Here is a 72,089-nt window from a genome sequence, read left to right on the forward strand (position 1 = left end):
TTTTTTTTTTTTTTGTTTCCCAACTAATTTCTTTCTATTTTTAGTAGAGATGGCGGGGGGGGGGGGGGGGGGGATGGTCGGCGGCAGGGGGGCTGCGGGGGGGGGGGGGCGTCTCACTCTTGCTGAGGCTGGTCTTGAACTCCTGACCTCAAGCGATCCTCCCGCCTCTAGGCCTCCATGAGTGCTGGGATTATAGGCGTGAGCCACCATGCCCTGCCTCTCTAGCTCCTTTTCTCAGAGGCAACCAAGTAGATTTTTATGAATCCTTTCAGAGCTATTTTATGCATATCAAACATTAATACTATCTTTTTAAATAAAAATGGTAACATGCAAAATCATATTGTCCTGCTCTTTGTTTTTTCACTTAATATATCTTAGCAACCATTCCACATTAGTACATGTAGAACTGCCTCATTCATTCATTTTTTATAAAGGCATAGTTAATTTAACATTAAGACTGCAATATGAAAGGCCCAAATGAAACAAAGGAACACAACTTCCCATTGACACCAACAACAATGCTCTTTTAACATGTACTTGTCGAATGGAATGGGGATTTAATAAAGTTCACTACTGAAAAAAACACAGTTAGACTCATCACAGATAATATCCTTACACAATCTAATTGTGCAATGAAAATTAATGCTTCAAATAGTTTAAACCTGAAGTTTGATACCACACCTCCATGTTTGTACAGTTCTTAATAAGATTATCTACAGTATTTAAAACCATTCAAAGAACAAACTTGATTAAAACCAATTGATTTAAGACTCAGTCATACCCATAAATATGTAGTCATTATGCACCAATTAAAGACTCAATCAAGTAATATAGAGCCCCAAAGCAAATGGTTAAATATATGAACTACTTGTATTGACATCAATTATTCGATTCTCTCATGACTATTAAAAGTTGGTTCTTAGCAAATAAACCCTTTAAAGGCAAAATTCACCTCATTTGAATTTTGACCCAGCAGTTCAACAAGAATGATGAAGTCCACAGTCTTACTGGCAAAGCTGATATGTGGTAAAGTCCTCATGTAAGGTAGTCAACAGGTTCTTGGACCTGTGACTTTAAGGGAAAAAACTTATGAGGAAATGCATTTTATCATAGGCTAATTGATTTAAACAAGTACGTTCCTATAGCATATTTTTCGTCACAAAAGCATTGCCAAACTTCTAATAAAAGACCAAAACACTTCCAAAATTGAACACTGAAATAAATGTGAGCTAAACATACATTTAAGAAAGTTAACAAAAGCAAATCAGATGATTTATCTGTCTATTCCAGCTCAGGTTTGAGGGTGGCTGGAACCTGTTCCCGCAGCTCAGAGCACAGGGCAGGAACCAGCCCTGGACTGGATGGCACTCCATTGCCGGGTGTGCTCTCACACACCCACACTCAGTGGGACTAGGACCACGTAGTCAGCCCGATTGACCCGGCGTGCCCAGCTCTGGGATGTGGGAGGAAACCAGAGCATCCGGAGAAAACCCAGGCAAACGTGGGGACAAGGTGCCAACTCCACACAGACAGTGGCCCCCACTGGGAACTCATTTTTTTTCCTCCTCTGCATTATAAGGCAATGACATATTTGGAGGACCTGCTGTGCCATGTTTTTCTAAGTCACTATGCTCAAGAATGAGAACAACGCATATTCCACTTTTACATTTTACTGGAATTTTACATGTTCAGCTCATGATTTAAAATCTATAGGTTTCCATTCCTTCCAACTGTTTGAAGACACAGACGATTCCTCCTGTTTTCTTCACACAGAAACATTTCTCAGGTGTCTACATGTCCTAGTTTTTCAGAGGTGGCCGCTTTTGGGGAATAGTCTGACACCATCAGCCCTCTGAAACAAGGGGACGGGAAGAGGAAAAAGGTGAATGCAAGGCTCATTTGCTAAGTTTCACATTAGCCATTACAAGTCGGACCGGATGAGTGTGGCTTTTTTTTTTTTTTTTTTTTTTCCTGTTCTCAAAAAGTCTGAGTGTTGGTGTGAAACGAGCACTAGGCTGACCCACCAGGGCTTCCTGGTAGCAGGACTGTCAGGGAAGCCTTGACTGGAGAGTTTACCGACCAGGCGCAAATTCCAAGCACTGCGTTCTTTCCGGCTTGTTGCCGCTTGTCTTTGTACCAGTTCTCCTTTCAATTTTAGGAAAAACAAGCTGATGGCTGGCTCGATCACTGCCGATTGGGCAACCCTAGGCGGCTAGCCTTGCTCGAGGTACTGGCTTTGAGCAGTACTCTCTCTCCATCGCGTGTCCTCCGGCTGCCAGCGGCATTGCAAGGAAGCCCGGCCTTGGGGCAGACTCTCGCTGCTGTCGCTTTAGTGTTTCATCTCTAGCTTTAAGATCGGTGCATTTGCCTCCAAAGCTTGCAAACACGCTTCATATTGCTTCCATCTTGGAATTAACTCATTTGGTGCCATAACTGTGAAGTCTCTTTCGCTCAGTCCAACCCTTTTGGGAAGAGGTTTGTACGTTGGTCATCTTGAATCCGAAAAGTTGCCTCCCAGACGCGGCCGCGGCCACCCGCCCACCAGCGGCCCCGTCTCCCGGGAGGAAAGGCGCCCTGGGGCGGGTGCGGGCGGCTGCAGGAGTAGCCGGGTGGACCGACCTCGCCCCGGCCCTTCCCGGAGTCTGGCGCCTCTCCGCGGCCGCCGGGGCTGCGCAGGCCCCTGCCGCGCTCTGCCCTGTGCAGCGTCCAGTGGAATAAATATGCAATTTATTCAATCCCCTGTTGGGGATCCAATAAATAAATGTATAAATCAAAGAAATAAAATGTTAAAATAAAACAATCAGAGGCATAATCAAATAATCAAAATAAATGTATTTGAAATAAATATAAATATATAAAGAATATAATTTTATAATTTATATTTTTAAATATATAATATAATTAAAATAAAAATAATAAAAGACAGGCCTGGCGCGGTGGCTTACGCCTGTAATCCTAGTACTCTGGGAGGCCAAGGTGGGTGGATCATTTGAGCTCAGGAGTTTGAGACCAGCTTGAGCAAAGTGAGATCCTGTCTCTACTAAAAATAGAAAGAAGTTAGCTGGACAACTAAAAATATATAGAAAAAATTAGCCGGGCATGGTGGCGCATGCCTGTAGTCCCAGCTACTTGGGAGGCTGAGGCAGAAGGATTGCTTGAACCCAGGAGTTTGAGGTTGCTGTGAGCTAGGCCGATGTCATGGCACTCTAGCCCAGGCAACAGAGTGAGACTCTGTCTCAAAATAATAATAATAACAATGAAACACAAATCAAATAAAATTATATGCATCAGTAGATTATTTTCAGAATTCAGTGTATCAGTAGATTATTTTCAATATTTTGCTATAACATCCAATGCCACAGTGAATATTCCTGAGCTACTTGGCTTACTTGATGAAACGTCTGTTCTTCAAAGGCTGAGCAGAGATGGAGGGTCAGGAAAACTGTCTGTTGGATTCTCAGACCTGAGGACCATTGGATGCTCTTTATAATAGACATGTTGGTGAAGTGATGGAGAGGAATTCTGACTGAATTTGGTAGAAAAGTTGATAAGTCAGGGTGCCTTTGGTTATAGGTAGCAGAAAATTCCAACTGGTTTAAAAATAAAGGAGTTTACTGGTTCACATTTCTTAGAAGTACTGCACTAGGCAGGTTTTAGTTTCATTGTGATCAGGGCTCCAGCTCCATCACTCTATTCTTCATTCTATCCTTGTGTCAGTTTTATCTGCAGCCTGGCTTTCCTCATGGTAGCAAAACAACTACATTGTATAGCATCCAGGCATTGCACTTACATAAAGCACCACCCCAAACATGAAAGGACAGCTCTCTACCTTCCCCCTGCTAGGACCATCTCTAAGTAGGTGGTCATCCTAGACCTATCACCATGGCAAGGAGGAGGAGTCAATTTCACCCCAGCCATGTTGGTATTAGGTAGTGAGATGGGGGAAAAGATACTGAGGCTGAAATCTCGGTCCATCCACCACAAAGAGAAATTGGGAGGTGAGAACATGGAAGTAAGTGGTGCAGATAATTCTCAGGAGATGTTGGGCTGAGAAGGAAGCAAAAATTATTTTCTTTATACTGTCAGACCTGATTCATAGTTCTTATGCATGTTCTTGCTTGGTTGGGAACCAAATAACTTTTTACTTACTGGACACCTGTTTTGTGTCAGGCACTAGGCTAGACACGTGATGCACACGGTTCATTTAGTCCTCATAATAACTGTTGGGTTGGTGGTTTGTCTCAATCATGCGGAAATATAAGTTTAGAGTGATTCAGCAGCTTTGCCATGGTAGCATAGAAAGTACCATAGCCAGGACCTAATTTCATACTGTCCTGGTTTCAGAGATCATGTTCTTATTTTGTTTAAGATAACAGACAATCAATCAGCCTTGGTGACTTTATCTGATATAGTTTTGACTCTCGTCTGAAACAGAGGTTCTGCTATATCATACTGTATGACCACAGTGGGGCTGGTTCTTCCTCAGTCCTGCAGTTTAAAACCCCCACAACCCAAGGGCCTTGGTTCTCCTGTGTCTGACATCTAGCCTTGCTAAATTCCCATGTACTAGCCCAAATTATAACGGACAATGGGGACCCTCACAACGGCTACTGTTACCGTCTGTAAATTCCCCCAAGCAGTCTTGTTCCAGAGGCCTGGTGTGTGTTTGTGTTCTGACAAGCCCTTCACTCAGGTTTGACACCAACCAGAGACTACGCACTACAGACCAGACTTGTAGCCCCTGTCAGGACAAGACCAGACCTAATGGTGATGTGATGCTGAATCCCAGAATGATGTTCAATAGCTGGCTTAATTCCTCTTGCCTTGGGCAAGCTTGGCTCTGGAAATTTAGAGGAAATGATCCAGTGACACCAGACTGGGTGGAGGGGAAGGAAAGCAAAAGCTGGGGATTAGGTTGGAACTTGGCAATAAACCAACAGAATGATGGATTTGACACAGATAAGAAAATAAAAGATAAAGAAGGTACAGAATCACCAGTCAGTGAACATATGGGTCATAATCTTGGGAGCCTGTAAGAAGCCTGTCATCAAAAATTAAGCAACATGGAGATTAGTTATTAATATAATCCTATTGTGAAGGTGAGAAGAGCATACTGAATCTACCCAAGTCTTGCAGGAATATCTTGGGAAAGTAGTTTTCTGTAAAATTGAAGAAGTTGGCAGGGCTTAATTATGAGACAGTGTCCAGCTTGCTAAACTGGGATTTGGATAGATCATCCCATAAACAGCACAAATGTTCTTGGTCTTGATTTACAATCACTGATAATAATCTGTATGTATAACTTTAGAGGGTTTAGAGGACCTGAAATAGTAATTATCTCCCCTTTGATTAAGGAGCAAATTAGCCACTTCTGGAAGGAAAAAATATATCTGTGTGTGTGTGTGTGTGCGTGTGTGTGTAGAGAGAGAGAAAGAGTGTAATGATAATAATATAATATTGAGACTTAGCTGTTTAAGTAAAATTATTATGCTCTGCTATTCTTTGTAGTCACTCTGCTATTTTGAATTTTTTCTCTGTTTTTAAGATGTTCGAAAAGTATATGAGAATTTGATTTAAAGCATTCAGTTCTTTGATTTATTAGATTAATAAGCATTACTTAAGTGCTTAGAAATACTCCATTGAATTTTAAGCCTGCACAATAGATTTGCATTATTTGAAAGAATTAGCTACATTAAATTCATAATTATAATTTGATGTATTGATAAAAATATTATTTATGAATACAAATAGCATTAAATTATTAAGGATAATTCATTATTTTAACTGTTATGAATCAAATATCAATCAAAGAGCTGGTGAAAAGGATTATATTTATTTTTATACAAATATACTAGATTAATAGAATAACAAGATTAGAAAATTGAATTTGAAGTCTTAAGAAAACTTAAGATTTAACTCTTTAATAAGTTGAATATTAACTACAATACAAGTAAAACTCTAAGTATTAATAGGCATGCAAAAAATAGGCCCCCTTAGACATTAACAAATCCAACTGAAAGGCTGACATATATTACCAGTCCTATCTTAACACAGAAGGCAAAAAATGCTTTACATATAGTATTTCTTTTAATTCTCACCTATGAAGTAGCTATTATTAAATCCATTTTACAAATATAGGCATTTACAGAGAGGTTGTGCAACATCCTCAATGTCGTGCAGACAGTAAATATCAGAGCCAGATATCTAATCTATCTTGTCTGAAATCAAGCTTATGTTATTACATTCACTCTGCTGCCTCTGTACTTTTCATATTGACATGAATTGACCTATGAATGTGATTAACGGCAAAAGAGATAGAGCAAAGACTGACTGAGGTAATAGAGGAAGAGTCGAAAAAGAAATAGAATAAGTGGTTGGCTCAGTGCAGCAGGTTGAGTCAAAGAGATAAATTGGGGTGACTTAGGAATGGATATGTTACAGAGACATTAAGAAGCCCAGGTTTACAATTTTGATAAGATCCTTTAAGTGTCATTTTATATTATTTTTCCATTTATCTAAGGAATTTTTGTCTGGGAATAAAATATTCATGTGCACTTAAGTGCCTATTCATTAGTAAAGTAGCCATTTCAAAATTGAAGAATAACTGATAATTTCTCAACTGGGATAAATCCATTATGAAACCACTGAAAAATCCGGTACTACAGGAAAAAGCATGGTGACTCATAAAAGAACATTGTGTAGGTCCTCCACACTCTTGAAACAACATGTGACATGTGAGACCACAAATGGATTTTTAAAAGCACAAAAATATTGTATATATCTGCTACAGAATATTGAACCAATAAGCCAGACATATTCTTCATCTGAAAATGACAATTTAATCCTTAAATTTTTCTCAATGTGAACTTCTTTTGAATTTCTTTTCCTCCAAAGCCATAAAGTGTTACCCTTTGACTCTGAGGTAGATGAAATAGTCTTTTTCTTGGTGCTCTCAGCCCACATCTGTCTTGTGACTAATCAGATTCGAATTACAGCCTTATGAATGAGTGATCAACTGATGAGGAGAGTCATAACCATGAGACTATCTTTGCAGAAATTTAGGTCAAAATCCTGCTCTGCTAAGATCAGAAATGCTTTCTAACTTTTGGGAGCTCACAATTTGGGAATGATACCACTGATATGTAGATAAACATAAAGGGAAGACAGGATAGGAGATATTAATTCATTCTCTCTTTGGGCAATATTGACTAAGCACTCACTACATGCCAAGCACATTGCTAAGAGCTTAGATAACTTGGTGAACAAAATGAAGATCTTTGTCTTCCTAGAACTTAATGTTCAAACAAGAGAGACAGACAATAAACAATAAATACAGCAAATAAATACCTTATATCACATATTAGAAGGAGATAAGTGCCACGGAAAATTAAAAAAGGGTAGAGTGGGGTGAGGGGATTGCCAGTGAAGAGGGATGGGGTAAGGATGGGTTGCAGTATTAAATAGGGTGCTCAAAGTGATCCTCACAGAGAAAGTGAGATCTCAACAGAGACTTGGAGGAGGCGAGAGAGCTTGCCAAGTGAGTCTGGGGAAAGAGTAGCGCTCTAGGCAGCGAGAATAGCTGGAGTGAAGAACTCTAAGGTAGAGGGTGCTTAGGATGTTCAAAGGACAGCGAGAGGACTGCTTACAGCAATGAAGGCATGCGAGTGCTAGAAGACGAAGTGCCAGAGGTAAGGGTTGAGGTGGGAGCAAATCATGCAGGCGGATGTGGGCCAGTGTACACACCTGGGCTTCCAGTATGAGTGAAATGAGGGGCCACTGGAAGGTACGGAACAGAAGAGCCCCACGCACTCTTCTATTATTAGATTTGGGGGAGAAAGTGTGGGCACACAGAGACCTCTGAGGAGGCTATTGCAGTATTCTGGTTAGGAGAGGGTGCTGGCTCCAACCAGGCCGGGAGCAGTGGAAGTGGTGAGAAGGATATATTGCAGGTAGAACCAACAGGATTTAATGATGGACTGGCTGGGAAGAGTGAGAAAAAGAGAGGTATTTAGTATGATTTCAAGTCTTTTGAACTGAGCGACTAGAAGGATGAAGCTGCCAAGCTGCCATCACCTGAGATGTGGAAGGCTGTGGGTGGAGCAGGGTTTAGGGGGAGGATCAGAAGTTCAGTTTTGGACGTGTTGCGTGTTTGAGATGTTTATCTGATATCCAAGTAGAGGTGTTGTATATATGAGTCTGCAGTTTAGGGAAAAGGTCTGGATTGGAGATACAAAGTTAGGAGTTATCAACATATATAATAGATGGTTTTAAAGTCTTGAGACTAGATGAGTTTGACAACAGAGTTTATATAGAAGAGAAGCAATCCAAGGATTGAGCCCTGGGGCCCTACAATACTGAGCTAGAGAACACATGCAAAAATAAGTTTATATTTGACCACTCTTCCATAGTACTAGAATGCAGCATCACAATCACTAATGAAGTAAAGCAGGTTAGCAGGTGTATTATAATCTATAATTTCAGATTGCCTTTTTTTGCTACTTGTGAAAATCGAGAGTGTGAATTATTATATTTGTATACTTGTGTGTCTGACAGAGAGAGGAGGAGACGATGTGCCGGTGGAATGGACAGTTTGAAACAGGAATGTGTGAACCCCGACAGATGATCCGAGAATGAGCAGGTGATGGATGGAGAAGTGTCTCAGCAGGCCAAGGGAAGAAATGAGGGAGAAGCGAGTGGAGAAGAGAAAGGATTAAGATGACAAAACACAGTCACATTAGGAAAATAATCTGGATCGATCATGTAGGAAGCAGGCAGGGAATAGGGAGCAGGGAGGTGTCTGGAGAGATTATTTATCCAGTTCCCAGGGTTGAGACCAGAGAACCTGCAGGAGGACCCGCACTCCTCAAGGCTAGGAGCTGAGAGAGCTCCAGTTGAACTAAGAAGCAAATACAGCAACTTAAATTTCAAGCAAGGAAAAGGGTGCTTGCTGGTGGCTTGATTTGTGTCCATCTCGTTCTTTCATTGATTTATTCATTCCTTAAACAGACATTTACTAAATGTGTTATTGCTAGGCACTGTGTTAGGGTTAAAGATCCATGCGGACAAAGTCCCTGCTTACACTCAGCGGAAGAGACAGAAAATGAACGGGCAAGCAGGCTGTCGGTGGGACGTGAGCACGGCTTCGCGCAGGAGCGGAGCTGGGGAAACGCACAGCAACTAGCCAGTACTGGGAGCTCAGGGAAGGATTTCAGAGGAGGTACATTTATTTAAGCTGAGACCCAGAGGGCAAATATTAGCAAATCAAGGAGAGGAGGGATTGTATAAAAGCCGAGAGGGGAGGAGCCTGACGTTTTATCTCCTTCAACTCCTTAGCAGGGTGTCAAGGCCCTGCATAATTTGAGTCCTGGTCACTGCTCTATCTCATCTCTCATTATGTCCCACCCCAAATGCTACACTTTAGCCCTGTTGAACCACTTGAAGTTTCCTATATATACCTAGCTTTCTTCTTCCTCCAGCCCTCAAGTTCACTGTACCCACTCTCTGGAACACTGTGGATGACATATTTGGTATGCATGCCTAGTTGTTTTCCCTTCTCTGAACATGTCTTCCTAAAGTCCCCATGGATGTGGCAGACCTAGGCAACTGTGTTTGTACCAGCAATCCCCCAGTTGTGGCCATAGCTGACTGGATTAGAGATGTACACAAGAATAAACAGAGAAAGAAGTTCTCTCTCCAAGAATTAGAGTGACAAATTCAAAACACAGGGTCAGCTCATGTTGGAGATTGGATTTATAAGATCGCCTAGGATTGGACCCAGAATTAGGCCCATGGCAAGGCAAAGTCATGCTCTCGCTGGTGTTATAGGGGAACATCAACCTTGATGAAGTCTATAGAAAGAGAAAAATGGAGCAAACATTCAGGCTAGGGGCAAGAACATGCAGGAAAAGAGAGAGAGAGAGATGCACAGAAATAGAGAGAGCAAGCCTGTAATCTTCCCATTTCTCAATAAGGACATCCTGAGATTGGATTACATGAGATTCCCCAAGTTTGTTATTATAAATCTACTGTAAATTATCTCCCAAAAAAAATGATTCTAGGCTTAGACGTAAATTAAGAGTGGGTTGGCAAGCCATAGACCTTCAGAGAATAGATGACGTTGGCTGTGGGATCCCAGTAGGGTAGAGGAATATGCCATGTCATAGTGAAGCCAGCAGAACATGAGGAAAAGAGAACAGCCCTGATTTAATCACTGTTTGCACTAAACTGTCTCCTGGAACCCAAGCCATGGGCTTCCTGGGGGTGAAGTTGTCTGCAGGTGTTGGTTGTTTCTCTTCATGTCAAATATGCAAGGAAGGGAACATGTTACAACCCAGATTTCCCTACTGAAAATAAGTTATTCAGTAAAATAAATAAAAGCAGTAAAGAAGCTCTTATAGCCTGTTATTCACATTTAGACCACCCAAGATGTGTCCAGAAATCATTCATGCACCTGGCTGAACTGCAACAGTCGAATGTTCTACGCCACCCAGGTGCTGGCAGGAATGGCAGTGTTCTGAGTGTCGAGAAACAGGGCAGGGACCAGTGAGGAAACTAGTAGGGGGGCGGGGTGGGGTTGGAGAAATCTAACTCTACCCACCCACTCAATCCCTCCTCTCAAAGCACCTCTCATTAATGGATTCCATGAGATTCCTCTGATTCTTTCAAATAATCCTCACTTTGCCATTCCTCCTAATTAAATGGGTCCTGATGAAAACAGTCATGCCATTCTCCCAGCTGACTTGTTCTTGAAGACCCAGCTCAAGGGTTACCTTCTCTGGGATGTGTTCTCCAACTTCCCTCTCTGTCCTCTGGCTGTATTCATTCATTCTCTCATCTGTATCCATTAACAGGCAGCGCCTTGTAACTGTCCACCCAAATACGCTTTACATGGGCACATCGGACGGTGCCCAGCACCAAGCCTGTGACTTACTCAGTGCTCATTAAACTTTTGTTGAATGAATGAAGTTTGGGAAGGAAGCAATGCTTGATCCTAGATGTGAAGAAGTAAGAGTCTACCAGGCCAAGTGTGGAGAGGAAAAGAAAGGCATATGCCAAGGCATGAAAATGAAAGAACACACCATATTTGGGGAAACACAAAGAGTTTGACTATAGTGAAGAAAAGATGGTCTTTTCTGAGTCATACTGTAGAGAGAAGCACATGAAGTCATTTGCTAATTATATGATTAAGTACAATAAGTTTCATTAAATAAATGTAACAACCGAGAAAGTTCTCCCCAAACATATTAATTAATTAATTCAGTTAATAAATAATTATTCCATTGCAGCAGCAAATTTATTTTGAAAGTAGTCAGGCTATAAACAACAAATCAAACTACTAACTTACTCAGCTAATTCTGCATACAAAGAAAATTTCTAAAGCATTTCTGAAATACATGAAAGATGCTACAGAAAAGGGCAAAAATGTAGGGGAATGGGCCCCCTGACCTTCCAAGGATTTCCCAGAGAAAGGTACTTGAGGATCCATGCTAGTCACTTCATCCCTGTAGGTCAGTAGGAAAAAAGCTCCTTTGGGGTAAATTCCACCCTGGGGTATGGTCCTGATAAGTGACAGGTCACAGAATAATAGGAAGTTGATTCTTAATATAATCATATTATCAAGAAAATCTTCTCAGCATGATTAAGGGGAAAATTTTCACTTCCCTAAGATAAAATTAAGGTGGGTATGTATGATACATGACTTCCTGGCCATAACATATGCAACTAAGGAATTTTCCACCTTCTTAGAATCACGCTTTAGCTCACGACAATGAAAGTGATGCCAATGACAATGATGTAACACCTTATAATATGGCTGCTTCCTGGACAAGATTCCAAACTTAATAATGGAGGTAACTCATTGTATTGGTTTTCTGCTCATGTACATTGAGCAGAAAATTATATTCCAATTGACTTGCTTTACCTCATTGCATAATAACAATTCCCTCAAGAATCATATTTAATTTACATTATAGATAATCATTTAGTATCAGTATTTAGTGTATTGAAACATTCTCATCAAGACACTTGAACCATGGTTCCAATTGTTTTGTTTCCAATGAAATAAAAATGAATGAAACTTTCAGGGCTTAATTTTCTCATCTCCAATGTAAGAGGGATAAAGTAGGTGGTTTTAGGTGTGTTTGCAATCTAGAGAAATTAATATTCATTGAGCAGCTATTATATGACAAGTATGATGTTCATTGCACTTGGGGACTTAATTATTCCCAAAACCATCATGGCGGATCTTAATATTATTTCCACTAGAAGGTGAGAAAACAGAATATTTGAAAGGTTGATATGCCCAAGATTATAGGTCTAAAAAGTTGCAAAATCAATTTTTGAATCCAAATCTGCCTTACACACAATCTTATTTTTTCACACCACAATGCTTTTTCCAGTTCTATGTTCTAGATATGATAATCCTACATTTGCAATCAAGTTTCTTCGAATATCAATCAATGGGAATATATAGAATTTTTAATAGATGTATACAGATAATATTTGGGTTAATATTCTAAGGGAAAATTTCTCTTTTCAGTTCAAGAAAATACTAAATATAGACTAAGAAAATGAGTTGTATGTCTGTGAATTCCTTTACTTTTTATTGCCATGTAGAACCTGATCATAGGGACAATCTTAAAGGTCGAAAGGTAGTAATTACAACACATAGTCATTTAATTTGCAAAGTACTTATCAGTTCAATCATATCGTAAATAAATGGGCTAGGCATTATTGTTTCCTTTTTGCAGATAACATCTAAGGTTGCTCAGCTGTGATTCAAACCTATGTCATTTGATTCCGAATTCTGCACTTTGTCTATCACATCCTTTGGAGGGTACTCGAAAGAGGATTCCACTGTACCTCCCCTCCCCACATGAAAGATATCCTCACTCACTATAACTAGAAAGCCACTGTTTTGTGCACGAAGCATTGTTGTTGGAATGTGTGGGATGACTTTGGAATCAGCCCTGAGTTTAAATCTCCACTCTGCCACCTACTGGAGTCTTGGAGAAGGTAATATGAGTTTCACCTTTTCCTCATTTATACTAAAGGTCCAGCTCTAAGGGATCCAGCCTCCCTAGGCCCACCTCACAACCACCCCAAGGAGCTTCCAAGGAGCTGAAAGTGGAGCATGGGTCTTTACGCTCAGTGAGAACTGCCAAAATGTTCTACTTTCCAGTTTAAGGAAATTTCATCCTTGCTCATCCTTCCCCCAAACCTCTTTCCTTTCCCCTCTTAGTTGAAGACACATGGCATGACCTCCTCAAATGAGCTCAGGCTTTTCCAAAAATTGGAAAGAGATATTGTCTGCAAGTAGCTTTTGATTTCAGTCCTGAAGACATCTCCAAGACTAGGGGACACATAGCTCTTGGCAAGGTCAGGGAAAAACTTGGAAGAAAGTTATAATTTTATATGTCAGTATATTATCCATGACATATATTGTCTATAGAATTATACTATATATTCTTTTGTAGTCACTGTGTTAAGTATGTATACATATATAGTTATATAGATATGTATATTTTCAGATATTGAGTCATGAAGATCCATATATGTGTGTAAGTAAAATATATAACACCTACTGGTCCCTTTTTATACAGAGACTGTACTAACCCCCTGTGTAAATGAGTATGTGGATTTACTCTTACAACCTTGACAGCAGAGCCCTGGTAGAGCTGAGAGACAGAAGACTCTGGGGGACTTGAGGGGGTTCTATGACCTGAAGCTGAGCCCCAAAGTCAGGGAAGAAAACAAACAGAATCTCTAGTTGTGTAGCTTTTAGGAGAGAGCCTTCTGAGGGGTTCTGGCTGTAATCTTTTGAGAAGATTTCTCTAAAAATCATTATGCCCGATTCATACTATCTGTACTCAGTCTCTTATTCCACTACAGGCATTCTATTTTTGAAAGCTGTGTGGCCTGCACACCAAGGCCAGGGAGGAGAACCAGGTGGTGCCTACAGGAAGGGCACTGTCTTTCTCCAGCTTCTTTCTATACAGAACCTACACCAGATCAACCCTCCACAGAACCTGGTTGGAGGTGACAGGCGATGGCTATCTCTGTAGTTTAACTTACATTGAATTTAGTTGCTAGGGCATAAAAAAATAATACAAACAATATATCTAACTCTTATTTATCATTTATTCTGGTATGCTGTGCCAGCTACTGTTCTCATTGCATGTGATTTATATGGAAAATAATATCATATTATCTCAACGTTGAAGACCTTTAATATGAAATGGGAAAGCAGAAGTTGATTTCCTTTTCAACTGATATCTGAAATTAAATTTTTTTTTTTTTTTGAGACAGAGTCTCACTCTGTTGCCCTGGTATACTGGAGTGGCATCATCACAGCTCACTGCAACCTCAAACCCTTGGGCTCAAGCGATCCTCCTGTCTTAGCCTCCCAAGTAGCTGGGACTACAGGCATGAGCCATGACACCTAGCTAATTTTCTTTCTTTTTTTTTTTTTTTTAGTAGATACAGGGTCTTACTCTTGCTCAGACTGGTCTCAAACTCCTGAGCTCAAGCAATCTCCTGCCTTGGCCTCCCAGAGTGCTAGGATTCCAGGCGTGAGCCACTGCACCTGGCCCTAAGATTAAATTCTTTTATGAGTCATTTCAAAGGTCTCCTTTCTAAAATAGAATGAATCTCCAAAATTCTCTACAATGTGCTATGTCAGTCTGAAGTTGACTAGTCTCATGTCCTCAGCCCTATGCCAAATCTCAACTAATACTTATTCATGTTTTGGTGTGCAGAACGGCTTGAGAGCTGTTCACTTTCATCAGCTTCCTAGGACCCAACAGAGGACTATCTCATGGAGGGCTTGTTGAAATAGTCCAGCCAGTTGTCTAACCACACAGATCTTTTAAGTCTCTCTCCACTTACCTATCCAAGAAAATCCAACTGATATAACTGATGCCAACATGACAAGATCTATTATTGGTACTAAGTACCAGAACTTAGAGACGCATGCTTAGATGAGTAGTAAAAAAGGGACATTGATTAAATTTTTTGGGGCACTAAGAAATTTCTGGATAAATTTTCTGGAAAGCACACACTTGCATCTTGAATCTTATTTTTTCTGTTGTCCTCCATAATAATCTTGGAGATATACACCCACATAAGTATTCATTGGCATAACAAAAATTACACTTAAATCTTTATTTTTTAATTTTTATTTTTTAAAATTTATTTCAATAGATTTAGTGGATACAAATGGTGTTTTGATACATTACTGAATTGTATAATGGTGAAGTATGGGTTTTTGGCGTACCTGTCACTCAAATAGCATACATGGTACATAACAGGTAATTTTTCATCCCTTAACCCCCTCCCACCCTCCGTCTTCTGAGTCTCCAATGTCCCTTATTCCACTCTGTATGACCATGCCTACCTATAGCTCATGTTCTTAAAAGTGAGAACATGCAGCATTTGGTTTTCTGTTCCCGAGTTACTTCACTTAGGATAATGGCCTACAGTTACACCCAAGTTGCTGCAAATGACATTATTTCATTCATTCTTATTGCTGAGTAGCATTCCATGGTGTGTGTATGTGTATATATGTATGTATGTGTGTATATGTATATATATAACATTTTCTTTATCCACTCATCAGTTGATGGGCACTCAGGTTGATTCCATATCTTTGCTATTGTGAATTGTGCTGTGATAAACGTATGAGTGCAGAAGTCTTTTTGATATAATGACTTCTTTTTCTTTGGATAGATACCCAGTAGTGAGATTTCTGATTGAATGGTAGATTTACTTTTAGCTATCTGAGAAATCTCCATACAATTATTCATAGAGGTTTTTCTAATTTACATTCCCACCAGCGGTGTAAAAGTGTTCCCTTTCACTGTATCAGTGCTAACATCTATTGTTTTTTGACTTTTAAATAATGGCCACTCAGGCAGGGTAAGGTGGTTTCTCATTATGGTTTTAATTTGCATTTCCTTGGTGATTACTAATGTTGAGCATTTTTTCATGTGTTTGTTGGCCATTTGTTTCTCTTCTTTTGAAAAATGTTTATATATCTCTTGCCCACTCTTTAATGGGGTTGTTTTTTTCTTGCTGATTTGTTTGAATTCCTTATAGATTCTGAATGTTAATCTTTTATTAAATGTACAGTTTGTTAATATTTTCTCTTATTCTGTAGGCTGTCTATTTACTCTGTTGATTATTTATTTTGCTGTGCAGAAGCTATTTAGTTTAATTAAGTCCCACTTACTTATCTTCATTTTTGTTGTATTTGCTTTTGGGGTCTAGTCATAAATTCTTTACCTTGGCCAATGTCAAGAATAGTTTTTCCTAGGTTTTCATCTAGAATTTTTATGGTTTCAGGTCTTACATTTAAGTCTTTAACCCATCTTGAGTTAATTTTGTATATAGTAAGAGATAGGGATCCAGTTTCATTCTTCCTGCATGTGGCTATTCAATTTTCCCAGCATCATTTATTGAATAGGGTGTTGTTTCCCCAGTATATGTTTTTGTCTGCTTTGTTGAAGATCAGTTGGTTGTAGGTATATGGTTTTATTTCTGGGTTCTCTGTCCTGTTCCATTGATCTATGTGTCTACTTTTAAACCAGTATCAGGCTGTTTTGGTTACTACAACCTTGAAGTATAATTTGAAGTCGGGTAATGTGATGCCCCCAGATTTGTTCTTTTTATGTAGGTTTGCTTTGTCTATTCCAGCTCTTTTTCAATTCCATATGAAATTTAGGATCGTTTTTTCTAAATCTGTGAAAAATGATGTTGGTATTTTGATAGTATTTGTATAGAATCTGTAGATTACTTAAGGCAATATGGACATTTAAACAATATTGATGCTTCTAACCCATGGGCATGAGATGTTTTTCCATTTGTTTGTGTCATCTATGATTTCTTTTATCAATGTTAGGTAGTTCTCTTTGTAGACATCTTTCACTTCCTTGGATGAGTATATGCCTAGGTTTTATTCTTTTTTTTTATTTGCAGCTATTGTAAATGGGATTAAGTTCTTGATTTGATTCTCAGCTTGGTTGGTATTAGCACATAGAAATGCTACTGATTTGTGTACATTGATTTTGTAACCTGAGAATTCAGGTTACTGAATTCATTTATCAAATCTAGCAGTCTTGGAGGAATCCTTAGGGTTTTCTAGGTATAAGGTCATATCATCAGCAAACAGGGATAGCTTGACCTCTTCTTTTCCAATTTGGATGCCCTTTATTGCTTTCTCTTGCCTGATGGCTCTAGTGGGGACTGCCAGCATTATGCTAAATAGAAGTGGTGAAAGATGGCATCTTTGTCTGGTTCCAGTTCTTAGGGGGAATGTTTTCAACTTTTCCCCATTCAGTACAATGTTGTCTGTGGGTCTGTCATATATGGCTTTTATTATTTTGAGGTATGTTCCTTCTATGCCTAGTTTGTTGAGGGTTTTTATCATGAAAGAGTGCTAGATTTTATCAAATGCTTTTTCTGCATCTATTGAGATGATCATGAGGTTTTTGTTTTTAATTCTGTTTACGTGATGAATCACATTCATTGATTTGCCTGTGTTGAACCATCTTTGTATCCTGGTATAAGACCCACGTGATTGTGGTAGATTATCTTTTTGATGTGATTTTGGATTCAGATTGCTAGTATTTTGTTGAGGATTTTTGCATCTGTGTTCATCTACACCTAAAATTTTAACAGCTACTTGAAGAAATGATAATTTATACAATAATTAGGCTGCATGCATTTCATGAGAAAATTAGCTTCTGAGAGCAAAATTGGTGTCTGACTATTTTTGCAATTCCTGACATGTAGCCTGACACCTTATAAATTAGACATGCTTACTAAGTGGGAGTGAGTTAAGTCTATATGTATTTAAATTATTTATACAAAAGTCAGGGGAATACTTAACCAATATGTTTTTGTCTACATATACTGTGGCAATCTGATAAATATAATTTCTTTGGGAGTTCAGTATGGTTCCTTGGGCTTAACCATTTCAGCACACATAGTGACTATGTTTCTCCTCAGCCTTGCAAATTGAAAGAATTCTTACTGAAAAAAGGAACACTTATCCTCAAAATTATAATGTGCCACTTTTCCTATTCTATTGAATTTAACCTAACATTTTCCATGTTGAGCACGTTTGTACAAAGCAACCTCATAAGCCCTGGAGAATGGGAAGAGACACAAACAGAAATATAACACCAGTCTTTTTTCTAACAAATTACCTTCTGTTATGAGAGTGATGTCCAGATAAGGAAAATATGAAAAAGGTTTTAAGAAAATGTCAGGCTCTGTGAAAATTTAGAGTAGAATTATCTCACAAAGAGAGAAAACAGAAAACTTTGTCAATGAAGTAACATTTAAATTAGACCTTGAAGAATGAGTAGAATTGTACTAAGTAGCAATAAAAAGTAGGAAAAGGCAGAGGAACATGATGCAAGGCACATTTAAAACATGATGTAATTCAGTTTGTTTGGAAGAGGGTAGGAGTTTGTTTGGAAGGGGGTTTGGTAGTGGGAAGTGGAACTGGTAAGTTATTTTTAGACCTGAGCATGGAAGTTCTTGAGTGTTATAATTAGTTTGTATTTGCTTGGCTAGACAATGGAAACCACTGAAGCATTTTGTTCATAAAAAATATTTACAAATGTTTTTTGTGTGCTCACTGTTTGTCAGTCTTTGTACTAACATATTTTACATGTATCCTCTTATGTCAGTCTCAAAACAAATATCTAAGGCAGTTATTACTATTATTTCCATCTTTTAGTTGAGAAGATTTAGACATAAAAAGCTTGGGTTATAGGTCATTTAGCTAGTAGTTGGCAGAGTCAGGATTTGAATCCAGGTCAGTGGTTTAGGAAGCTCTGTACTAGATAAGAAGTAGTAAAGTGGGGAATAAAAGTCCTGGTTTAAAAGGAAATGATACCAGACATATCCAGGTGGAGGTGTCCTGGTGGCAGTTGAAACTAGGAGATAGAAATTCAAGAAGAAAAAAAACTAGGGCCCCAGTTTAGGAAGGAATTGTGTGGGGATGTTGGTTGAAGTTGTGGGAGTAGATGAGACTGTCCTAGATAAACAGTGGCCAGAGATTAAGGATGAGGACTCAGAACATGACCTTGGTGACTGGCTAGATTCAAGGGGAAGGGAAAGGAAGAGATGCCAGCAAAGGAGAGGAAATAATCAGAAACATACAGGGAGAAACAGCAAAGTGGAGAAATTCCCAAGCTAAGGAAAGGAGAATTCCCAAGACTGAGCATCACATGCTAAAAAGGATTGATGAGAATGTAAACTGAGGAAAAGCCACCTGCCTTTTTCAAATATGGGAGTGAGTAGTAACATTTGAGAATGCAGCGTGAGAGAGTAAGGTCAAGGTGAAGGTCAAAGTTAAGGTTAAGGTGAAGTAGTAAGATTGATAAAAAGGAGAAGGGAGATGCTCAAAGAGTACCAGGTTGTGACAATATTTAACATTGTGACCATCAGTTTCTTTCACAGGGCAGCCATGCTCACAGGATGAGGGGACAGATCTGTGCCAAGGGAAAGAAACACTTACGTGGAAGAGAAAAGGCTTGAAATCACAGGTAAAGATGTCAGTTTAAGGAAAAGGGACTGTACAGTCTATTGGTGGTTTCCTCAATAATTTTCTATTAGAACTAAGAAATACATCCCCATGTGAATACACAAAAATGTCTGCATAGTTTGAACATTTGTGTTAAGAGCTAAATCACCTGGTTTTGCAACCGAATACCTATTTTCAAGTTTCTGTCTCTATCACTTGCTCATGGGAAAACCTGGACAAAAGACTTAATCCTAGACAGCTGCCACAGTTTCTTCATCTATGAAATAGAAATATTATTTGCCTAACTGTTCCACAGGGTTATTGCAAGGACAAAATGGTCATGTATGTTAAAGGTAAAGAGAGCCCAGTAAATGTTAAATTCTCTTTCTTTCACCCAGCAATCGTTAAATGTTGATTGATTCAAGGAAAACCAGCTGACTAGTCCAGCTGTCATTGTATAGAATTATAGCTGAGGTATGAGTAGTTAAGATAAAGTAAAAAGAGCTGGATATTGGGCTTAGAGAACATTCCACTTTGTCAAAAATACAGGAAACTTCTGCAACAACAGAATATAATTTGAAATATGAATCATAGAATAAAAGGTCTGGAACCAGTATATGTATCAGAGACTCCCAAACAAGCAAGTCATATTCTGAGCACATGATCAAAATCTCATAGCAGTACCCTAAGCTTCCTCATGATCTCAAATTCATAAACACAGATGTGTAGGCAGAGAAAGAATGATTTTGACAGTCTGAGCTGAGCTATGGTGCAAGTAGGACTCAGCCCCGGCAGGGCCCTTGGTTTGAACTTCCTTAAAGAGGAGCTGTAGCTACAAAAGTCTGTTTCCAGGATGTGCTCCCTGTAAGCATTTTCCAGAGTGTTTAATAAATTATGTAGATGTGAAAATATTGCTGGCAAATCAATAAAGTGCTCAAAATAATCAGACATTAAATGATTATACCATGGCACGCAGATCACCAAAAATTAATGTGCTGTGCTTCATTTAAAATCCCCAGTCAGGAGATATATCCAATTTCTTCCTGTGATAATTTAAATAACTTTAGTCTTAGCAGAGTAAAAGACCTCGAAACCTAACCATGGGCATAAAACTTTTGCTGACAACTGAGCCTAACGAGAAGTAGTTTATTTCTCATTTAAGTATTTATTTATTCATTGATTTATTCATTCATTCATTCATTCAACAATCATTTGCGAACACTTACTAAGTTGAGGTAGTAAGTACAAATGACAATCTCTAGAAGTTTGGTAGGGGAAATAAAGGACATTGAGCTGTAGCTTGACAGGGAAGATTCTTTCCGGCCTGAAGGACAAGATGGTGGCAGAGGGACATTATTCTGGACATGAGGGAGTTAATGTAATGCTCCTTGTGTCTCCGGACACTTTCTCTTTGTTAGAGAAGCAAGATCTCTTACCGGGTGTGTGTGTGTGTGTGTGTGTATGTGTGTGCGTGACTTGTCTAGATAGTCACTAGACCCATGTTCAACTAGTGACTTCCCCTGAACCTGTGTGACCCAGGACTCAGGGTTAATGGGTCAATCATTTCTACCTGGAGGATAACCATGAGGACTGACGGGACCAGTGTGGACCAGGTGTCTGTTAAGTGCCTGGCTAACAGTGGTTATTCATAAGCTATCATGTGCCCACATGTATGATGAATATTGAGGGTCGGACAATTTTTTTCCCACATGTTACTTCCAAACCAAAACAAAACAGTATTAAATATTTAAAGTTCCTGGCTAAAGATTATTTCAAGACCTGTAAGACAAAAAAATAGAAAAATATCTGGCACTCAAATGGAGTTACAAAATTAAAAAGGCTGATTTCCAAGCATTAAACAAAAATGAAGCAAGATTGACATTTCAAGATTGAATTTAACATGGAAAACTACAAACATATTTGAGGCCTTTCACAGAGCAGCCAGCATGAAACAACCAAGAAAATCATGGAAATAATTTGCCTGCCTGGAAACAGTTAGGAGTCGGTCGACACAGCCACACTCATTAGAGCCCCCTTAAAACTGTTATTCTCCCAGGACATCAGGGGTAGACGGATTTCCACAAAATTACATTCAAAATGGAATTATGGGGGAAGATGCTCCCAGAAGAATAAAATCATCTGGATGTGAAGAGCAAATATGAGTTTAACTTGTTTTGAGCTTCTTGGAAACTGTGCTAAGTCTAGTCGTTGCTAGGATTTGGTAGGATTTCAACCCCAGAATTCTGTTCTAGATTTGTGTTTTATTTTTTACTCTCAAATGAATCACACACTAGCACTAACCCAGAAGTCACATGTGCTATATTAGAAGTTCTGCTGTGAATACCTAACTGGAAATTTCAAGATTTGGGACCATGTGAATCTATGAGACTGGTTGCTTAACCATAACTTAATTTAAAATTCTTTGTTATTTTAGGAAGAAATTTCACAAAAAGCTGTTCTAAGCAACCAGTTTCCAATCTACATCAGCAGCCCTGACATGTAATGAAACTCTGTGAGTGTTTAGGGTAATAGCTCTGGACTCAGACCTGGAGAAAATGGTGGACTTTGCTAGAGAGGGCAGGACGATGTGGCTGTCATGTGGGTGGGACTCTGAGGCCCCATTTCTGACTTCCATCAGAGAACCTCTGCTTTCATCTGGTTTGCAAATCGGTTTTCTAAAAGGGATTTTGTTTAAGCAAAGGATACAGTAGTTTACAAAAGTTTGAAAACTTCTAAACAGTAGGCTATGCAGACTCTTGGCAGTTGGGACATTTTATGACACTCTTCCAGGGTGACAATTTATGCAATTTATTGCTCAATCCCAGATGGTCACGATGCTGCTCTCCCGAGTTAACCTAGCAAGCCTGGCTTCCCAGGCCTCAGTGGAGCTAGGGGGTAACCTCCTCACACTGACCAGGTTCCCCAACAGTTGGAGTGTGTCTGCCAACCCTTGACTTTTAAAACAAACTCTAATATAAAGAGCCTCTTTTGCTGTTTTTGTTGCCTGTGCTGGAGTCACTTCAATTGCAAATGTTCTTTGGTCTCTGTACGACACCCATAATGAGAGGATTTCATTTTCATGAGAATTCTCCCAATTCCTCTTACCATCTTGAACTCACATCTTACTCCATGTAGATGAGGAAGTTGTGGTTAAATGATTAGAGAGGAAGTGAGTTCTTTCAAATCAATCCAAGATATATTGAAGAATAATTTCTGAATAAGACATTGTCATGGCATGGCAAGGAAAACAGTAATCCGTCATGGAGAAAAATTCCGAGAAAGCAAACCTGACACTTTGGGAGTGATGAGGAGCACCATGGGTGCTGAAGGAGAAGAACGCAGAACTATGTTTCTCAACTTCCTATCTCAGCTAAACGCTTCCAAGGAAAGAGGGTGGTGCATGAGGAGAGGGAAGGCACAGAGATAGATCAGTTTCTCGCCCCAAGAATGGCAGGGAAGGCCCTGGTGGTACCTAAGACAATTTTATGTGGAACATAAATACATGAATGTGCATCTTTCATTGCATGGCCATCTATTTATTTTAGTGTGCAGGAGATGCTAAATAATATTTTTGAATGAATGAATGCATAAATACATGAATGAATGCATATATGAAAGAGTTAATAAATGCTGCCCAGCCCCAAGTAGCAAAGATGTGCTCATATTGAGGGGAACAAGGATGTATAAAACTAAGACCCCAGAGTCACACTGGGTCTCTTGCTCACCTGGTACATTCTGAGAGGTTTCAGAGAAGGATCCTGTTTGTCCCATGGTGATGATGGACAAGGTCTACACAGAGCAGGGAGTTATGTCACACCCCACCTGTGGATGAGTGGTCTTCCGAGGCAAGGCTCTGAAATCCTAGGCCTGAATAAAGATCAAGGGAAACCATTGTGCTACTGCCATAGCGTACCAGGTGGTTTAACAAAGACAGAAGGGACCTGGGAGAACTCCAGAGAGACACCACAGAGTGAGTGGTTGAGGAGCTGAGCTTCAATCAGTGCAGGTGCCCAACAGCCATAGGGCCCCCTGCCTCCCCCCCCCCCACCCCCGGTGTTAGTGACTGTACTCTCTGCACCGGGAGCAAAGTATGTGCAGAAACCTGGAGCACTTTATGACCAGCAGAATCACGTAGCAAAATCCATTTTTCAAAAAAGCCATGGAGTACTCTGTAACCTGTGTGTGTAACAAGGGCCTTTCTCAAACAGGATAGAAATGAATTGGGAAAAACAACTGTTTACATGGTGGAGCGTGTCTCCTTCACACACATCCTGTTTGACATTAATCATGAGATTACAACACCAATCAAACCCAAATAATCTGCTCGGAGTCACCGTTTCTGATGATTGTTCAGGCAATTCATTGCTAATCAGGAGGATATTATAAAACATGACTCAGACAGCCTTCAGCTTTCTGGAAGGGCCAGTATTCTATATATAAAGAGAGAGCTTCCCAGCTGAGATATTGGAGCAGTAGGCAGGTGAGAGTCATCAGTTGTCTTGCCCTGAGAAGGAAGACAAAAGCCAGCAATGCCCAGCTTTTCTCTGCTGTTGCTACTGCTCTGGGGCCTGGGGTCTCACGGCTTCCCAGCAATTCCAGAAACACAAGAGCAAGATGTGGAGATAGTCCAGGTAAATGCTGCATACATGTGCCTGTAATGAATGTCTTTACTTTGTATATTTCCATGGTAGTATAATGGAGTTTAAGGATGCATTTCCTGCAAAGAGAAGTTATTTTGCCAGGAACAGCATGCTCCCAACAAATGTATCTAGCCATGCATAGACTCTTCTGTTCCATTTGGAGGTGAGAGGGAATCGAACAAACAGTATGCAAGTCTCACTCTACAAATCGTAGATTTGCAACAGTAGTCAAATCTTGCTCTACCAATCTTACTCTACGATGAAGTTCTGACTTTGTAGTAACTAATGGTAGGGACATTTCTATTCTGAAATTGCATTTTTGCACCAATGATAAGCACAATAAGGATCTTGATATCTACACATAAGTTTTAAAAGTAGTTTCTCTGTTTTGGCAAAAACTTCATGCTATTAATTTTTCAAAAAATGAGAAAGATTTCCCATCCAGTGTTTCAGTAATTTTATCTTTTATCAGAAATACCTGGAAAACTACTACGACCTGAAGAATGATGGGAAGCAAATTGAAAAGAAGAGAAGCAGTGGCCCCGTGGTTGAAAAATTGAAGCAAATGCAGGAATTCTTTGGGCTAAAGGTGACTGGGAAGCCAGACACTGAGACCCTGAAGGTGATGAAGCAGCCCAGATGTGGGGTGCCTGATGTGGCACAGTTTGTCCTCACTCAGGGGAACCCTCGTTGGGAGCAAACACATCTGACCTACAGGTAATCAGACTGAGCACCAGCGTGAGAATGCTATTTCCCATCAGAGCGGTGAGAAATAAGGTCTGATGTGTCTCTGTTTCCTTTCATTCTAAGGATTAAAAATTACACACCAGATTTGCCAAGGGCAGATGTGGACCGTGCCATTGAGAAAGCCTTTCAACTCTGGAGTAATGCCTCACCCCTGACATTCACCAAGGTTTTTGAGGGCCAAGCAGACATCATGATATCCTTCGTCAGGGGAGGTAAGCTCTTCCTGTAGCATGAAATTATTCTCACCTTAGCTTTACTTTGCCCCTAAATCTCTTCAGTTTTGCAGCTGGAATTCCTTAAGAAGGGTGTTGATTTTATGGGCTTAAAGAAGTAGCAAACTACGTCACATTAGATGGAAGTCTGTTGGCCCCTTCCCAAAGCCAACGCTTGCCCTCCTGGATTAGCCTGAATAAGAACCAAGAGGGACATTGGTTGACTTGTTTCTTGCAGATCATCAGGATAATTCTCCCTTTGATGGACCTGGAGGAAACCTTGCTCATGCTTTTCAGCCAGGCCCAGGTATTGGAGGGGATGCTCATTTTGATGAAGACGAACAGTGGACCAGCGATTCCAGAAGTAAGTCAACCAGTTTTGCATCTCTCAATTCTCCCACCACTTTGTGGTTCATTATGATATTGGTTGGTGTAGCTGGAAGAACGTATTCATATAAGTATGCATTTTTCTGTTACCACTCAGAAAATAATGATACATTTAGAAATGTATAAAAGAGGTTCTTTCTGCTAGTACAACATCTTAGTGGTGACTATCAGGCCACTTTAAAATTTCTATTATGAAAATGTCAAAAACCTTAATGTTTTACTTGTGGGCATCTACATTGAATCTTTTATTAGCAGGACACAGCAAAATTTAACAGTAGTAGTAAGCTTATGTGGAAATTAAGGAAGGCAGCAGCTTTCTGTGTTTTCCAAAATTTCCAGCTGTAAACATTTATCCGTTTTATACATAAGAAAAAAATTTAAGTGTTAATAGAACTTTATTGCTTCTCTGTGAAATAATATGTGCCATCTAATCAATAACAAGATTTACTAATCTGTGCTAGAGACAGCTGGGTTTGTCTCTTAATTATATCAGTGTAATGATAGAGTTTGGGCTTTAACATGGTTTTTCATTATTAATAAATGCATGCTTCCCGCCTTTGCAAAAAGTTATATTAATATATATATTTTAAAAAGTCACTGAAAAATTATAAGCATTAGTCCTTGTAGAGTTGTATATTATTCCTTAACTAAATGCCTCAAGTATGAATATATTTCAAATAATTGCAAGTGAATTTATTGCTCCTTTTAGATTACAACTTGTATCGTGTTGCGGCTCATGAATTGGGGCATTCCCTTGGACTCTCTCATTCTGCTGATATTGGGGCTTTGATGTACCCCACCTACACATTCAGTGGTGATGTTCAGCTAGCTCAGGATGACATTGATGGCATCCAAGCCATATATGGTGAGTACAAAGAAAAAGCCATGAGCAGTGGCCTACTGGTCTTTACGTTCATTCCAAAGAAATCGACCATTAGCTGTATCCCTTAAGAAGCTGTTTTTCATTGTTTGTTTGGTTTTCCAATACTAGGTAAAACTAACTCCAGGTCTTTTATTTTGTTTAGGACCTTCCCAAAATCCCAACCAGCCAACAGGCCCACAAACTCCCCAAGTGTGTGATAGTAAGCTAACCTTCGATGCTATAACTACGATTCGTGGAGAAGTGATGTTCTTTAAAGACAGGTAAGACATCACAGTTCTTCTGTGTTCTGCATTTGTAATAATAACAATATTCACTACTATGGGCCACTATTATTATTCATGTGTTATTTATCTTACCTTTGTTCACAACTGTAAGTATATGGTAGCAATTGCTTACATTTGTACGATGTAACGTACTTGCAACAACTTTGATTTCCCACAGATATCAGATCATCTGATTCTCAGAAAATATCATTGAAGTAGAAAATCAATAAATATAATCCCATTTACAGATTAGCAAAGTAAGGCAGAGAGAAGGAAAGAGACCTTTTGGGGGCACAGAGCTTATTGGTGACAGAGCAGTTATGGTCTTCTGTCCCCTGCTTTAGGATTCTTTTCATTATGTCCATCTCTATGATAGTATGTATGTTAGGACTTTACTAGAAGTCAGTCATTTTCTCAGTACCATCACGCCAACGAGAGTTGCATAGCCACCTTTTAAGTATCATCTGTGCATTTGGAAAAAAGATGGCTCTCCCAAATCCTGTCATCATGAAAGGTCTCTGTTGCCCCTTGGAGGCCCAGCGATGAGAAGAGAAGGAGCCAATTCTGGGAGAGTCCCCAGGAGTTCATGACACCCTCCTCCTCAGGATATTTGCAGCCACAACGGGGTGCTTCTCTCCTCAGAGGAGCATCCTAGAGCTCCCTCTGTGCATATGGATTCAAAAAGTTTGGGGTACTCTCACATGCAAGGAACAGGCCTGCTCTTTGTGTGATAGTGATTCCTAAAGAACCAGGCAAAATAATAATATGCTCTTTTGTGAATGATGCAGTCCACAGAAAGACCAGCACTAGAAAGTAGGGGTGGTCTGAAAGGCTCCTTCTCTCCAGCCTTTCTTCTTGGAGAGTTGTTGGCACTGTTTACTACTTTGTGGCTATATCTATCCCAAAATTCAAGGCATTGGCTCCTAATACTTTCCATCCTCTCTTTATTAGTTTTGCATGTAAAAGAAAAGGTTGGATGTAAACCATACAGGGTGTGGCTCAATACTGGGACGTGTTAAGGAAACACAAGGTTCTAAAGGAAAGCTCTCAATAGAGCAGGACACACCTATCAGAGCAAATATCTGAGGGATTATTCCAAGGAACAGGACCAATTTGAGGACTTGCAGGAACTGAAAGGACACTGAAGTCATTTAAATGTCATGACATCATGGAAGGCTAGAGATACTAACTGACTTGCCCAAGGTCTCACAGCCAGGCAGGGGCAGGACTGGGCCTAGAAGTCAGGTTTATGACCACCAAGGCCATAGTCTTCCCTGTGGCTTGGATCTGCAACACTCCCCTGTCAGCCCACATGACAGTCTATGTTGCGTCCTTACTCTGGTCCCTATGAACTCGAAAATCAACTTTGTATAAGTGTGACTAACCAAAGAACAACAAAGGGTGTGACTGCCAGAGCTGAGTTTAAGATCAACCTTTGCCTCTTACCAGTTCAGTGGCTTTAAGCAGCTCCCTTAGTCTCCCTGACCTCAACTTCCCATCCCTGAGATGGGAGTAATACTCTCTTGTAGGGTTTTTGTGATAAGGTCTGATGTAATGGCCTGGTGTGTCATGGGCCTGGTGTGTTGTGAATACTCACTAAATGTAGGATATTAGTGTTGGGTTCCAGCCAGTGATGTGCTGCAGCTGGCTCCTAAAGGCTCACTAAAACCAACTGTCAAATTTTGAAAAATTTTGCAAGTTGCTTGTGAAGCACAGCCATTATTAAAAATTAAATTCTATAAACAAAATTATATTAAAACCAAAAGTAATAAAAATAATCAAAATTCATCACTTTGTAATTATTTGTAGTACACTTTACTATTTATTTATGTTCTCGAGGTTATTTATGCCTATTTTATTTGTATACTATGTAATGGTGCTCTACTGTCACTCTTGGAACCTGCCATAAAGGAAGTATTTTAACTGAGGAAAATAAGCAAATGCTACAAACCAGGACTTTCCCTGCCGTCCCACTCCCATTGGAGAGCTGGATGTTAAAGATTTGCCAGCACACCACTAGTGCCAGCAACTAGAAGGAGCTGGATGTCAGCCAGAGGTTGCTAGAGATTAGATAGCAACCTTTTTATCTTTTATTCCAATCAGATTCTACATGCGCACAAATCCCTTCTACCCAGAAGTTGAGCTCAATTTCATTTCTGTTTTCTGGCCACAACTGCCAAATGGACTTGAAGCTGCTTACGAAGTTGCCAGTAGAGATGAAGTCCGGTTTTTCAAAGGTAATGCTTCCGATTATTTTTCACTGTTTTTATGAATTAATTTTTCATCCACTTGTGGGCTGAGATATAAGGGTACTAGTTGCATTCCGTCCAGAGACTTTTGAAAATCCAACAGCCTCACCGAGCAAATTAATGAAAGTCCATCAGCTTCATTAAAAATTACGTAGTATATTTCTGAGTCATTTGGAGTAAAAAGCAAATGCCTGGAGATGGAAATGTTCTGGCCTATCTATGAATCTAGACTTATGAAAGTGTTTTCTGTGCAAACAGTTTATGTACTTAAACCGTTCACTATGTTCCAAGAGGTACTAAGGAGTAAAATTTGAGACTTGGTCCAATACAACAGAGGATGGAACAGAAAAGTTTTGTTTGTGTGGTTTCCTAGACCTTATCTTAATATAAACCACTCTCTTAAGAGTGGAGGACTGGGGGAGGCCCCCACTAGGCAGCCTTGCTGTCAGGGTGTGGTCCTCAGACCACAGGTGGCATTGGCATCACCAGGAAGTCTGTTACAAATACAGAATCTCAGTTTTTCACTCCAGACCTTCTTTAACAGAATCTAAATTTTATCAATTTCCCAGGCAATTCATATGCACATCAAAGTATGAGAAGTCCTGAATTATTGTGAATTGAATGGGACAAGCTTTGTTGATTCCATCAGAATGAGACACAATCCAATGTCCAGCTCCTGGCTTTGAAGACACCATGCCAAACACAAGTACTTTTGCAAATATGTGTTTGGTGTAGTACAGACAGGATGCTTGACCCAGCCACACACTCAAGGCAAAGAATTGAATGCAGTTCAGATGAGCAAAACACTTTGAAATAGGATTTCTAGTCTTTAAATCATGAAATTAAATAGGACTTTAGATATGCAAAGTTTCAAATTCCTTTTTCATAATGGGTAAAGAAGCATATTTGTGCAATAAGAGCAATCCTGGCTTCAGGATATAAGAGCAGCCTTACGTGATGAGGGGCTTACTGAGTATAACCACACGGAATCTGGATACAGCATTAATCCAAGTACTTGGAGGTGTGTTCTAGTCAAATGCAGTGATTTGAATCCAGGGTTGCAAGTCATTACAGGTTGTAAGTCATTATAACGCTCTGCTCTTTGGGATACCATTGGTTCGAACATCCACAGTCTATGGACAACCTGGAGAGGTGAAGTTTATATCACTGAGGTGGCATGACAAACTCTTTGGTCATTTGAACATCTGGCTTTGAGAAGAAGCCTTCAGCTGTAAATAAGTCATTCTTAAAGCTTGCTGCAGATTAGAATCACCTAGGAAGCTGCAAAAACTAGACTCCTCTAATTGGTCTAGGATAGGATCCTGGCATCAGTATTTTCAAAAATCTCACTAGATGGTTCCAATCTGTAGCCAGGGCACTGCTCTAGGATGTAAAACTAAGAACTTAGATAGAAATCTGCTTATTGTCTGTTGGAACCCTGGGGAAGTATTTTCATCACTGTTTCTTGATTTGCAGGTAATAAGTACTGGGCTGTTCAGGGGCAGAATGTGCTACCTGGGTACCCCAAGGACATCTACAGATCCTTTGGCTTCCCTAGAACTGTGAAGCGTATCGATGCTGCTGTTTCTGAGGAAGATACTGGAAAAACATACTTCTTTGTTGCTAACAAATACTGGAGGTAAAGACCGAGTCCAGGCAATCTTAGGGCACCCGTTTTTTCTCCCTAGAAAGTTTTAGATTGAACCATTTCAAAATGAGTCTTAAATTGCCTTGGCCAGCATCCTCTTCTGTGAAGGGCTGGATCTAGTCTATCATGGATTTAGCCTATTGACCAATTATCAGCACACAATGCCTGAGGTGGGAATCCAGGGAGCATGTGGGGCTGAATTTTAAAAAGATGTAAAAATGAGGGCATTCATTTTAACAGAGCTACTTCAGCCAAAAAGAACTTAGCTTTCGTAGCATTTTACCTTAACAGAACATAGTGTGGAACCCACTAAAGAATTAGATGTTGAATTTCAAAGGGACCCTATTATACTTTTAGTCTGCCCAACATTCTACCTCAACTTATCTACTCCCCATTTTTACACGTGATCTATAGAATTAAAAATTTTGGTTAAATTCCTGATGGCATGTTTCCTATTATGATTTTGAAAAATCTACATGCTTAGCAAAAGATTCTGACACTCCTAATTCTTTTCTGACCAGGTATGATGAATATAAACAATCCATGGACACAGGTTATCCCAAAAAGATAGCAATTGACTTTCCTGGAATTGGCCACAAAATTGATGCTGTTTTCAAGAAAGATGGTAAGTGACTACATATGTATTTCCTCCATTTTGTTGCCATGATAATAGCATCCATTTTCTTAGCTGGAACAGCAAATGCCAAAAATATTTGTGCTAACAAGTGAATTGGTTTCTCAAGAATTCAAGTTAAACCTAGAAACTACTTGTATAATGTAGTAAGTCTCTTTTGTTTTATTTCTAGGATTCTTCTATTTCTTTCATGGAACAAGGCAATACAAATTTGATCCTCAAACAAAAAGAATTTTGACTCTCCTGAAAGCTAATAGCTGGTTCAACTGCAGAAAAAAATGATCAACCATTACAAAGTTGAATAGAAAAATATGTTTCATGAGCCCAAGAAAGGTGTTTGCCTGAAGAGCCATACATTTTCCAGTATTTTTTAACCTCTAGCATCACTGTTACACAGAGCTCTTAAGTATAATCTTATTTATATCTCATTCTGCATATGTTTTTTACAATTTAGAATGTAGTATTTTATGTACTGATACAATTTAATTCTACAAATGATGGGTAAAAAAGGTCAAGTTCATGGCTTATGGATTCATATGGGCAAGTGTTGCAAAGATTTTTTTCCCGAGTATGAGACTCTGACCTTGATCCTGTAGAGCAGCAGCCTTAGTGAGGAACATCTCCTTTCAACAAAAGACGTCAGTCTTCACCAGAGGAAAAGCGGCTCAAGAACACCTGAGCAGTCACTAGTACCATCCTGATGTGCAAAGGACAACCCCCTTACACACAATAAAGTGTTTTATGATTGGAATAAAGCCATTCTTGTCTCTACTGTTTTCATAAATTTTCTATTGTATTATATTCTGATTATACAGCCACACTTAAAACAGAGGTTAATTTTCAGATATGAAATGGCAAGTGGACAATATACAAAATATTAATGTGGGAAATTAGGAAAAAGTTCAAACATTCTCCATTCTTGTGGAATTTATATCATATAGAGGGCGAGAATCTATTTCCCTTGTTCCATAGAAGGATTTCAAAATTGGTTTTAGGTCAAATCAGTGACAACATGGAAGAGCTTTCTAAGTATATGTCACTTCCTCTTCTGATCCCGTGGGCAGACCCATTTTCCCACACTCCTACTCCTTGCAGTTGCCCCACTGCAGCTCCTTGCCTTTGCAGCAGGGCATCTGGCTACTTCTGGCCGGTGGCTTATGTGAAGAAGTGACAAATATCACTTCCAGACCAAAACCCTTGATTGCTAGGACAAATTTCTCCAGTGGTTGGTACCCTGCTGTGGTGATTGTAGAAGCATGTCAGGAGAGAGTGGCCACAGATGGAAGAAGCCAACATTGCTGGATTAGCACTCCGAACAATTACCCCAAATCTTAGTACACTGTGCTTAAGTAAGAAATACACTTTCATTGTGTGAGCCACTAAGAATTTAGGTTTTGTGAACACTTCATAATCTAGTTTGTCTAGATAAGCATTATCTGGTTTATCATGACTAATTTGGGAGGAAGTTAATGTAGTAAGATTCCTACAGGTAGCTTCCAAGCCCCATGAGTTTTATTAGTAGTTCACAGGGTGCTCAAGGGTGTTTGACAGTTTTCCAAGACCAAAGAGCATCCTGAGGATATTTTGAGGTACTCCTGATTCTCAGGCAGTTCTCAACTCAAGAATTTAGAGAGCAAGGTAACTAACTTCTTTGGCCAAGTCTGTCTGTCTGTCTCTCTCTCTCTCTCTCTTTCTAAAATAAACTTTTTTTCACACGGTAGTAATATTCTTCAGGGATTAGGGGGTTGGGGGTGGTAAACTCACAACTAATGGACACAGTGAGCATTGTAGAGGGGAAAGGCATGCCTTTAATCCTCGCATGGGTGAGGCAAAGACATAAAATGTAACCAAAACGTTCGTACCCTCATAATATCCTGAAATAAAATAAAGAAAAAAAAAGAAACTTTTTAATATTGAAGTATAACATAAACATAGAAAAATGCACAAATTATAAATGTTCGCATTAATGAATTATCACAAAGTTAACAAACTCACACAACTCTCACCCAGGTCAAGGAACAGAACATTGTCAACTCCATAGCAGCCCCCTCAAGGCCATCTCAACTCTCAACTCTGTCTCAGGTTGGTTCACTAGAAGCAGAGCCTGAAACAGGGATTCTCTGGTGGGGCCACTGGGAGAGGGGTGCTCTCAGAAGAAGAGGAGTGAGGGAAACATTTCCGAGTAAGGGAAAAGCTAAAGAGTGTGCTCTCAAATGAAGATTGCTCTGATCTCATGAGCAAGCTATGGAGCAAAGACTGAACCAGTTAGTCCCACCTTGTGGCAAAGGGGCCAGCATTTTGTATTCCTGTGTCAACCATTCATCACTCAAAGTCTGGTTTGGGACAGCAGGCATAGGTCCCCAGACAAGGTGCTCCTATTTGGCAAAGGAATAGGGGACAACTATGAGTTGTGAGCAACCAACTCTTGCAGTAGCCAGGAGAATGGGTGCCCAGGTACTAACAGGGATCTGGAGAGGGTACCGACAGCATCCACCGTATGTTCTCTATTTCCCAAAGGTAACCACAATGCTGACTTCTAGCATTGTGGTTAAGTTGCCTACTTTTGAACTAAATTGGACCAAATATGTATTCTCTTATGTCTGTCTTACTGTATTCAACATTACAATTTTATGCTTCATTCACTGTTGACAGACTGGGTTGTTACCGTTTGGGGGCTTTTATAAATAACGCTGCTCACACATAGGCATTTCTGTTTTGATTCTATGCTAAATGGGGAAATGCTGAATCACAAAGATTGTCAGACATCTCTTCAGATTTTTCCTTGGCCTCTTCTGTCTTTTATCCCAGCCACAGCAGTGGCGACTGGTTCTGTACAGGTTCTAAACCAGCTTCTAAGCCAATAGCTGTTCTTGTCAGGCCTGTGCATTGTACTTCTTGCTTCCAGGTCTAAGGCTTTTCTGATTTTTCTGTTGATGTTGCATCAGAGTCTGCCGTGGAACCCACTTAGAACTCATGCATATGCAACTTAGAAGTGAGAAGAGTAATTGTTTGCAGAGCAAATATTGCACCAATGTGAAAAGGATGTATCTCTCTTTCTTTCTTCAGAAGGGGGTTACTAAGACATATTTCAAGTGGGTTCTCAGATAGACCCATATCAATCAGCACATTTCCCATATTTCTGTCCAGTTGATAATTCGTCTTGGCATTATCTCTTTCACTTTCTCTGCCTTGCTTTTCTTGTTCTCCAATCCAGCTCCTACTTGGATCACAGGCCCCAAAAGCTATTTACACTTATGCTTTTGTCTCAGGCTCTGCTTTCTAGGAATGCCAGACTAAGATAATTTGTGCTGGAAGTAGGGTGGTGATACCCTCGGTATTTAGTGTCATCACAGTTACTAAGAAAGATTCTTCTCTGTGGTTGACTGCGAAGAGATTGAGGTGAAGGGTGAGATGCAATGTTACCCGGTGGCTATGACACTTCTGTAGTATAAGAGGAATGGTAATTATAAGAAGTGTGGAGTTGGCTGGTTAACTGCTCTAGGAATTTCATAAAGTAATATGCTCAGGGAAGCCAAATATCAGCTCAGGACACACTGTGAATGCCAATAGACATTAATGGCAACATTTAAAGAAATCCTCATCTATGGTAGACTGTGCTGAAAATCAGTCTTAAATCTAATTGCAAAGTTAGGCACTTTCTAGCTAGAATAATGGGTAGACAAGCCTGAAAATCTGGAACGGTTAAATTTCCCTGAAAGCTCCACACAGGCAGAAGTAGTACCTCCCTCTTGCCAGAGGACAGCAAACTACCCTTGCATAGAGAACTGACAGATGCCTTGTCTGAGACAATACCTCACAAGATAATGCTTGTCCTCCTCTCAAACTGCCTTCCCCGCCCCTCCTTGTTTTTAGGTAAATAACTAAGGTCAAGTCTCAGCATAGTTCAAATCATACCTATGGCAGGAAATAGCTTGCAAACCATCGGAATTATAGGACTTGGCCATTAAGTATCATCAGGAACCAAGGAAACATGTATGGGAGTGGATCTTAGAGACGTTGGATTGAGGTGGGAGGATGTAAGGCTGCACAGGGAAGAATTTATTGACTTGGGTACACTCCCTCATGACTTGGCACTCAATATTCTGGAATGGAAACCAGGAGTCTAATATTCTGCTGACATAGATTCTCAAATCTTGGATGCAATGATGTCCTACAGTACATGAGGTGGAGATGCCAGAAGATCTGTGGCATGGTATTAAGCAAGAAGTTGGAAATCACAGGGGATGTGAACCTTAGAATGGATTTATGACATGAGATTAGAGAACCCACCAGCAGAATCTCTTCCTGGGAAGGCCCAGAAGATACCTCTTTCTCTGAGGCTGCAAACAATGTAATAGTGAGGGGACACACTGATGTCTCAGAGATATGCGGTGGTGGTTGTTCTCTGTGGAATGGAGTTGAGGGTATGAGATGTTGCTGTGAAATTGGCTTCTCTAGTACCATTAGGGATGATGGGATTTCAGAATGACAAAAGGGTAGGTGGCAGCTCTTAACCATCAGAGACAAGGCAAATGAAATCAACTCTAATGGACAGAGAGGCTGGAATGGCTACCAGAGGGCAATGATTTGTATGGTCCATAGAGTGTGTGTTTCCATGGGAGAAAATATACATATATGTGGAGAGAGAGCAATCCTTCTTCAGGGGGACCTAGTGTCCTACACACACACACATACACACACACACACCTTACTAACTGTGTGCCACTACTACTACATACTGAGGGTTATATGTGTATGTGCATGTGTTAAATTATTCCCACAGAGGGATATATGATCATCAACCAGGATAACCACACTGGGAAGAGAGAAGTACTCAGATTTTATAAGGACATTGGATACCAGATCTGAACTGACACTGGTATCCGAGATCCCAAAATGGCTTATGGTCTTCCAGCTTAGAAAGCAGGCTTATGAGGTAAGTTCTGACTCAAGGTCATCTCATAGTGGGTCCAGTGGGTCCACAGACCATCCTGTTGTTGTTTGCTTGGCCAAATTCTCCTATTAGTTCCCTGACTTGTGGAGTAAGACCTTTATTGTAGGAAGGGCCCCTAAAACTGTTCCTCCTAAACTTTCTGAACACAGTAGTAAACCAGAAGCAGCAAAAAACCAATAACACATCCTAGAAGGATTGCACAGACTGGTGACACTATGTAAGACTTCAAAGCAACAGAGAGTGTGGTCTTAACATAACCTCATCCAATTCGTCCTTGAAACCCTTGCATAAACCAAACAGATCATGGTGGGTGATGGTGGACTTACCTAGTGGGTAACTACCTAACAGGTAACTTACTTAGCAGGTAACTTACCTAGCCAGTAGCTGCCATTGCAGCTACTGTGTCAGACATGCTTTCTTTACTAGAGTAAATCAACGCAGCCTCAGAAAACTTGACATGGAGCCATTCTGGAGGAATGTTTGGAGATTTCCCTTATTGTCTATGAACACAGAAATACACTGAAAAGTAAGGGTTTTAGTTGTTTGGATTTTGTTTTGGTTTTAATCAATGTGCTAGCTTTCTACTTTGAAACTTTTTGGAGAATTTAGCCCTGTGTGTCTTGAAAAAGCAACATTCAGGCCAATGAATCGCAGTGCAAAGCTACAAGATCTGCTCTGCCACTCCACTCTTTGAGATCTCAAGTAAATGATCTGGCCTCTCTGAATCTTAGTTTCCTTTCTGTGATAAAGGGAAAATAATACTAACTTGTGGGTTGTCATGAGGATGGAAGAGGCTAAATCACCTAGCATAGTGCCTGCCATGTTGAAAATATTCAACAAATGATAATTGTATTTTCCTTCCCACATTCTCCTAAGGCCAGAATTTCTCATCAGGGCTACTCTCCTCCCCAACAAGCTTCTTTCCACCAGAAAATCACACAGCACCAATGAATCAACCCAACAATGAACCCTAATCCAAGTTGGAAATACAGTAACCACATTCATATAACATTATTTTATGTGTTTAGCTATGATTAATAATAATGGCTATTACAGGCTACAACAGATAATTAAGCTTTCTAATCTTTACAACAAACACTGAGGCTGTGATTTTGAGGTCCAACATCTATTTTGGTACTTTGCCTCCTTCAGTTGATAGTCTTTTCTATGGCAAGGATGCGTAATCTAAAATATTTGGCTGAAGTATCGTGAGGGAGGTAAAATGGCTAAAAATTCAGCAATAAACTGTGTTCCCGTTCTCAAACAGTCAAATTGGTAAGAAAAGTATGGGGAAGAGGTGAACTTATCAATTTTTCTGAGTCTGTGACTTACCCAACCTGTAATACAACCAATAATTTCCTAGGAAAGAAGAAGTTGCAAAATACTGAATTTAGTGTCATGCCACAGTTGATAGACAAGTTGTAGTGATTAGGGTTCTATGCTAGCAGTTCTGAGTCATTTCTTACCACTTGTTAGCTTTCTGACCTTTGAGCTTATTACTCAACTTTTCTAATTCTGATCTCAACCTTGTTGGATTGTTCTGAAGATCAGAAATAGCGCATATTGAGGACCTGACATGCAGTAGAAGCTCTATATCAAGGGTTTCACCTTCCTTTTAGGATGAATTCTTTATACCTGCTTGCCTGAAGTTTAACAAGTAATGAATTATTTAAAGGCAAGCATAGGACTCACTTGCCCCAAGTCATTGGTTTCTTCCAGGTGTGATGGTTTAATGTAACATAAGTTTACACACCATTACTGCTGTGAGGCATGTGCTATTCTCCCCGACTCTCAATTATAATCGTAGCTTTTACTACAATGGAAACTTTCATTGTATCATTACAACATAATAAGATCTATTAACAGAATGTGCCAACACCAATAGAGTTATGACACAAATGAAAATGAGACATCTCAGAGGCTTGTCAAATCAGTGCCTGGGGGCACTGGCATAGATTTGTCAGGCCAATAAACTTTGTTAAAGATATTGGAGTGAAATAAGAAAAGATTTGTTCCCCGGCATAAAGCATACATTATAACCCTGCCAGTGAGGTTATATCCACCCCATTTTTATAAATGCCAAAATAATCACCCAAAGAAATTATATACAGTCATACGTTGCTTAACAATGGGGATATGTTCTAAGAATGTGTGTTTAGGCAATTTTGTCATTGTGCGAACATCAAAAAGCATATTTACACAGACCTAACTGATATGGCCTACTACACACCTAGGCTGCAAATTTGTACAACATATTACTATACTGAATACTGTAGGCAATTGTAACACAATGGTAGGTGTTTTCATATCTAAACATAGAAAAGGAAAATACGGTATAAAAGATAACCAGTATACCTGTATAGGCTGCTTGCCATGAATGGAGCTTGCCGGGACTGTAAGTTTCTCTGTGTGAGTCAGTGAGTGAGTGGTGAGTGACTGGAAAGGCCAGGACATTACTGCACACTACTGTAGACTTTATGAACACTGGACACTTAGGCAACACTAAATTTATAAAAAATATTTTTCTTTCTTCTATAATAAATTAACCTTAGCTTACTCTAATGTTTTTACTTTATAAACTTTGTATTTTAAAACTTTTTGACTCTTTTGTAATAATATTTAGGTTAAAATACAAACATCGTAAAACTGTACAAAATTATTTTCTTTCTTTATATTCTTATGCCATAAACTTTTTTCTATTGAAAATTGTTTTTAATTTTTTTTTACTTTTATAACTATTTTGTTAGAAAGTAAGACATAAACACATTAGCCTAGGCCTAAAGGGATCAGGATCATCAATATCTCTGTCTTCCATCTCCACATCTTGTCCCACTGGAAGGTCTTCAGGGGCAAAAGCACAGGTGGAGCTGTCATCTCCTACGGCAACAATGCCTTCTTCTGGAATACCTCCTGAAGGACCTTCGTGAGGCTATTTTACAATTAACTTTTTTTTGTAAGATAGGAGGAGTACACTGTAAAATAATGATAAAATATATAGCAAAGGCATAAACCGGTAACACAGTCATTTGTTATCATTATCAAGTATTGTGTACTATACACAGTTGTATGTGCTATACTTTTATACAACTGGTAGGTAGCACACCGCAGTAGGAATATGTACTCCAGCACCATCATGAATACCTGAGTAATGTTTTGTGCTGTGACATCATGATGGCTATGATGTTACTAGGTGATAGGAACTTTTCAGCTCCATTATAATCTTGTCCATTGTTGACAAAAACATCGTTATGCACTTCATGATTGTACTTGCTCAAAGTCTAGCTGACTTTGTCTGAGTCTTCTTGTTAGCCCCTCTCCCTCTGATTTTCAATCTGATGTTGTAGAACAAACTTCTTGGCTACATTAAGCCACCAAGTGACTTGGCTGGCTTAGTGCATATCCAAGCTTGCCTCCAACTCTAGCTTGGAGGTCTCAGAGCCTCCTGGTTCCTGGATGTCCCACCTGTCCAACCTACCTCAAGTAGGGTGAAGATAGTGAGTGATACTGAAAAGATCGTTTCTACATGCTCATTATTTAGTCTATTACTTTGCAATTACATACTTTAGACATAGTAGAGTTAATTCATCTCTAGTGAGAAAAAAATATAATTCTATACTACAAGACTTTCAGGGTGCTTTATATTAATAGGTTAATTTGACAAAATAGTTACTACAAACTTACTGTGTAAAAAGCACTCTATTTGGCTGAGAAAAAAGAAATAAAATGCTCTTAATAGACAAGGGTGGATGGTTAGGCACATGAAGGAAAAAGGATTTGAAATCATTCCCCATTACAAATCTCAACCCATCTCCTCCTTTGTACTCAAGGAGCAGGAAAAGAGGATGAAGAGATTTTTTTAGAAGCAAAGAAGAGGAGGAAGGTAGGAGGAACACCTCAGTCTAACATGCAATTTAATTCATTTCAATTTAACAAGTTCTTATGGAGCAGTTACTGTGAACATATTAGCCACTCTGAAATGGAGAATGAGTGAATGCCAAAGGTTCGCTCCTTTGCTGCTGCTTTCCTGTGCAGCCCCTTCCTTTCCCTGGTCCACCCCTTCACACAATGCTCTACTACAGGGCCCGTAAATCTCTCTGAAAATCAGTAATAGCTGTTGTACACGAGGACTCCAGAAATGAAGCAGTTGTTCTAATATCATCTTAGATAGCAATTCTCATATTTAGATCACAATTACACTTGGAATTTCTTTCCATTAATCTACTTATTCCTTACCTGCTTCTATTTGAGTTTAAAATATAGTCTTTTTTTTTTTTATTTCATCTTATTATGGGGGATACAGAATTGCAGGTTACATACGTTGCTCCTGTACCACCTTTCCCCCCAAGTCAGAGCTCCAGGCGTGTCTATTCCCCAGGTAGTGCGCGTTGCACCCATCATGTAGGTATATATCCCTCCCTTCCCCACCCCCCCTTCCCGAGTCAGCACCTTCAAGCGTTACCAATCCCCAAACGGTGCGCAATGCACTCATTGTGTAGGCATACCCCCATCCCCTCCCCCACCCCCCACCTCAGTCTGATATCCAATTGGTGTCGTTCCCAGATTTGTATTTAGGTGATGATCAGGGAAACCAATTTTCTGGTGAGTACATGTGATGCTTGTTTTTCCATTCTTGGGATACTTCACTTAATATAATGGGTTCCAACTCTCTCCAGGAGAACCATAGAGATGTCGTATCTTCATCATTCCTTATAGCTGAGTAATATTCCATGGTATACATATACCACAGCTTACTAATCCAATCATGTATTGATGGGCATTTGGGTTGTTTCCACATCTTTGCTATTGTGAATTGTGCTGCTATAAACATTCGGGTACATGTGTCTTTGTTACAGAATGACCTTTTTTCCTTTGGGTATATGCCCAGTAATGGGATTGCTGGGTCAAATGGCAGGTCTACTTGAATCTGTTTAAGATACCTCCATAATGCTTTCCACAGGGGTTGCACTAGTTTGCAGTCCCACCAGCAGTGTATTAGTGTTCCTGTCTCTCCACACCCATGCCAACATGTGTTGTTTTGGGTTTTTTTGATAAAGGCCATTCTCTTTTTAAAAGAAAATTACACTGATTCTAAAACACGTAAACATTTGACGTTTTACCAGGCTTTTCAGCACTTTCTTGGTAAACACACAGACGTGAATTATGTAGCCAATTCTTTTTCCTCTGTACACAGGAACCATTTCCTGAAAATTAGTCATTCTTTCAAGTGGAGGAGGTTGAAGGAAATGATTGGTGTAAACTGTATCCTCTTTACATTAGATTTTTGTGACCATTCCTGCGGTCATTCGGATTGGAAACACACATGCGTGAATCATGCTGTTGGTGATCTAAGTGCTGTCTCCCTATAAAAGGAAAGGCCCTAGAGGGCAGAGCCAGAAGCCAGTAGACAGAGAAGGTGTTTCCCTGAGCTAAAGACAGTCAGAATGAAGCATCTTGCCATCCTTGTGCTGTTGTGCCTGCCGGTATGCTCGGCTTATACCCTGAAGAGGGCAGCAAAGGAAGAGGACATCAGCATGGATCTCGCCCGGGTAATTACTATTGCAGCACTGGCCAGCCATAGTGGGGGAACAAGTGTGCCGACTTGGGCTTCCAACGCAAAGCAGGCTGATTCCATTAGAACTCATTTGGTTGGAATAATGTTGCATCAGAGAATATTCAAGTGTTGGAGGTAGAAATTCTCTTCATTTTAGCAGAGAAGGAAAGAAAGGTGCAGGAAGGGAATATAACTCAAGGTTACAAAAAAATTGTAGCATCAGAAGGTGCAGGAAGGGAATATAATTACTCAAGGTTACAAAAAAATGGTAGCATCAGCTTTGGGGCAAAATGAACAGAACAAATGAAAAATATATGAAACTGCTCTGGCTGTATAATTTCTTTACTCGAAATAATTGGGGAGGGGGAACATGCTAAGTTTGATCTTCAAATAATATCAGGTATAATGGTTATTAATATATTATTACTTGTCAGGTTTGGACAAAAGAATTTATCCCACTTCAGTCTTCACAGGTCTTAACAATGTTAAATGGAAAAGTTAGAGACAGCCACCCAAAGTAGTCACCCAATTATGTCAAAAGAGAATTCCTTTTTTTAAAAAAAGGATGCTAAACCTGAATTTTCAACTTCAAATTCCTTACTTGACTAGCAAATTAAATTGCAAACAAATCTAAAACTTGTATGAAGATAAAATAATGAAATGAAGAATCTTAATGAAAAATCAAATTAAATGTGATACCTACTTTTGTTTAAAAGAAACTAGAGAAAAATTAGGATAGATGTAAAATTTGGGTAAGTGGCTAAAAATCATAAAAGTGACCTAAAAATTGTACTTATTATTTGATTAGAAATACCTAGAAAACTACTATAACCTTGCAAAAGATGTGAAGAAGTTTGTTACAAGAAAAGACAGTGGTTCTGTTGTTAAAAAAATCCAAGAAATGCAGAAGTTCCTTGGGTTGGAGGTGACGGGGAAGCTGGACTCCGACACCCTGGAGGTGATTAGCAAGCCCAGGTGTGGCGTTCCTGACGTTGGTCACTTCACTACCTTTCCTGGCACGCCAAAGTGGAAGAAAACCCACCTTACTTACAGGTAATGGGTCCAAAGAGTTTTCACATAGGATTGAAATTTTATAAGCTGTAGCATAGGAGTAAATATGATCTTCATCAATTTTTCTCATACAGGATTGTGAATTATACACCAGATTTGCCAAGAGATGCTGTTGATTCTGCCATTGAGAGAGCTCTGAAAGTCTGGGAGGAGGTGACTCCACTCACATTCTCCAGGATGGATGAAGGAGAGGCTGACATAATGATCTCTTTCGCAGTTGGAGGTAATAAATGAAACATCCGTTATCTAGTGTTTTAGTCTGTTCAGGCTACTATGACAAAATACTTTAAACTGGGTAGTTTATAAACAACAGAAATTTATCGCTGACAATTCTGGAGGCTGGGAAGTCCAAGCTCAAAAGCATCAGCAGATTTGGTGTCTGGTGAGAGCCTGCTCCTCATAGATGGCACCTTCTGTGTCCTCACAGGGCAGAAGGGGCCAGAAGGCTGCCCCAAGCCTCTTTTACAAGGTCACTAATCCCATTCATGAAGGCAGAGCCCTTATGGCCTAATATCTTCCTAAAGGGCCCACCTCTTAATACTATTACATGAGGTATTAGGTTTCAGCATATGAATTTGGGGGGGACACCAACATTCAGACCACAGCATCTGGTGTTCTCTTGTTGAAAAAGGGTACAAAGAAATTCCAAATACTTATATTTCCATTAATTTTTTTTCCCTGTCAGAACATGGAGACTTTTACTCTTTCGATGGACCAGGAGAGAGTTTGGCTCATGCCTACCCACCTGGACCTGGGATTTATGGAGATGTTCACTTTGATGATGATGAAAACTGGACAGAGGATGCATCAGGTAGGTCATAAACCTCTCAGGATGATTCCAGGAATAATATCTAACCCTACCCAAGATTAATTTGGCTGTCCAGAATAAGCAGTAAATGGAATATACTAATAACGGACATTTTTTATTATCTGAGTAGTAAACAAAACTATCTTCATTTCAATCATTACTGATGAATATCATAACATGTCTGCATTTTTCTTTGCCCCCTAACAAGTACAATTATCTAAGTACCATTCAATCTTGTCTCCACAACTCAAGATTGTGTAGAAATTTTGGCATCAGCATAATTAATAATGTTTATCATCACTCCAACTATACGTGATTAGGGTAGAATGAATTCCATTGAATCAGTTCCGACCCTAAAATTAGCCCTTGGGATTCTTTCTCTCTTCTAATTTGCCCTCCTCTCTCTTAAAAGATCAGGAGAATATGCCAGGAAATTTTTTTAAAAAATTACTAGGTCATTTGTTTACATAAGCATGTCACTGTCACTAGCTTAGGAGAGGTTTTTGTTTTTGTTTTTCTAAACTGGTTCTGAAAGAGTTTCCTAAGTTGAAATACAATAAGTAAAATTAACTGCATGCTATTTATTTATTTTTTGATGGCTCCTGATGTTTGAAAACATGCTGTTGAAACAATCACTATTTCTGAGATTGGTTGGGGTCTTTCATGTAAACGCAAAGAGCATCTTTACAGAATACAAACCTGAAGTTTGCACCACATGAAATGATCTAGTTTTATTTGAACAACTATTCTTTTCTGCATAGTTGCTTGTAGCCTTGGTTAAATAATTTCTACTACTAAATTCAATAAAACTCTTTCTATAATATAAAGAAAAGCTAAATCCAGTTGTGCTTGTGCTGCAGAAAACTATTATTGGGCATGTTTCTGTTCTAAACTGAAGATTGTACATATCCAGTGGCACTTATTACTGGGAAGATTTTTGACAATCGAAAATTATTTGATGATAATACAGAGGAAGAAGAAAAAGTCAGACTAAGTCTCCAGAGGAAATAACCAGAGTTTTGTTGGTTAAGAGTTTGAAGAATAACAAAAATATTCTACGATTGATTCCAACTGAGGTTGGAACTGGTACATGTCACTAAATTTGAACAATGACTAATTTTTTATTTTTACACAATGAACAGTTATATTTATTAACATGATATTAGTCTTACTCCCTCCAAAGAAAAATCTTTTGGAAACAATGCTTATCATTATCAATATAGGAAAAAGTGACCTAGTTTTTCTGATCAAGGACAGAACTAGGGAGGGATAAGGTGAAAAACTGTCTTGTATATTGACTTAAAGTCGACCTTGAAAAACACATGAATTCCTATGAAGCATGGAATATGCCAATCAAAGAACCAATCCACAAATAAGGAAAAGATACTTTGATTCCAAGGATGGCCTGTATGTATGAAACAAATAGCTATTAGATTCTAAACATTCATAGTTTTTCAAATAGGGACCAATTTATTCCTCGTTGCTGCTCATGAACTTGGCCACTCCCTGGGTCTCTTTCACTCGGCCAACACCGAAGCTCTGATGTACCCACTCTACAAGTCTACAGACCTCGCCCACTTCCGCCTTTCTCAAGATGATGTGGATGGCATTCAGTCCCTCTATGGTGAGTGACACTGGAAAAATTAGGCATCGTAGCTTTGCAATGATGGCCTTCAGGAAAGCTTTAAAATGCTACATAGAACATTTGTGATTTAGCTCAAAGGACCTTGAGAATGTTTGGAAAGTATGTAAATTAACAGATGCATCACATTTCCCTAATGTTTGTATCCCTGAATCTGTTCCCTTCAGGACCTCCCCCTACCTCCTCTGTTGACACCCAGGTGCCCACGGAAGCTGTTCCTCCAAGACCTGGGACACCAGCCAAGTGTGATCCTGCTTTGTCCTTTGATGCAGTCAGCACTCTGAGAGGAGAAGTCCTGTTCTTTAAAGACAGGTCAGACCAGAAAATTGCATTTTTCTGTCTATTCTTTTGATCTACAGTGCTTAGAAAGAAAAACTGAAACTTGACAGTGATTTTTAAATGAAATATTTCCTCTACATTTTGAAATCATTTAAATCTAGATCTTGTTGCATTTTTAACCTCTCCTTAGAATTGTCCAGATCATTTTTATAAAAGCTGATTCTTAATCACTAGAATGTAAGCTTGATGAAGGCAGAGGGTGTTATCTGTTTTGTTTACTTTTCAATATCATAAATCATGGAACTTCTTCAAAAAGTACTAGTGGATCTTTAGAAGCAGGGTGATATCTTTACCTTTGCTAACAAATGCCACCATTTAAATTAATTTTAGAAAAAGTGATTTATGCTTATGGTACAACATTCAAACAGTACTATAAGATACAGAGTTAAAAATATCTCTCTCGCCTCAGACCTGGGTTTTCTCCATATATACAACCACTGCTACCAATTGCTTTGTCTCTTGACAAAGATGTTCTATTCACATACAAGCATAAATACACATAATATATTTCAAAAATATTAGTGGGCACATAATATGCATACTGTTTACAGACTTTTAAAATGGATCCAAGCTGAATAATTGTGTTGGACTGGTCACAATTCCTGCCACAGATTTCATTACCCTGGAATCACATACAGGAGGACAGTTCAATATAGACTTCTACAAATGGGTGCATTAGCATTGATTAAAAGAAAATAAATATACATTCCTTTTTTCATCTATCTAAAGGAGAAAGACAAATTGCAAGTAATTTTAATGTATTACAGATATCTTTGGCGCAGAACTCAGTGGAACCTTGAACCTGAATTTCATTTAATTTCTACATTTTGGCCCTCTCTGCCATCATATTTGGATGCTGCATATGAAGTTAATAGGAAGGATACTGTTTTCATTTTTAAAGGTAAGTACTATATAGGCATTTTTAATTTGGAATAAATCCTATTGCAAAAATTTCATTGACATGAGTTTTCTCCATTATATTAAACTTCTTAAGTTTGATACTTATTAACTTACAACCTTTTTTCTAATATAAGAATTTATGCCTGTAAATATCCCTTTTCCCCCTTCATCCCACAAATTTTGATATTCAGTATTTTCATTTTGTTCACTTTTAAGGTTTTTTTTCCAGTTTTTATTTTTTTCCCTAGACTCATAGATTATTTTGGAATATTTTTAAATGTCAAGTTGTATGGGGATTTAAAAAAATATTTACTTCTGACAATCTCATTTTTGAGAAGATTAAAGGAATTAAAGTGAAATTACATTAGAAATTATAAAGGGTTATGTAACTCTGAAGTATTGCTACTATCCATTAATTCATCTAACATTTATTTATCGCTTGCAGTATGCCAGGCACTATGCTCATTAGTGGAGGTCATAACAGAAAGGGGCTCGTATTCTTGAGGGGGCAGCAGAGACGAAGCTGTCAGCAGCAAATCATATGACAAGTGCTGGGACTGAGGGGAGCGCAGAGCAAAAGCACCTGACTCATACCCAGGGCTCAGCAAAGATCCCTGAGAGGAGGCAATATTAGGATGAGTCTTGAAGTTCTCGTTTGCTGTGTAGACATGGGCTGGGCATGTAGAAAGTGGAAAGGTCTCTAAGGCAGAAGAAACTGGTTTTACCAAAGTAAGAGCATATCTGGAACCGATCAGACAGGTGCAAGTCATTTAGTTCAGATGAAGCAAGAGAGATGCACAACAGATTGGCATTTTAGATTAACCTGGCAGTGGTGTGAGGAAGGGATCAGTTTGGGGGTGGGAGGGAGTAGTGTGACAAAGTAAAGGCAGAGAAATGGCTAGGATTCCATTGTCCTAATTCACTCAAATTTGAGTGGATTCCTAGAGTATTCAGAAGAAGGACAGATTGGACTTGGTGACTGTGAGATATCTCGAGCAAGTGTCCAATAAGCAGCTGACCTATTGATACGAAACTTGAGAGAAAGAAGTCCAGGTTAGAAATTTAAATTAAGAAGTTACCAGCGGTTATAAGAAATAACTAGAACTGGTCACTATAATTTATAGATAATAAATATTAGACACAGACAGGGCAGTGAGTCAAAGTTATCTACTCATTTATTTGTTCATTCATTCATTCACTCATTCAGGGAATTTTTATTAAATACCAGCTGTGAACCGGGCATTAGGTTAGTGGTTGGAAGTGAAACCAAAACTTCCTCTTTACCATAACAATGCACTATAATCATTTCTAAAACCAATGGGTTCACTCATAATTTCTTGGGTTCATTTTTTCAATAGGAAATCAGTTCTGGGCGGTCAGAGGAAGTGAGGTACAAGCAGGTTACCCAAGAAGTATCCACACTCTGGGTTTTCCTCCAGCCATAAGGAAAATTGATGCAGCTGTTTCTGATAAGGACAAGAAGAAAACATACTTCTTTGTAGAGGACAAATACTGGAGGTGAGATGCAATAGGAATGACTTTGTATGAAGCCTAATTAGGGCAATTATTTTCTTTCTAGAAGGATCTTCCCCACTCCCACCCTCTGACTTCTAACTTTCTGACTCTGAGGAAGACAGCTTACAATTGTTCAACATTCCATATATAAAAGGGCTCTCAGAGTGGTGATCACTGACAGACAACAAAAGACATCAGGAGAGGTCAACGCGGTCCAAAGGCACATTCACTTCCCATCCCGTGGCCAGTCACCATGTGGCTGCCCTAGGAAGTGCAGATCTGTAAGAAACAGGCTGTAGAGAAGGTCTTCAGGGTCTCAGCATGACAGAGAACCAGAGGTTTATTTTTAGCCAAATGATTTAATTCGCTCTGCATCTTATGAGTATATAGGCTCATGTATTTATGGCACAAAGGTACTTGGGTTCTATGTATCCAGGCTTATAAAATAGTCCTCTGATATACGTATGGAACCTTTGTAGAATGGCATGATGTCCCTATTTCTGGGGAAAATATTGTTTTATGTGCTAAACGTAAGCCCAAGAAAGTATTATTGTACTCCTAAAAATGTTTAACTTTTCTTTACACAACTTGAAAAGTTTATATAGGATTCCACACTGGGAAATCACATCATACTGTTGCATGTAATAGGACCTCTACACAATGTTGAGCTGTATTTCTTTCACCTGGTGCAGATTTGATGAAAATAGCCAGTCCATGGAACAAGGTTTCCCCAGACTAATAGCTGATGACTTTCCAGGAGTTGAGCCAAAGGTTGATGCTGCATTTCAGGCATTTGGTAAGAAGACCCTCATTTCATTGCCAGTAGGGGCACTTTTGGACATTTTATGGTTTCAAGATGAAGTAGGGAATCAAAAGTTTTTAAATCATTCAGTCACGTATTCTTTTTACTCCTAACTCCTGAAAATTTTAACTCTCCAATTTATGCAAATTGGGTTTACGTATTGTTTTTCTTAAATAACTTTCAAGTCTCTGTTTCACACCTGCACATAAAATCTAAGGATATTTCCTCACAGTGAAGCCATTATTTTTCAGGTCACTGTGTTGGCACAAAAATACAACCATTGTGAGGCAGGGTGTCATTCTCCTCTATCCCATCCTGTTGTCCCTTCTCTCCCATCCCATCCCAGTGGGCCTTGTCTGGGCTTCCGTTGCAGTCTGAAATTGTCTATATTAGTCATTTATAAATAAATGGTATCCTCCCATAGCCTCAAAATAGACAAAATCTGATTGCTGGTAATGGGTAGATGGGAAAGCAAAACGTGTTCTTGCTTACTCTGAAGGAAGCTTGGAGACGGCTTCCAGGGCTTGACATTTGCAGTGCTCATGAAGCTGCCAGTCTTGTTGCTAAAATGACTTAACCATAGTGTGTGCAAAGCGGTAAACGGGCCTCTGGTGTGTTTTAGCATTGGTCTGATTCTCTTGGGTCTGAGTGCCTCCCATATTGTGATTTAGGACCTAGTGGGGGAGGAGAGGTTGGGAAGAAAGGAAAATAAACAAGGTTTTAAAATATCACAGAACTCTATCTATTTAGAAGCAATATAATCTAATGTTTTAGAGCACTGGCTTTGAAGTCGGACAGATCAGATACAGTCCCTCCATTAGAGAGGTTACCATGGGAGAATCAAAAACCCTACTAATTTTCAGTTTTGTCCTTGTTAATAACACCTCACACTTTTTTGGTAACCATTGATGACACAAAGTGTAAAGAGCACTTAGCTCAGCTCCTGGTACAGAGTAACCACTTAATAAATGTCATCCATCATTAGCTTGTTCTTATTTTAAGTTATACGTGGTACAAAATGATCTATTTGGAGATGTCTCATCATTTTACTTATCTATGTTTACAGGATTTTTCTATTTCTTCAGTGGATCATCCCAGTTTGAGTTTGACCCCAATGCCAGGATGGTGACACAGACATCGAAGAGTAACAGCTGGTTATAGTGTTAGGCAAGATAGAGAAAAGACAGCCATTGGCATTTTGAATGAATCTAATAATTATTCACCTAATTTATTATGAGTCAAAATGATTAATTATTCCTGCATGTGCTGTGGCTGAAGAAGATGAGCCTTACAGGCATCTTCATGTGTTATGCAGCATTTGTCTGGAATGCTTCGCTTGCTTTTGAATTACTTCGAAAAGAAGTGAGAAATATTTATGCACAGTAGACAAGAGGATGTATCTCCAGGAGTATTTTATTAATTATTTAATAAATATTTTTATTTTTGGCCTGTTCCTTACTTTCTAGAGTAATTCGTGTTCAGTAACTGACCACATTGGGGACTGAGCATTTGACAGATGCTCCACCAGTAGGCGTGGTAGGATCATACACTCTATGGGTGGGCCATATGGCTGTCACCTACCCTCTCCCATTCTCTGCACCAACAGGGTCTTCATTTTCACCTCACAGATATTGTAAGTGTTCCTTATACACCTAAGAAAGATGTGGGTCAATAATTGCCCTGTAGTCCTGGTTCTAAACAAAACTGGGAAATAGAATTCCAAAAGTTTTGAGCCTGAGAACTCGCCATACCATCTAATCCACTTTATAATTTTACAGGTGGGGAAACAAAACTAGTTTGAAGCCCAATACCTCTTGTTTTAACCAAAGCTGTCTTCAGTGGCATTCCCTGCCCACCCTAGAGACCAAATTTCTCGTGTCATTCTCACCCTTTCATTACAATACTCTTTTTTGCATTTTGTACCTGGTAGCTCTGGGTGGTCAGAGTTTGTGTGCACATGCCAATTGTACAACATATTTATCAGCGCTAAGGTATATGCCTTACACCATTCCAGGTACACTTTTGAAACATGTTCATTCTTTTATGGACTCACTTAAATGCCAGGCACTGTCATAGATGCAAAGTATAGAACAGTGAGGAAAACACATTTACCCCAACCTCACTGAGTTCTGTCCGATAGGAGAAAGAAATCAAACAAAAGAACACAAATTAATATACAATTACAAATTATAAAGGTGTTGATAGAGAAATAACAAACTGATAAAGGAGAACAATGTTGGAGGAGGGGCTACCTGTGAAGGTTTGGTTATTAGAGAAAGTCTCTCTGGGACAATAATGAAAAAAGAAAAGCATCTAAATCCACTTGGCCAGGTGGGTGGATGGGTAGGAGGAGATAAGACCATTCTATGAAAAGAAAATGAAATTCAGTGGTGGAAAAAATCTTGGCATGTTGGAGGAACTAAAAAAAAATGGGGATCTGATTACAGTGTTGGAGGGTAGCTATAGAATAAGATGATATTAGATAAGTAGGCAGAATCGAATCATTTGGGGCCTTTCAGATGCATTAAAGAGCTGTATTTTATTTTTGGTGCATTGTGAATTCATTGAAGAAGTTTTAAACAGAGAAGTAACACAATCCATTATGCATTTTGAATAATTGTTCTAGCAGGAAAGAATTGGAAGGAAACTATGATGGAAGTTGGAACACAGGTTAAAGAGCTATTATAGATGACAGGGGACTCTCAGGGGAGGGGAGATTGAGAGAGATGACTGGATTTAAGGTACATTTTGACATTGTTTAGATTTAATTATGTACTAAAGAGTTCTGAAGGAAAGGAGGTGTTAAGAATAGCTCCTACCCATGCCTGTAATCCCAGCACTTTGGGAGGCTGAGGCAGAAGGATTGCTTGAGGCCAGGAGTTTGAGACCAGCCTGGGCAATATAGACAGAACCCACCTCTACTGAAAGGAAAAAAAAAGAATAGCTCCTACATTTATGGCTTGAAATTCTTGGATGGCAGTGGCTTCCAAAGAGTTAAGGGAACAAAGGCTGGAAGAGAAGGAATTTTGTGGGTGAAAGCTAAGAGTCAGAAGGAATCATCTAATTTTTAAAATATAGGAATTCCTGTAAGATAGCCACGTAAAGGCATTGACAGGTCATCAGACAAAGGAATCTGGAGCTCAAAACAAAGAAGATAAAACTGTGTGAGTTTGGCAATATCAGTTTAATCATGCAAATAGATGAGGTTATATGGGAAGACTGCAGAGATAGAAGATGGTTCAGGACTTAATCTTGTAAAATGAAGTACCATTCAGGCTAGCCCAGGTCGTGCTATGGTAATGAACAATCTTCAGTGGCTTGGAACTAAGAGTTATCATCATGGTATTCTATTGGGGTTTCTACTTCAGGTTGTCCTCAACCCGATAATATTCTGAAATTTAAAAAATAAACTTAAAAAAAAGACTCAGGCTGATGGAACAGCCACCACTTTGAGCTCTGATCTTCACCACGGCAGAGGGAAAGAGTTATGGTAAATTTTACACTGACTCCTAAAGCTCTGGGTTGGATATAGAAAATGTCATTCTGCTGCATTTCATTGGCTAGAGAAAATTACATTGCCTCATCTAACACCAAAGGCGGGAAAATGATATCCTCTCATATAACTGGGAGGAGAATCAGAAATATTTCATAGAAGGCACTAATCACAATCACAAAGGGCTTTTTCTTGCCCCCTAAAAATAACATTTTTCTATATTCTAAATATTTTGCACTAATTTTTTGAACGAGAAACACATGTAAATGACCCAAAATCCAAAAGGAAAGAAATCTTACTTTCATTAGTAGAAAATTTTTCTCCATCTCATCTCATCTCAGCACCCCAGTTTGCTTTTCCAGAGGTAAGCAATGCTACGAATTTCTTGTGAATCCTTTCATCTATTCTATGCATTAGTGAACATGTCTATTAAGCCTTTTTTTTACCCTTCACTTTTTCTCATTTAATATATCTTGGAGACTACTCCATTTCAGGAAGAGAGTGCTGCCTCATTCTATTAAATAGTTATATAGTAACCCAGGATATGAAACTGTCATTTATTTAATAATCCCTTATTAGTATAGATTTGGGGGATTGTTTTCAATATTTTTCTTTTTAAAAGAAATACTGTAATTAATATCCTTTTACATATGTCATTTTGCAGGTGTGAGTACATCTGTTGAAAGACGGTCTCACTTAAGAGCTTGATAGAGGAAGAACTGGGAAAGCAATTCATTGATTCTGAGATACAAAAGTCATGATGATCCCAATAACAGTAGCATGAATGGGAACCTGGAGGCAGAAATCTGACCAAAGTATCCTTTAAGATGATTTTGAGACAGATTGACTTAATAAAGAAATTCATGGGCTCACCAACTAACAAGAAAAGCCTTGGAGTAGTTTTTACTTGTAGTTTGATGCGTTTCCTCTGCTACTCTTTTGGCTCTGTCCTGAGTGATGGCTTCATCCTTTAGACTAGATTTCCTTGTGGCGGCCAGATGACTGCAGGCTTTACGTTTCTTCAATACATTGCCTCTATCCACCAAACAAGATTTCTCCACTTTCTCCTGACTGGGCTGTCTGTGGTCATGGAGCCACAATGAGTCAATCACTGTGAAAACAAGAGCAGGACCACGATAACTGGCTTAGACTCCAGAGGGTGTTGGGGGTGAGGGTGCTTAGTCTCACCCCAATTGTGGTGCTGCTGGCCAATGGGTGAGGAAAGAATTGACACTGAGACAGCAATGTCAATGTTTTCCAGTAGGATCGACTGTGAGATGAGAAAGTAGAAACACTGTGCAAAGACAATCTTGGGAAAATGTTGGCAAAAAAAGCATTCGTAGGAAATCTTTTCTCTTGTGTTTCTAGGCTTGATTAATGGCTTTAATGAATGTCTTTATTTGGTTGAGGGGGTAAGAAAAAAAGGAACTTTAATTTGTAGATACTGTACAAGTACAGTGCTTTATTTATTTATTTTAATCGATGCAGAGTAGATGTACATAGTTTGGGGACACGTGATAATTTAATGCATTCATATAATTTGTAGAGATCAAATCAGTGTACAGTTTTTTATATGTGCAATTTATTTAGGCCTCATGATAACCATGGCAAATGGTAACATTTTTATATTACAAGATCTTAGGCACAGAAGGGTGAATTTTCACAAGATCTCCAAGTGGTAAACAGCAGCACCGAGATTCTACTGCAGAACTCTCTGGCTTCAAAGATTTTGTTCTTCTTGAGGCTATGGTAACGGATCATAAATCAGCCTAATCTAGCTTAAGTTTGTCTCCAGTATGCTCTAGTTAATGTCTTTTCTTCTAGGGGCACAAAAACTTGATGATTCTGAGGTTCTCCGAGGTTGCTGAGTTGTCCCTGTCACAGTGTTTCTGATTCTATAGCCCTCAGTGTGTGAAAATGTCTGAGGACAGTTAGCACTGAGACAAAACAGATTCTGGCTCAGAATCCCGACCCTGGCTCAAGATGCACCCTTGGAAATACTGGAGAAGTATCGGATTCGTGGCATTTTTTTTTTGTTGTTTGTATGTTTGGAGATATTAGACTCAGCAATAGTAAGTGGAATCCTTTAGCTCTATGAAGACAGGAGTAATCCAACTCTTTGTTCTATCATCCCCTGAACATGACGTGCCCTCCCAGACTTGTTCCTTCTTCAGTGTCCCTGGTTCAGTAACAGCACCACCTTCTTCCATCTTCACCTCGAAACTCATCCATCTCTGTCAAATTTATTTTTCTCACAGCCACATCCGTCAGCTGCCTATCTTGCGCGATCTGCCCGTGCCCTGTCTGGAGAGGGAGAGACGAAGGGCACGGCAGGACGGTGGCAGCGTGGACGGGAGGAGACGCGCGTGAGAGATGTCCGCCGTCCCTGTAGTGTCCACCTACCAGTCTGTGCTCACCTCACCCCCGCTTTCACCGATTTTCACCTTCTTCTTTACCCGGGGACGACCCGCTGTCCTTCAAAGCCTGCATCATTTTCCGCATGGTACCTTCCCCCATAAAATTAACTTCTGACACAGGCTTAGCCAGGCTTGGAATCAATTTTGGCCTGACCAATGTCTCAGAGCAGACGTCGAACTAGAATCTTCCCTGAACAGGCCCTGGGGCGGCCGGCGTGAAGAAGCCGTCACGGATTCGGGAGCTGCCGAGGAGCTCACTCCAGTGGGCAGAACAGGCGTTCAGACGGGGCAGGAAGCAGGGCCCAGTCCCGCTGCAGTCAAGCCGGTGAGGTCGGACGTGAGTCAGGGGAGATGCCCGCAGGTGGGAGGACTCCTGGGGACACCGCGGTGAGCAAGGCGCGGGAGTGCAGGGGCGAGCGGCCGCCCTCGGAGGCCGGACACCCCGACACCGCGGGCGGCAGGGCCCCGCTGCTCCTTAGCGGGGGAGGGCGAGCCTCATTCTGAGCAGGGGACAGGCCAGTGCTGGCCTGGTATCAGGACAAGAATCTCTGGGCAGAAACTAAAACAGAGGACGAGTCACACAACCCACTGCCTCCTCGTGCTTCAGGACTCTGCCAAAGACTTTTGAACAGAATTGGCATCTGTACGGGAAAACCAGACTGTTTTCTTCCCTATACTCACAACACTGCTAACACCAGATGTGTGGGGTTTTTCCACACGAATCAATATTTCAACTCTCCCAACACCAACCGGGAATCCTGCAATTCAATTATGACACTAAACACCCTGAGTTAGTGCAGACCGCACAGGGTAAGGACTCGTCCTGTAAACGTGTTCACCTCAATTCAGACGCCAAAGGCACGTCCGGGCCTCCTGAACTTCTGACAGACGGCCTATAAATCAGGGGTTCTGAAAACCCCCTCCTCCTGTTCAATAATTTGCTAGAACAGCTCACAGAGCTCAGGGAAACATTTACTTACGTTTATTTTAAAGGATATCACAAAGGCCACAGATGAAGAGGTACGTAGGGCAAGGTATGCAGAAGGGACGTGCGGCTTCCATGCCCTCTGCGGCCACACCACCCTCTCAGCATATTGATGCGTTTTTGTTCACCAACCCGGATGCTCTCCGAAGCTCGTACTTTAGAGATATTTATGGAGGCTTCATGATATGGGCATGATCAATTATTAGCACAATCTCCAAATCCTCCCTGGAAGACAGGGGTGGGGCTGAAAGTTCCAAGCTTCCAATCATGGCTTGGTTTTCCTGGTGACTAGCCCCCACCCGAGAGCCCACCAAGAGTCACCTCATTAAAACAAAAGATGTTCCTGTCGCCCAGGAAATTCCAAGGGATTAGGGGCTCAGTGTCAGGAGCCAGGGTCCCAGACCAAATATTAGGACACAAGATTTACCCACCACCCCTACCTATCAGGTTAGTAGGAGCTCTGTCTCAGGAACTGGAGCAGAGACCGAACGTTAGGACAAAAAGTTCTCCTAGCACCCCTATCACTCAGGAAATTCCAAGGGATCAGGAGTACTGTGTCAGGAGCTAGAGGCAGGGACCAACATGTATATTTCTTGTTATTTCATGGAACCTGACATCAGGATAAGAGCAGCACTAATGGCAAATTGAGGAGGATTCCCAGAAAGAGGTAAGGTGGATGTTTCAGTGCTTCCTACCGCTGATCAGTTTTGGTTCAGAAAATTAGGCATATGCCTGCACCTGCAGGAAGGGAGCAAAGGCTCCAGCTTTGGAAAAATAGGGGAATGCCGAGAACAGGCTGGAATTTGTCAATACATTGCCACAGGACAGTGGTGAGGAGACAGAAAAGAAAGTAAGTAAATGCAACCTGAGTGAGCTCGGAAGAAGATTTTTCACCAGTGAAGCCTCCAGACAAGAATATAACTTAACTGATACTTTGAGATCCTGAGCAGAGGACACAGCTAAGCTATGCCCAGACTCATGACCCATAGAAATGGAAGTCATAAATGTGTGCTGTTTTAAGCTGCTAAATTTGTGGTAATTTTCCACTCAGCAACAGATATCTAATACATCGAGTGATCTTCTTATGTGAAGCCACAGCCACATAATAATTATCCACATAATTCAGGACAAAATCTAGTTCTGCTAAAGAATGTCTGAGACAGAAATGTCCCATCCCCTTGTGGAGCTCACAATCTGGCAGTGACACCCTTGACATGGTGACACACATGACTGTGCCTAGGGTGTGTGCTAAGGCAAAATCTTAAAGTCGGAAAATGGCTGTCAATGCCTTTACTTCATTTGGGGTATCTTTCTCTTTATCTTTCTGTATTTTACTCATCTCTTTATCCAGGCACCAAGCAGCATTATAACACAGCATTTGCAGTCATTAATAAAATGATTCATAAACAAGTTTGGGATGTGTGAGTTATAAATGTCCTTTTCTTACTACTGACAAACATTAGGGCACATGTGTTAAATATGTATGTAAGAGATAGAGAAGTAATAGAGTCAGAGCAACACACACACACACACACCACAGAAAGAAAGAGAGAGACAGAGACAGACAGAGAGACAGAGATAGAGAGAAGGGAAAAGGTGAGAGGATGGCAGTAAGACAAGTACAGGCAGGAATGTGTAAACCGATTCGAGATGCAGGAAGATGACCATGTGTGAGCAGACCTAAGAAAGGGAAGTCTGTGAATTGGTGGAGGGAGAAGGAGGGCAGAGTGAATGAAGGAGGAGAGGATTAAGATGCTATGATGCAGGACTACCTTAGGAAGTTGCATAGGGCTAGGCCATCTAGGAAGCAGCCTGTGGACAGGGAGGGGAGAGTAGCCTGGAGAGCAGTTTCTTCCTAAACCCTGGGGTGAGGCAGACAACCTGGCAGGGGGGTCTTCATGCCTCAAGGACCAAGTGCAGAGAGAGTTCAAGTTGGTCCACCCAAGAAGCACATCCTGACTGCTCTCTATCTAAGTGGAGAAAGGGATGCTCACATGAAGCAGGCTCCGGGAGGTTGAGGGCAGGCAGTTCTACCTCCTCTACTCCATCATTCATCAATTCATTCACTCATTTGACAGACATCCACTGAGTGTCTACTGAATGGTAGACACCATATCAAAGAGACAGAACTTCACAGCAATGGCCCCAGTCTTGCAGAGTTCATACTGTCCCAGGGGAGGTAGAGAAGTGACAGCCACAAAGTGTGATGGCCCCATGGGGGAAGCACACAGAGATGTGGGATCCCCCAGGAGGGTCTCTGTCCCCCACACTGAAATATCAGGGTAGCTTCCAAGAGAAGTAGGCATCTATATGGAGAACCAAAGTGAAAGAACTTAGGAGACAAGAGGGAGAGAGGTGGTCCAGGCAGAAAGAAACAGGAGTATTGGAGGTTGTTGCTTCTCAAACCTCTAGTGAAGGACCATGTTGAGCCTAAGAATACTGAGTTATAGAAATGCCCCCTGTATTTCTGGAGACAAGATTTGATTTCAGAAGTCAAATAAGGCTTTGCCTTAAAGAAAAAATAAATGTGTTAGTTCAAAAGCTGCCTCGTCACAGGAGGGCGTCTTGCTGGTCAGTAGAAGCTGCACTTCAGAGAGACAGCTATAAACTGGGCCTATGGTTCTCACCTGTTTTGAAAGACAAGACAGGCCTCCGTTAGAACCAAAGGTTGCCAGAGCTGACAGGTAGACCCCCGGAGATGAGAGCTGATGTCATAGATATGCTAATGCCCAAGCCCGGCCCAGATGGAACCATGCAGTTAAAGTAATTAACACAAAGCATAGCCCATGTTGACTTCTAGGATCATCTCTGTCTCCAAGAACACAATCACCGGAGCCAAGATGTCTCTGTTTGTTGCTAAAGTAATAGCCTTATCATAAAACTTAGAAGTTTTCCCCAAGACGATTTTATAACTCATTGTTCCCCTAGTTAGAGCTAGTTAAAGGATCTGTAGTAGCCTTTTAGGAGACTTTGACCCTAAAGCAAACTGCCTGTTAGTATGAAAATCCCGTTGCCCTTGGCAACCGGAGCCTGTATGTACCCTATATAATACCTGTGTGGAGTTTCAGTCGGGGAGATATTTTATGCAGGCAAAATATTTCCATCCGGATACCCTCCTTTATCTATTTTCATAAACTTTTACTTTTGTAAATATATCTTTGGCTCTGTGTATTATTATTGCCAGTATTTTATTTTTATTTCTGTTTCCTACTATATTTTTCATCCTTTGCAATGACCCCTGCCTGAGAGACCTGATCGGAAGAAAAAACCTCTTTGCAGGGAGCGTAGCTAACTCCCTGCAAACTGGCGTAGTCAACTTAGAGACCTGATTGGAACAAAGAGAAAAGGACCACTTTGCGGGGAGCTTAGCTAACTCCCCGCAGGACCAGTTCCTCACATGGCCAATTCATCATGGGTCAATACTTTTGTAAACTACAAGAAAAGGGAATTACTATGAAAATGAGATGACCAAAGACATTTTTAAATGTTCAATTTTTAAATTATTAGATTATATCCAACAGACATAAAATTACTTTATCAAATAGCTGTGAAGTACACTCAGTTGTGGAACTCACCTTATCACAGACCAGTAACAAAGAGTTCATGGATCAGCACTGACTCATGGACCACACTTTCAGAAGCCCTTGTCTACAGCACACAGGAAAAGAGATATATTCCAGTCCAGGTGTTCCTGGATGAAGACAGACAAGGAAAAGAAGAATAAGAGAACACAGTTACTGGAAGCTCTTTCTGGGAGTAGGTGGCATTTAGACTGCAGAAAACTGTCCAGATGCTAGTCATGCACCTGGTTGAATTGCAGCAGATGAATTCTGGCCACAGCTAGTGTCTAACACTAGTCAAATAGGTGGAAAGTGGAATAAAATAAATGAAACAGAGGGCTTGGGGGAAAGCTGAAGGAGGAATTAGAGAGAACCCACTTCCTCTTCTCATCCCAGCTTCAAAGCTTTTCTATTCTATTTTTTAAATGTTTTCTATTCTATTTTTCTATTCAGTTCTATTAGAATCATCTGATTCTGTATAATAAACATCCCTTCCAATTCAATGGTTTCTGGTTAAAAGTAAAAAGACAAACAGAAAAAAATAAGCAACCAAGCAAATAATAATGATAAAAACCTCTACAACAACAAAAGCTCTTCCATCCATCTAGGTACACCTGCTTGCTGCTACCACCTTGCTTTCCAGGACTGGCTGCAGAAGTCTCCTCCTGTGAGAAGCTCTCTCTGGCCCTCCTGGGCTGTGCTGTGTGTGCCTCCTGTGCATTCCCAAAATATACCCCAATCACAGCACTTATCACTCTGTATGGTAACTGTCCCCTCAAATGCATCCCACATTAGACTACACCTTCCTTTGGGTATTTTCCACTGTAACTCAGAAACTGGCACATAGTAAGTACTCAGTAAATTACTGTTTGTTGAATGAAAGCATGAATAACTCCCTAAAATTAGGAAGAAAGTAATGTTTCACTTTGGAATGTGAAGAATGAGTTGGAGTTGCCAGGCCTCAAGTCCAGAGAGGAAGGTGTTCCAAAGGAAGGGAATCGCATGCACGATGGGGTGGAGATGTTAGAGGACACGTTTGGAAATCCCAAGGGAAGGTTTGGGAGAGTCAAAAGAAAGGGTAGTCCCATTAATTTATATTTTAGAGAAATCATATGAAGCATCAGCTTTCTAACATGTGATTAAGAGTTTAAAACTAAATGAAACACTTCATTCAGTAAATAAAACAATTGAGTAAAATTTCTCCCAGAATCTTTTAACTCGTTCACTTTTTTCATTTTGTCACCCATTGAGCACATTTGTTTATTTAATAATCATTCTGTCACATCATCAAATCTGTCTTTGAAGTAGGAAGCATGTCAATAAAAAATAAATTGCTCTCTCCCTCAGCTACATAACACAAGATACTCCTCCATGTGTAGTGCATTTCCTCAGCAGCTATGAAATAGGAAAAAAAATTACTTAGTGATGAAAAAAGCATGCACCAAAGCAATGCCCTAGTCCCTTAAGGATTAAATCAAAGGAGGTGGTTGAGGATCTATTTGTACAACCTCTTCAATCCCTGCAAGGTCAGTAGGAAATTCAGCTCCTTAACTTCCTCCCTAGAACAAGGACATGTGAGTGATAGGACTGCTGATATTTGGAAGCTCATTTATAAATAATTATACTTATTAGTAAAACCTTCCCAACCATATTAATGGGATGTCACTGCACCACCATTAGCTAAACCCAGAAGGTGGGGAATATATGATAAGGGAGTTCAGGGCATAATTTCTCTAGCTTGGAAACTTGCCACCTCCACACTTGTTCTTAGTATCACATTTATCTCGTGGGTACGATCATGGTGATTATAACGATGATTGTGATGATGATGTAATACTTGGTAACATAGCCGCCTCTTGGGCAATGTTCCCAAGTCTCTAAAGGAGATGATTCAACTTGCTTTATTATGAGGATTAAGCAGAAAATATTTGTTTTTTCCTTGCCTTATCTCACTGTGCAGCAACGATTTCCTCAAGAGTCACTTCCTTTGATAAATTCTTAACACACCCTGTCTGCTGAATCAGTCATATTGTTTTGCTTTCTAAGAAATAAAACAACAGAGAATATCAAGATCTCAGTTTCCTCATTTGCAATGTAAGAGGGTTTAACTGGGTATTTTTTACTGGTACAAAATAGTTGTACATATTTTGGGGGTACATGTTATATTTTGATACATGCATACAATGTGCAATAATCAAACCAAGGTAATTAGAACATCCATTAACTCAAATATTCACTGCTTCTTTATGTTGGGAACATTCCGATTCCTCTCCTCTAGTTATTTATTTTTTTATTTTTTTATTTTGAGACAGGGTCTTGCTCTGTCACCCAGGCTGGAGTGCAGTGGCATCATCATAGCTCACTACAGCCTTGAACTCTCCCAGGCTCATGCAATCCTCCCACCTCAACCTCCTGAGTAGCTAGAACTACAGATACATGCCACCACACCCAGCTGCTATTTTTAAATTTTTTGTAGAGACAGGGTCTCGCTATGTTGCCCAGGCTGGTCTCGAACTCCAGGCCTTAAGCAATCCTCCTGCCTTGGCCTTCCAAAGTGCTGAGATTACAGGCATGGCCCACTGTGCCCAGCCTTCCTCCAACTATTTTGAATTATATCACAAATTGTTGTTAACTACAGTCATCTACTGTGCTATCAAATGTTAGATCTTATTCCTTTTATTTGTGTTTTTGTACCCATTATAATTAGATAGCTTTAAGGTATCTTTAACTCTAAGAAGAAACAGCACTCAAACACTATGTGACAAACATTGAAGTAGATGAAGTAGACATATATGAGGTCTGTCCTGAAAGTATCCAGCCATGTAATATGAAAAATGGAGAAGAAGATACAAGATTTATTGAAGAAGATAAAAGATACAAGATACAAGAAACATTGTACATAGGACAATGACAACTCAGTCCCCTTCAAAGGAGCCACGTTGGGACCTCATACAGTTCTCCCAGCATCTCTTTCACCATTCAAAACACTCTGCAAAATCCTATGTTGGAAAGGTCATCAGCTGCCTTGTTGTATTTTCCTGAATCTCATAGAAAGTCTGAAATCTCTTCCCTTTCAAAGGTGATTTCAGTTTTGGGAAAAGCCAGAAGTCACAGGGCACCAAATCTGGGCTGTAGTGGGGCTTAGTCACCTGGATGATTTGATGTTTCACCAAAAAACTGCACGAGACGTGTTGCATGGGCAGGTGCATGGTCCTGAGGAAGCTGCCAATCACCAGTTGTCCATAACTGTGGTGATTTTCATCTTATTGCATCTCTCAACCAACAAAGAAGATTGAGATAGTACTCCGTATTGTTTGGCCTGGAGAAGTGTACTTCTGATGAACAATACCTTCCCAATCAAAAACTATAGTTTACATGGTCTTGATCTTGCTGTGACTTTGCTGTGTCTTCTTTGGGTGTGGAGAACCAGGCAACTTCCATTTGGACGACTGGGCCTTCGTTTCTGGATCAGAGCCATAGACCCATGATTCATCTCTGGTTATGACCTTCTTGAGCAATCTGGTTCATTGGTAGTGGTTTGAAGCAAGTCATTAGCAAATCCAGCACCATGTTCCTTCTGCTCATGTAGCAGAAGCTGCAGAACGCATTTGGCCATGACACGTTTCATGCCAAGATCCTGTATCAAAATCTCAGACACATTAGTTTTTGGAATCCCCAGATCAGCTTCTAGTTCTTGCACTGTCAGTCGCCAATCTTTGTTAATTGCAGCCCATAATGTTCAACATTCTCAGGTGTCCTGCTTGTTGCAGGCCTTCCAAAATATGGATCACTTTCAACAGATTCTCGACCATCTTTGAAGTGTCTGTGCCACACTTTTATTTGTGCTGCACTTGCTGCATCGTCCCCAAAATCCTTCTAAATCATCCGAATAGTTTCCATGGAGGAATGTTCAAGCTTAACACAAAATTTGATGCAGATTCGTGGCTCTACTCACTGAATCATTTTGAATGCAACAGCCAAACAGTACACATGCTCACTCAACAGCTTCTAGCATCCTATGGACTAGTACAGTGAAGTCGTCATTGTGCACACATGTGCATCCCAGTCCATTCTCCTTGGCCACCAGGTTACAATGATGTCGCGCAAACCATTCTTGTTATATTAACAATGGCTGGATACTTTCCAGACAGCCCTCATGTGTATATATGTATGTATGTGTGGTGTGTGTGTGTGTGTGTGTGTATAAAACTTTGTTTAATTTTTCTGATAATAATTCTAGGGGGATATTATTGCTATTACTATAATTTTCTAGTCAAAGGAACAGAACTGAATTGAGTCTACATACCTAGTAAGGAGTAGGGTTGGATTTCAAATCTCTATCTGCTAAATCTCTACCTCATACTAAAATCTTACCTTCAAGTTCTGACTCTCCTTCGACATTTCATGAGCTCATGATATGAAATTATTCAGCATTTTCAGTGCAGCAACTTAGAGTGTTGACCAGTTGGGGTGTGTATCATGCTGTCTCATATTTTTAGTAGCCTGACTGTATTCCCTCTTTTAGAGCAAGAAGATACAAACCATGAACCAAGAACAGGAGCTACATTTCCCTGAGTAACTCTGTTTACCTTTTCTTACCATATGATACCTGAGCACATGGAAAATTTTTAATATCAGGGAAATAATGATTACTATTGTATTCATGCAATTTATAAAATACATGTTTCTAACAGTATATTTATAATAGTTTGGTGGCCTAACTATTGTTACTTCCTTATAACAATTGAGCATTACATGGGCAAGAAACTTGCCCATGTTTGCAGGGTCTATAAGTGGTAGAGCTGGGGCTCAAACTCAAGTCCTTTGATCTAATTCTGTCAAACACACTGGTTAGAAGGTATAAACAACTGCCTCCTTCCTCATGCATGCACGACTATCCTCAGGCCCAAAGTCATTACTTTAAGCTAAAGCACAAATAGCAGAAGGAAACTGCTTTGAAGTTTCCTTCGTTGACTTTGAAAACAGTTCATCCTGAGCTTAAATCTCAGTTATGTCACCCCTTGTCCTACCCTGGGGAAGATAATTTAAGTCCAAATTTTTCCTCACTTGCAAAAAATATTAAATGGTACCTACCTTTCAGGGGTTTTGTGAGGGACTGGCATCCGTCATTATACCACAGACACCCTCTGGAATCTGGACTTCCCACATGTTGTTGCCACCAAGCTGGAAAGTGGAACAAGATTCCTTGTCCAACTCTATACATTCTCCAGAACAAAGGGATGTTCTTCCTCCTCTCATGCTCCCTCCAGAGCTTTGTCTCAACTCTCCCACTGCAGGACATGGAGAATTAGATATTCAAGTGGTTTTGTTTTAAGCTGCTAAGTTTGTGACAATTTGTTATGCAGCAATAGCTAACAAATACATGTAGGAAAATTGCCTAGAAAGCACAGACTTGCATATTGAGTATTACTTTTTCTGTTATATCCTATAAATAATTTTGGTGATTTATGCCTGCCTAAAAAACATTTTCTCTCAGCTGGGCATGGTGGCATGCACCTGTAGTCCCAACTACTCAGGAAGCTGAGGCAGGAAGATAGCTTGAGCCCAGGAGTTGGAGGCTGCAGTGAGCTGTGATAGCACCATTACACTCCAGCCTAGGGGAACAGAGTGAGATGCTATCTCAAAAAAATAAAAAAATTCTCTATAAAAATCAGGGTGATTTGTAGCTTCCTAAAAACTTTTTTATCCTCTAGCATATAAAAATCACACTCAAACTTTCTAAGCAATTTTTAGGACCATGGTAACACATCCTTGATTGCATTCATTTCATGAGATACTTATACATAAAACTATTAATGTTCCATTTGTTCATTTTTATTAGATTCTTCATGTTCAACACCTACTTTTACAAACCACTGTGATTAGTATGGCATCCATTCTGTAAAAAAATTTTCACTCAGAAGGGAAGGCAAGTATTCGAACATAAGGCAAAATATAAAAAGTCCTTTTAAAAAGCTACAAAATACCACAAAATTCAGAGAAAGAAAACTAGCTAGCTGGAATTATGAAAACACATTTCTTAAAAGATGTAGCACTTGAATTGTGCCTTGAAACATGAATAGAATTTTATTCATTATAGTTAAAGAGAAAGAAATGTGTGAATAAAGGCATGACAATTAAATTTCAGGAGATATTTGAAGAATGAATAGTTCCAGGATCTTATTTTATACATTGGGTAAGAAAACTGAAAAGCCAAGTTAATAAGATATTTTGAGACCTGAGTACAGAAGATCTTGGATGCTAAGATGAATTGAGAATTGCTTTGGTGGGCATTGAGGAATTTTATTCATGATAATAATTGCTGTTGTTTTTTTTTATTTCCTACTGAATGGCAGTATGGTGCTAAGCATTTTAACATTAGCTCAGTTTAGTCTCACAATAACCTTATAAGGCAGGGACCATAATCATTCCCATTTTACACTGGGAAAACTGAGGCATTAAAAGATTGAGAACCCTGTGAAAGGTCACCTTTCTTAAAAATGGCAGAGATGACATTAAAACCTAGGCTGGCCGAATATTTTAGAAACACTTGGCTGTACAGAAAACAGAAAAGTAAGGGGTAGGTCAAGTGGTGCTAGCAGTAGTATTTCTGGCTTTAAAAGATGATAAGTTCTGTTTAGGAGATGATGGATTTGAAATACCTCCAGGGATATCCAGAAGGGGCTGCCCGACAGGCCAAAGGAATTCTGGAGCAAGATTAAGGTTAGAACCATGTATAAGAGAATACTTCTGAAGGGGTTGAAGTTGTGGTGGTAGGTTAGATGTTCACAGAAGAGGGTAGCCAGAGAGATTGGATGAGGGCTGAGGGTGAAACATGAACAAAGGCCGGGATCCAGGAACAGGCAGAATCAAGTGGTGCCAACACAGGAAAGAAAATGCTCGGGAAATTCGAGGGTCCGGGAACCAGGGACTGGCAGCAGATTGCCCTCACTGTCCTCACTTACTACTGGTTCTTTGTGTTTCTCATCCTCGCAGCTCTGGGGTCTACAGTGGCGGAGGGCCTAACCCCAGTGAGGGCACACTTTGCCAGGGGACCCCACAAGTATCTAATTGAACTGTGAATTATGGCTGCCACCTGGGCACTTCCAGTTCCTGTGTGCAGAGACCAGCAAAGAGAGGAGTCACCATCTGGGCAGCAGTAATGGACCTCGATTATTAAAAATAGAGCTGCTGTTACACAACAGGGCAGAGGGCATATATATGGCACCCTGGTGATCCCCTTTAGCTGCAGTCCCCACCCCCCTGGGCCTGGCACCATGCACAGCCTGTTAGGAATGGGGCAGCCCATCACCTGTGGCCTGAGGTCCACTCCCCACCACCCCCCCAGCCATGGAAAAATTATCTTCCATGAAACGTAGGAACTGGGTCTCACAGCAGGAGGTGAGCGGCCAGTGAGCAAGGGAAGCTTCGTCTGTATTTCCAGCCGCTCCCCATTGCTTACATCACCGCCTGAGCTCTCTCCCTCCCCACCTGGCTCACTGCCGTCTGTGGAAAAATTGTCTTCCATGAAACCGGTCCCGGGTGCCAAAAAGGTTGGGGACTGCTGCCCTTGAGGGCTTCTTTGTACGCTCTTGGCTTGGTTTTCATGGTAATGTGCAGCACCCAAAGCCTAAAAAGAGCAGAGTGACAAGGGGCTCAGACACCTCGGAAATGTGTTTTGGCTTCTTGGAATTTCGGTCAGTTCCAAGCATCACTGAGCTGCAAGAAGGATTTCATCTCCAGCTTTCATTTTTAGATTTTTACATGCTTTACCTTCCCCCCTCCACACACAGGGAAATCACTTACTTGAACTAGCAAGGCTGTTACAAGGGTCACAGCTGAAGTTCTATCACAGATACATCACAGAAAATTTCTAAGATTAGGACCAAACCAATTTTAAGGCTTGCCGATAAACCAAAATGTAATTCAAGGTATGCTGGCATTTAAAGGAGAAATTAAACAATATGACATTTGACAGAACACAGAATCTAATCCACATTTGACTCACTGGTATTCAGTGAAATTCTTATTGCAACAGGCTCAGACTTAGAGAAAACAACAGCCCTAGCTCTAGTGCTCTTCACTCCTAGACCCACGGCCCCGGACGAGGGATGGATGGTCCATGTCTTTCGCATTCCACAAGTGAGGGGTCTGTACTAGATCAGTGATTTTTACACTTGCCCCACTGTTCCATGGCACTTGGGGACTATGCTGAGGGGGCGCAGAGAGAGGCAGCTGGACGAAAGTGAAGCTCCAGAGCTCAGGGCTCCTGCTGCAAGCACTGCAATTGCGCTGTGCTCTTTGCTGTGTTTGCAAATTCGATCTGTTTGCTTGACACATACAAAGAACGCTGTTTGAGTAAAGCATGCAGTAGTATAAAATAATTGTTGCCAAGCACTATACTGACTAACCTCTAGATTGCTTATTGTGTGAGTCTTTCTGAAGATGACACCACATGTGATTTTTTGCACAATCCCAGTGGTCACAATGGCGGTTTCCTGAGTTCACCAGGAGCCCCCTGTCCTGTTTCTGTGGCTGCTGAGAGAGCAGGGCGACCCCTGACAGGAAGCCCCAGGAGTGCTGAGGTGACGCCCTCTCCACACACTGTGAACACATCCTTTAGTGCTCAGGGAGTTCCTGCGCCATCTTGGCGGGGAAAACACAACCTATATCCTACCTGTCCTAGAAGATGCCCTCTTTCCTGATCTCCCTTGCCTCTGCAGCCATCATGAGTCCCGTGTGCAAGATGGGATTTGGTTTTCCTGAGAAATTCATTCATTTCCCTTTTTCTGCTTAAACTCACATAATACTCTATTTAGGTGAGGAAGTTGTGGTTAAACATTAAATCTGCAGGGGAGAATGTGTTCTTATCCATCGTCTGTTGCAAGTCCAAACGCTCATCTCTGTTGTCCCCAAGGTCATGTCGGGGTCACCAGTTGGAAAACAGAGACTTTATAAGACCTGTGGGATTCTGTGAAATCAAATTGACTTGGTGGGAAAGGGGAGAGACTCTGGCCAAAGACGGGGGAGTGGAAGAATCCTCTGCATTGCTGGCTGAGTTCATGCCCTCGGGGAAGGAGGCTGGTCTGCTGCGAAGGGAGGGGTCATCAGGCAGTTTTTCCCCCACCGTCCCTCAAATCATTAGAGGCACAGAAGAGGTCTGTATGTAGTACAGGGACAAACATTGACTATGAAATCAAAATACCAATCATATGTCCACAGATAATATCGCCTAGAAGGAGTTTATGATTTTAAAGGAATTGCATTTAAAGAAAAATATGCAAAAAAGATTAAAGAGGGTTTGTGAATCTGACAAACATCTGGGAGGAGGAATGAGGATTAATGAAGGGCGAGAAACAGAGAGCCAGACTGACCGGCCATCTCCCCTTGTTCAGGTCCTCCAGGGAAATTTACGTCTCTGTTTTCTGTGCAACTGCAGCACTTTGTATGACTATTTTATAGCACAAACTAAAGTTATTCTCCCACCGTAAGTGACCGGTACACTGAAGATATGAAGTAAATATCTGTTGAATGGAGGGATACATATGGGAATGGATAAATAAATGCAGGCTAGCTCCCTGGATCAAATGTGTCCAGGTGTCTATGGGGAAAGTATTGCCAGAAGTAGTAACAGAAAAAAAAAAACTGGCTATTCTGCTGAAGGAGAGGAATCTTAGAGACTTCATGGAGAGAGAGAGAGAGAGAGAGAGAGAGAGAGATATCTGCTGAGCCCTGCTTCCAGTCTTCTCCACCAAGACACCAGACCTGTGATGAAGCTGGGACATTTTGGTTGTTCCAGCCCCAGCCATGATCTGACTGTGCCTACAGAAGAGATTCCAAACCAGAGCAGCTGAACTGTCCAGCTGAGATCCAATCAGCCATATAGAGTCAAGACAGGATAAATTGCTATTATTCTGAAACACTAAATTTCGAAGTGGTTTGTTGTGTAATAGGTAACTGAAACATTTACCCTCAAGAAGCTAAATATATAGAGGGAAGGCAGCCAAGCAAGCAAACAACAAATACTACCCCATGAGGTGGAGGCCAGGCAAGATCTGCGCCACTCCTAGGATTTATGCAGAAGACCTTTCCCCCACTGCCTGGAAAATGAGGCCCATCTTTAGCAGAGAGCCTCATTCTGGCACTCCCAAAATACATAAAGAAAAAATAAAGAAAAAGCCCATAGGGTCTCTAAGGCAACAAATACTCATTTGTATGCAAATTCACAAATCTCAATCTCCACTTGTAGCTACTAGTCAATAAAAAGAAAAAAAAGACTTAGAGTTATATCAAAAGTATATATAGACTCATCTTCACAACTTCTTTGAGATATCAGCTGCTAGCTTATTAGATGTGTATGTTTCATCTTCCCACATAGATTCTGCCATGATGATGGCAGAGGCCATGTTCTTGTGTTGGGTAGAGGGAAAGTTTTTGTTTGTTTGTTTATTGTGAGACAGAGTCTCACACTGTCACCCAGGCTGGAGTGAAGTGGCATAATCACAGCTCACTGCAACCTCCAACTCCCAGGCTCAAGCAGTCCTCCTGGCTTAGCCTTCTAAATAGTTAGCACTACAGTTGCACACCACTATGCCTGGCCAATTTTTAAATTTTTTTTGTAGAGACAGGGTCTCAAACTTCTGGCCTCAAGTGATCCTCCTGACTTGGCCTCCCAAAGTGCTAGGATTACAGGTATGAGCCACCAATGCCTAGACAGGGTATAGTTTTGATCACTCACAATGCCAGTGCAATGTTCTGCACCTACTAGGCTCTAAATTATGGATAACTGATGGAGCATGTGATTAATTGACCCATATTTTAATCATATGGGTCACCAGATCAGTGCAGTCCAATAGAAATATAATAGGAGCCTCATACAGAATTTTAAATTTTCTAGTAGCCACACTTTTAAATGCAAAAAGAAAACAAGGAAAATTAATTTTAGTAACATATTTTACCTAACCCAGTATATTCAAAATATTATCATTTCAGCGTGCAATCAATGTTAAGAAATCAAGAATGAGATAGTTTTCATTCTTTTCTTTATACTAAATTCTTCAAAATTTGGTGCATATTTCACACTTGAGGCATGCCTCAGTACAGATTAGCCACATTTCAAGGGCTCAGTGGTCACATAGATTAGTGGCTTCTGCACTGGATAGCACAGACCCAGCTTCACAACAGAACAGCTGATTGCTGTCAAGGCCTTCTCAGAAATATTTTTCTCTTGTTGAACTTTCACAGTCATTACCTTTCATTGAAAAGTGATTCAGCAAATGAGTTTGTTTCCTTTTATTTAGCTTTATCACACATTAGCAAAAGCCAAGATTTTCTTGATAAAGAGAATATATGTCTTAGTGACCTGACAAGTGTGGGAGAAGAAATGACATCCTGTATAGGGCAGTCCCAGGTGCCTCCAACTAGGGACAGGCTTTGGGAAGCACATGCTACTTGTGCCTTTTTCTCTCTCTCCCATAGGTCCCTGCCTACATGGCAGTTCTGAAAGCCAGTAGTTCTAGGAAGAGACAAGGGGACTGTGTCAGAGTAGTGATTCTCTGTATCACTCAGAGCAAAAACTAGAGTCCCTGCAATGATCTACAAACTCTCTCTAATCTTCCTCTACCTTTGTAACCACCCATTAGTCCCCTACTGTTCTCCCCTTTGTTCACTCTGCTCTATGTTTCATTGTTGATGCCCTGTTTGATTATAATCATGAGATTGCAAAGGCAAAAGGTTAGCCTGCTTTATGTCACAATTTCTGATGAATATTGAGACAACATATTGCAAATGAAGAGGATGTTACCCCAGGTGAATCAGATAGTCTTTGGTTTTCCGGGAATGCAAGGACCCTACACAAAGAGGGAGCCTGCAGGCTGAGACCCTGGAGGAGCAGGCAGGTGGGAACCATCAGTTGTCTTGCCCTGAGAAGGAAGACAAAGGCCAGCATGCCCAGCTTGTCTCTGCTGCTGCTGCTGCTCTGGGGCCTGGGGTCTCACGGCTTCCCAGCAACTCTAGAAACCCAAGAGCACGACGAGGACCTAGTCCGGGTAAGTGCTGCATTTCACATGTCAGTAATGCAAGAACACTAGGTTCTCCTTTTTCAAAGGTCAAGGGGTAGGAATTCAAGCAAGTTTGGGATTCATTCCAGGAATGAGTATTTTGTCAGAAACAAGTCCCCTCAGAGCAAAAACTAAAATCTATTAATATCTATCCATCCATAGATGTTTCTTTAGAAGGTACAGCTAGAGGGAACCAAAGGAACAAAATGTAGACCAGCTATACTAACTGTAATCCTGTATACTAATTGTAAACTCAGAGTAAAGCACTCAATAATTAAGGAAAAAAGGCTATACTGTCACCACAGTGAAATGTTGCAATTTTTTAGAAAATTGAGAAAGATTTTACATCCAGTGTTTCAGTATTCTTTTCTTTATCAGAAATACCTAGAAAACTACTACAACTTAAAGAGTGGAATCGACCAATTTAGAAGGCAGAGAAAAAGTGGCCCAGTAGTTGAAAAGCTGAAGCAAATGCAGAAATTCTTCGGGCTGGAGGTGACTGGGAAGCCAGATGCTGAAACCCTGAAGGTGATGAAGAAGCCCAGATGTGGGGTGCCCGATGTAGGCTTTATTGAATTCACTCATGGGAGCTACCATTGGCCGAGACTAAACCTGACCTACAGGTAACCAGTCTGAGCACCAAGGTGAGAATGCTATGTCCCTCCAGGGTGGTAAGGAATGAGGTCCAGTATGTCTCTGTTTTCTCCTTTTTCATTTTAAGGATCAAAAGCTACACACAAGATTTGTCTCGAGAGGATGTGGACCACGCCATTGGGAAAGCCTTTGAACTCTGGAG

The 72,089-nt window shown here is 40.3% G+C and overlaps 3 protein-coding genes across 3 annotated transcripts in view; all 3 read left to right on the forward strand.

The window, feature by feature from the left end:
- Positions 1-23,995: 23,995 nt before the first annotated feature.
- Positions 23,996-31,975, forward strand: LOC138383882 (interstitial collagenase). The gene is made up of 10 exons (XM_069469010.1): positions 23,996-24,165; positions 24,647-24,891; positions 24,985-25,133; positions 25,372-25,497; positions 26,230-26,385; positions 26,546-26,663; positions 28,770-28,903; positions 30,392-30,554; positions 31,085-31,188; positions 31,370-31,975. The coding sequence occupies exons 1-10, from the start codon at positions 24,064-24,066 to the stop codon at positions 31,477-31,479; spliced, it is 1,407 nt and encodes a 468-aa protein (XP_069325111.1). The 5' UTR covers positions 23,996-24,063; the 3' UTR covers positions 31,480-31,975.
- A 9,617-nt stretch (positions 31,976-41,592) lies between these two features.
- On the forward strand, positions 41,593-49,940 carry LOC138383884 (stromelysin-2-like). The gene is made up of 10 exons (XM_069469012.1): positions 41,593-41,697; positions 42,511-42,755; positions 42,848-42,996; positions 43,459-43,584; positions 45,044-45,205; positions 45,391-45,535; positions 46,330-46,463; positions 47,821-47,980; positions 48,670-48,773; positions 49,846-49,940. Exons 1-10 carry the CDS (start codon positions 41,593-41,595, stop codon positions 49,938-49,940), a joined length of 1,425 nt encoding a protein of 474 aa, XP_069325113.1.
- Positions 49,941-71,179: 21,239 nt separating this feature from the next.
- Positions 71,180-72,089, forward strand: part of LOC138384795 (interstitial collagenase-like) — a 7,074-nt gene continuing 6,164 nt past the window's right edge. The window contains exons 1-3 of the mRNA XM_069470472.1: positions 71,180-71,281; positions 71,672-71,916; positions 72,015-72,089. The exon at positions 72,015-72,089 is cut by the window's right edge and continues 74 nt beyond it. Coding sequence (XP_069326573.1) covers positions 71,180-71,281; positions 71,672-71,916; positions 72,015-72,089 — 422 coding nt within the window. The remainder of the gene's footprint in view (positions 71,282-71,671; positions 71,917-72,014) is intronic.

Source organism: Eulemur rufifrons, chromosome 6, assembly GCF_041146395.1.
Source record: "Eulemur rufifrons isolate Redbay chromosome 6, OSU_ERuf_1, whole genome shotgun sequence".
Lineage (NCBI taxonomy): Eukaryota > Metazoa > Chordata > Mammalia > Primates > Lemuridae > Eulemur > Eulemur rufifrons.

Coding starts and splice junctions, on each gene's coding strand:
- LOC138383882 (XM_069469010.1), top strand. CDS start 24,064: ATGCCCAGCTTTTCTCTGCTGTTGCTACTGCTCTGGGGCCTGGGGTCT. Junction 25,134..25,371: donor GATATCCTTCGTCAGGGGAG/GTAAGCTCTTCC, acceptor TGTTTCTTGCAG/ATCATCAGGATAATTCTCCC. Junction 28,904..30,391: donor TGAAGTCCGGTTTTTCAAAG/GTAATGCTTCCG, acceptor CTTGATTTGCAG/GTAATAAGTACTGGGCTGTT.
- LOC138383884 (XM_069469012.1), top strand. CDS start 41,593: ATGAAGCATCTTGCCATCCTTGTGCTGTTGTGCCTGCCGGTATGCTCG. Junction 42,997..43,458: donor GATCTCTTTCGCAGTTGGAG/GTAATAAATGAA, acceptor TTTCCCTGTCAG/AACATGGAGACTTTTACTCT. Junction 47,981..48,669: donor GTAGAGGACAAATACTGGAG/GTGAGATGCAAT, acceptor CACCTGGTGCAG/ATTTGATGAAAATAGCCAGT.